The sequence below is a fragment of the Mizuhopecten yessoensis genome, unplaced genomic scaffold (genome assembly GCF_002113885.1).
Source record: "Mizuhopecten yessoensis strain PY_sf001 unplaced genomic scaffold, ASM211388v2 scaffold431, whole genome shotgun sequence".
Lineage (NCBI taxonomy): Eukaryota > Metazoa > Mollusca > Bivalvia > Pectinida > Pectinidae > Mizuhopecten > Mizuhopecten yessoensis.
The window spans coordinates 1,893,054-1,965,142 of record NW_018403543.1 but is presented as its reverse complement, the minus strand read 5'-3'; the positions used below and the strand labels follow the sequence as shown (position 1 = coordinate 1,965,142).

The window sequence follows — 72,089 nt, the reverse complement described above, 5'->3', positions numbered from 1 at the left end:
AAGAAGGAAGATAAGGCGGAATAATTTGTCGGTATATACTGGAACAATAATTCAATTATACACATAAGCAACCATGCTGAAGGGCGAATAACCAGGTGCTATAATCTGTATTGGCCATTAGTGAATAAGTCTTCAAATGATAAAATATAGTACATTTTTTTCATTCTTTGTCGCTTAATTGTGCAAGTTAACCAATATCAAGCAGCATTCAATATCATTTTGAATTTTCATTATCCGTCGATAATGCAGTCTCTCAAACTGGAATATTACAATAAGGCAGAACATTCGTCTAACGTACAAAGGTTAATGATAAAATGCCATACTAATGTAGGGTAATTAACAACACCTGTTAAAAAGCCACAGGGCCTTGTCTATTTCTATGACAGTAACTAACGCTTATATATACATCTATAGATAGGCGTATATACAAAACATGAGTTAATTTATTGAATACCAGCTTATTTTTTATATATCATACTCAGCTAATTGGCTATGAAGTAAACTATCTTTATGACTAACATATTGTCTTTCAGTAAAATAGTTCAAAAGCAATATAGCCTTAGTGTTATATACATTGTATTAGGTACTTGAGATAGTTAACTGGTATACTGAATTTATATTTTCATAATTAAGGAGTCCCTAGGGAAATTGATTATGCAGTATATTAATAGCTTCTATACGTTGTACATGTTATGAGTAAAAAGGATTTTGTAATACACTAAATGTATTTCTAAACATTGTATTTCAGTAAAATTGGTAATGTAATAAACTTTCTTTCTTTACCTTGTAATAAGTAAATTGGTTACGTAGTTTACTGATTTATTTTTGTACACTCTTCCACATAAATTGGTCAGTGGTATTCTGGATTTAATTCTTTGTTTCAAGTAAACTTGTTATGCAGTATACTAAAAAAAAAATATATATAAAATTGGTGATGTTGTAAAACGAAATTTTTCTTTATACGTGTACATCAGTAAATTGGTTACGTCAGAATTTATTTTTAAGCTTCGTATCACAGTAATTTGTTAATGTGGTATACTGTCTTTGTTTCTGAAAGGGAAGTGAGTGTTGATATCGATGCAGGTATACAGAGTATGATCTGACATGGTAATCTACAGATTTCGCAAGGACGCACCTGCTACACTCCGTTAGATTTATGGATCGAAGAGATATACAGTGCACGCGGACGTTGGTGTTGAGTAGACGAATCATCGTGCTATTTGCTAGACGTACCAATTAAACCTCAATTAGTATAAAGTTGGCTTCGAAACAGACGCCATTGATTATACTTGAAATATTACTACGCCTTATCTCTGACAGCCGTGTGTATATCAGGGCGCTCCACAACTCTGATAACTGCTAAAGAGTTGTTTGGTTTGGCACAGTTTCTGTTAATCCTTAGCGTGAAAACGACATTTTGCGTTCAAGATATCGTAATTTAACCACGATTTAATGATCGATCAGAATATATATTATAATCATTAATGTGTTATAGGGACCATTAACGAACTAATAACGTCATTAATAACATACCTCATCCAGTTATATCAGTGGTGTATCAATAACGTTTCTCAATTGCTTCATTATTGATTTCATAACTGTGCAGACACGGAATGTAAGAATGATATTTCTGATGGTATAAACACTTAAACATGTTTGTATCCTACTTTGGATAAAGAACACAACTATAAGAAAAGTAATGAAGCTATAGTTACCAATTGGGCTTGCTGATCAGTGCATCAGATATATAACTATGCTTTAACAGGAAAAGATGTTTACACAAAGGGATATCACTCTGTGTTTTCAGTTGACACTTAATATCGATTCAATTTAAAAAGTCAAATTACGTTTTACCTGAAATGTGAAGGATAATACAGGACAACATCATGTCCTTTCAAACACAAGAGTCAAAGCTCATATATGGAAATACAAAACAATAGTCTAATACCTGCTCTCCATCTATGAAATCCAAATGTCTACCCTAAGTGCCTGAGGACATGTTCACTTTGTCATACATGTTGAGGTGGGCCGCATATTTCTGAATCTGACGGCAAACGTCATTATGAAGGCAAATAGATGTATGATATATAAAATGTTTCCTTATTTATTCATTTTCATTTTTCATTTCATATTATTTTATTTATTTTATTGATTAGTTTTCCTAACTATATTTCCTTTTGTTTGTATTTATCCTCAGTTTCTTCAGTTTTTGGCTTTGTTTCATATTTTATTTTGGTTTGTGTTTTGAAATTTAAAGCTGTTGTGTGTGTGTTTTGCTATGGCATTTGTCTATTTATAAACCATTTACGGTCGTGTAAATGTGTGTTGTGTGATAAATTCTTTTCACAATACGGTCAAAAAGAAAAAGTAAAAAACAATCAGACTCGAATCTCCTTCATCATGACTTATTTGATTTTAGGTAAAATGGATGGTAACTTATACGACTGTATAAACATTATCATGTACCTGTCGTTAAAATCACACCAATATGCCAAAGTTTTCGGTAAATATTGAAAAGTATCAAGTGTAAAATTTCGTGATGATTTTCTTGAATCTTTGTTTTAAAACAGCGATATCATTGATGTTCTTTGGTTCGCCTCCCTACGAACCTTTAAAGATATTTCGGTAATCAGAACCTACCTTTATCAACAAACACGAGTAAAAGGTAAGTGTATGTTGTACGAACCAAACTATCGTGTATACGAGCTTGCCCCGGTCAACAGCTGGTTGTCTGGTTGTGTTACACTATACTTTCCTGACGGCTGTTTACAAAATCAGAATAAGGCTGCAGAAATTGGCAGTGCACTGCCTTGGAGGCCCACCTGTAGTGATATGTGCCTCGTGCAGGTTTCATATCTATATTTATAATTATCTTATCTGTTTTCCACTGCATGTTTCCACATATCTAGGTGTCCGTGACCCTCATACTCGATAGGTCTAAATATACTACGTGCGTATTAATGATTCTTACACGGTGAATACGAGATTTGTTTCACCTATCTTACCATAACACTTTTGAAATATATCAGTAAATATTTTTTTCTTTGGTTATGCGTTACAAGTGCACGCGGTTATCTTACAAATTCCTACCGGTAAAGTTGTAACACTGTGAACGCTGTAAAAGCCAGTAGTTTTTGTTACAATCAGTATGTATTTGTACGAAGGCTGATAGGAACCGTATACAAAACAACTGCTGTAAAACAAAGTAGAACATACAAATAGATGCTAAATTTCAAAATATCAATTTAAGAATTTTTGTTTTGTTTTAATGCTCATTATGAACATTTTGTATACGACCAAATATGTAGAGTTTAACCAGATTGAAAGATCAGTGGCGGATCCAGGGGGGGGGGGTCCTGAAGCCCATAAAACCCCTCTGGATCCGCTTCTGAAAGATGATTATGTACATAATCTAATGGATACGAATGAAACTTACTATACATTTTGTTTCAATTATTCATAAAACAATCTCGATGAATTATTAGAAGCTATTGTCGGTTCACTTGAGACAATCCATTCTGGTGATTAAATGCTTGACTATCTGCAATTGCATGGTTGATCGCCTCAGTGTAATACTAGTGCGAGACCATTTCAAACACTTATAATTGGTAATGATAAGACCTCAATTCGTATAACAGAATCTTGTCGTATCATTAATCGTGAATTTCACATGTTTGGTGTACATTTTTATTCTTGGGTTTAATTTGTAAATTACAGAAATAGCAGTTAACAGTTCTATAGGAAAAATTCATTTTTGCTGACATTTTGAATATTTCACTTGAGTGTGAGGGGGAGGGCAGTTCAGCACTGCCAACACTCGAGATGTGATTTCTGTCTACGCGACGTCGGCTTTATTGTACAATCTATCATATCGTGTGAAATAGAAGTTCTCTCATGCGACCTACCATACTACTTCTATTTCCTTTTTAATGGCGTTGTCTTTAATGTATTGATACATCGTGTGATATAGACTTCTTCTGCAGCGACCTTATATATTACTCTTGTCTGTGAATAAATCTGTGACTTTCACGTATAAATGTACGGACATATAGCGCCTTTAGTGTACTGGGGTCGTATGCATTATTTTTTTTGAAATATATACTTAGTTCAGTGAACTAGTATAGTTCTTAGAACTTAGAATAGTTAACTTTCCGTTGCATAAAAAAGTCTAAGCATCATACTTAGTTATTCCTTTTAACGCAGATAGCAACCTTCTCAAACTTCTACTTGCTAATCACGCGTCATAATTATCAATCTCCGTACAGTTTGAGATTTTGCGAACAGAATCACGCGGAGAAAGGATGTGCGCGTTCGTCTGATTCCTTCCATCAATCAATCGCTGTCAACATGGCCTCCGAAAGTTTAGTTTCAACATTTTTTACTGCCATATAAAAGTACAAATGTATTGGATTCAAGTTATAACAATATTATCGACGCCCCCTCCAAACATCACTGCAGAGACTTCTAGTAATCCGAGAGTGGTCGCAGTGGCCAAGTATTTAAGGCGTCTGACATTCTGCTACCACTAGCCTTCCACCACTGGGTCGCGGGTTCGAGACCTATGTGGGACAGTCGCCAGATACTGGCCGTAGGTCGGTGGGTTTTTTTCCGTAACTCCGACTTTCCTCCACCACCAACATCTGACACGTCCTTAAATGACAAGGACCCCACTTGTATAAAACATCTCAACTTTTGAAATTTCCTCAAGTCCAAGATTTCCCATAGACAATACATTGCTTGAGATTTTCCATAATTTCTAGATGTTTTATACAAGTAGGGCCAGAGCTGTTAATCAGACGTAAAACACAATCTAACTTAAGACGTCTTCATTTAAATCCAGCGGAACAATTTGCCATATGTATGTTCCATTTGTATACAAACGTCCCACAATAAATACCAGCATGGAGTTTTGGAAAGATCTTATCAACAAGGAAGGCAAAGCGACAACAGTTATATATACAGGTATGTCTAGAATGAAATGGTAAAGGAACCGTAGTATACAGACTCATGGGCGTGGAAAGCTAAGGCAACTTTAGTAATATAGACAACTGGGCGGGGAAAGGTAAAACAACACTCATGATATAAATATATAGACAATTGTGCGGAGAAAGGAACAACAGACATGGTACATACACGCACTAGACATATAAAGGTAAAACAACATCTGTGATAAATAAAGACTAGTTGGCGGAGAAGTGGAAAAAACACCTGTAATGTATAAAGACAAGAGGGCGGGGAAGGTAAAACAACTCCTATGACATATACAGACTAGTTGGCAGATAAAGGTAAAACAACACACATGATATATACAAGCAGGTTGGCGAAGACGAATAAAACAATACCAACGAGATATACAGACAATTTTGTTGAGGAGGGTAAAACAACATGCATGATACATGTTTTTACAGACAATTTTGTTGAGGAGGGTAAAACAACATGCATGATACATGTTTTTACAGACAATTTTGTTGAGGAGGGTAAAACAACATACATGATACATGTTTTTACAGACAATTTTGTTGAGGAGGGTAAAACAACATACATGATACATGTTTTTACAGACAATTTTGTTGAGGAGGGTAAAACAACATACATGATACATGTTTTTACAGACAATTTTGTTGAGGAGGGTAAAACAACATACATGATACATGTTTTTACAGACAATTTTGTTGAGGAGGGTAAAACAACATACATGATACATGTTTTTACAGACAATTTTGTTGAGGAGGGTAAAACAACATACATGATACATGTTTTTACAGACAATTTTGTTGAGGAGGGTAAAACAACATACATGATACATGTTTTTACAGACAATTTTGTTGAGGAGGGTAAAACAACATACATGATACATGTTTTTACAGACAATTTTGTTGAGGAGGGTAAAACAACATACATGATACATGTTTTTACAGACAATTTTGTTGAGGAGGGTAAAACAACATACATGATACATGTTTTTACAGACAATTTTGTTGAGGAGGGTAAAACAACATACATGATACATGTTTTTACAGACAATTTTGTTGAGGAGGGTAAAACAACATACATGTATATACAGACAACTGGGCGGAGAACTGTAAAGCAACAGTAGTAAATACAGTCATGTGGGGACAGACAGTAAAGCAATTGACATTGCATATACAGACAAATTGGTGTCAGAGTACAATACATATTTTTGCAAATGATAAGGTAACAGCAACGAAATAATATTTGGCCTATTGGAGAAAACAAAATGAAACTTGATTGATACAAAGGATATAATATCTCCATAAGGATTGCTACAAACTTAACTAAATATCTATAGGCTGTATTTCACTCTTGGAGTACACGGTATCCAAGACTGCACGGAACGAATCAGCTACATAACGTATCAGTGTTTTGCAGATGGCATGTCTCCCCGACGTACCAACGTACCACAAAATATTATCTCTGAAATCTCAAGCAGATGTTACAGACTCAACATCTAGCGTGGTCGGTAATTCCAGTTTGCCAATGTTATGACTTGAAGAAATTGTATAGGTAGTTATTAGAAATACGATGACAGTTGACATGTATGTTTGGGAGATGGCTCTCTGTTATTGCTGTCATACTTTTCCAACTTTCTGTCTGAGTGTGGACAAATGCGTAAAGGGAATATTATTGCGTCATATCTTTCAAACGTTTCACAATAACAGGCCATATAATCCTTTCGTTGTAATAAAACACGAGCTATAAATGGCTGAACGCTGCAAATTAAAAAAAATTAAAACTGTTTAATATTGTTTCAAATGTCATAGTTGGTTTATGATAGTCGTTAGACTGGATACGTTGACTATGTGAACCCCATCCTGGTTTCTCAATGACTCCGAAGAAACCAAGACGTCTTGAAAGATGTAAAAAGGCAAAACAAAGTGTTCCAGAAAGATAAGCTGATTACTCATATTTTTTAAAAACATTTTTTTTCATAAAAAAAAAATAGTATTTAAATGATTCGAACGAATCTTCATACTTTAACAGTTTACATATCAATGTTCCCTACTAAACAATTAGCATACAAAATGTTCTCATGAAACAAATATTCAAATAATGAAGCTACCGTTGAAACAATCAATATACCATTTAACTTGCTGAAACAACCAATGTACCGAATTGTAACCGAGTATACAAGGGGATACTCCAAAGTATATTCCTAAATTGACATTTTAAAGGTAAACATAGATAAGTGTGACTTGATTATGACAACAACAAAAAGAATACTGTATAAAACTATAGTAAAAGTTGACATAAGACTTATAAATCTGACGTTGTTGCCGCTAGCTATCGCCGTTGTTGACAGCATTTGAGGGAAAGCCTGTGATTCGATGATGATTTTCTATGATAAAATGCCTTTTATAACTCTCACAGGAGGATTAATGTTAAGTTGCAAATAGCTTTAAACCAGTTTTAATCCCAAACTAATCAAATTGATTTGATGATACAGTGCAGTGTTATATTCTACAAATATGTATTTAGAAATATCAAACACTAAATATGAAAAATCATTTGTACGATAGCTTTTAATATATCGATTTTTCACAGATTACTTTTGAATTTATAGAATGTATTGACCTAGCAGTGAACTTGAAAGCTTTAGTCGTAAAGTTTAATGCGTGCAACGCCAGAACAACCCAATACTACTAGATTATCTACATATAGCGGAATACACCATTAATGATGACGGGGATTGATTGACTCGTGTCCTACCGTTTGATATCATTCTGATATAACTGTACATCAATTGGTATACGGTGATAATCGACAAGATGAATGCTGCCATTCTATAAAGTCTCTTCATTACACGTGAAGGGAGATTACTCATTAGCGAGTGTTAGCTTATCACAACAGCTGAGAAGTACGAGGTATTACACCTCGGACGTGCTGCACTTATATGAGTGTGGGTGATTATTGATTTATTAGCAGTTATGGTCGCGGACTTGTTCGTATTAAATATAACGACATATACCACTCAGCTACCAATATCAGACACTTCTGAAATGCTTGATTTATTTTCATTTGTATCTATGGGCAGACAAAGAGAATAGAGACACGTAAGCAAAACCGTAGTGTTTACGAACTCAAAATCGGTGAAATTAGGGCGTATTATGAAAACATGAAATATGTACACAGATACTCTTAAACCAGTGCAAGGAGGTCATATGATTAAGATTATTCTCATACTTGTGGTAATAGCAAAGCAGTATCGTTTGATAGCAATGACATGCCACAAAGCAGTATCGTTTGATACCAATGACATGTCACAAAGCAGTATCGTTTGATAACAATGACATGTCACAAAGCAGTATCGTATGATAGCAATGACATGTCACAAAGCAGTATCGTTTGATACCAATGACATATCACAAAGCAGTATCGTTTGATAGCAATGACATGTCTTGAAAGTGTCAAATACAATGTCAATGACATATTGTCCACTTCCAATGCTTGTCATTGTTAACCTCACGTGCGCTCTACGGCACACTTAATTGGTGGTCAACGTTCAGCCTAAATGCCTTATCATAGACTGTGTTAAAATCGCTATATACCATTTCCATAACTAAAGTACAGGTTCATCCTGTCCAAAATTTCATATATGAATTCCGATGTTTAATTTGAAATCAGGGGGATTACATTTTGGGTGACGGGGGGTTTGTTAAATCATATGTTTGGGTTATTATTTTCATTACGTGTGGGATAGTACTAACTTCAGGAGTAGAGTGCTTACATTCATTATTTAGGAGTACTTCCATCGTTAATTTCAGGTGCAGGTCATTGTTTACTGCACATGTTGGTCATTGTTCACTTCATGTTTGAGACATGTTTACTTTACGTGTGGGTCATTGTTTACTTCATGTTTGAGACATGTTTACTTTACGTGTGGGTCATTGTTCACTTCATGTTTGAGACATGTTTACTTTACGTGTGGGTCATTGTTCACTTCATGTTTGAGACATGTTTACTTTACGTGTGGGTCATTCCTTACTTCAAATCTTCATAATTATTCACTTCGCTTTGTGGTAATTGTAAACGTATGTCTATTGAATCTGTTTATATTGTGGATGTATTTTTGTTTCCATCTATAATTTTGTTGCAGATAACTGCATTATTTCATCAGATACTGTTAATGAACAGCTAGGAACGTGGGCATAAATGATAAATGACTGTATGTGTAATAATTGACAGCTACATACAAATGTTTATGATTTTGGTCAACTACAGTATGTTAAACATTTATATTCCTTTTGTCATCATATTTTATATGATAAATGATGATTAAAACAAATACTGGCAGGGCAGCTTTTCTTTGCTTTACTTTAATAAACTGCATTCAGTTTCAATTCTATGGTATGTTTGCAACATAATTCAAATTTAATTAAAATAAATTCTGTTATCTTTTTTAATTTTATTTCATTCCTATTTTCAATCATATATATATATGAAATGCCCATCAGATGTGTTTGTTTGATTGATACCTGTGTTACAAGTCTATAGTAATTCTTGATATTTGAATTTCTGAGTTCGCAGTTCATCTAGTTTCAGTTGAACGTTTACTAATTGTTCAGGTGTGAGACACAATATTATCTAAAATCATTTTAATGATATCTGATATTATGATATTGTGAGTTCATTCTGATGTACGATCCCACCTGGAGTCAATCCTGTTTCTGATGGGTGTATATCATGATATCAGAGCTGTCTTCACGTACTGTGATGTCGTTACAGTACGTGGCTAATTGAACTGAAACATTATGAAAGGTGATGAAACAACTATTGTGTCGTGATCGCGTGCAGGAGAACTCATTTAGCTCTAGATGAAGGTTTATGACGCCTGTCGATTTGCAGTTAAGCGGGCAAACTCTCGGCATTAAGGTTTGTAATCAGCATTATCCGCCTGAATAATTTACGTCACCCATATTGCCAGAATTATTGCCGATCCACACAATGTGATATTCAGGTTAGTAGGTGGTAGGTTCAGGGTAAGTGTACGACAAACAGAACGGTTTTGTAAGTATCAGTTATTCCGTCTTTGCGTATTGCAGAGTTATCTTCTCTTGGGAGCAGGTATTGATTGTTACGTCACATGTTTGTGAGAGTAACGTCATCAATTTTTTAAAAAAGACGTAATTTTCTCACAAAAACCAATGACGTAACAATCAATACCTTCTCCCAAGAGAAGATAACTCTGCAATACGCAAAGACGGAATAACATTGCCTGTGTTATTCCTGTTAGTCAGACAATTTACTCACCACTGTACAGTCACAGTGTAGCAGTAATCACGTGTCAGCATGTCCAGAGCGTTCAAAATCAGGGTGGAATCAGACATTGAGGAACTGGTATGTACAGTAACGAGAATAAATTACCAGTTTTATCGAATAATACATCATTTTAAATTGTCTTTTACTGAATCAATCTGGCCCGCATCGCATTTTAATTTCCATATCTGCTATATATTTACTATATATATATATACATATTTGCTATATACTTACTATGAGTAGTATGAGGTACAGTAGTTTTTGGCGCTGCTGCAAATATAAATTACTCAAACTGTTTGATGGTAAAGAACTGAAGAGTTTCCATTGGGAAAAATAATAACTATAATGGATTTTTTTTCTGTTATTGAATTATTATAACAAAATTTGTGGTTGGTAGGTTTATTTAAGGACTATAATATTGAGGTATGTTATCATAAAATCCAACGTACATTACAAGTAAATTATCTTTAAGTGACAAATGTCACTAAATTCATTGATTTATTGTCTGTGGTCAGTTTTAACAAGGCAATTTATTATTCTAATCATATAACGCAATGCTTATGAGCATAATTGTACATTGCAACAGAATGTTACTAATAAGGTTTCAGATGAATTAATTATGTGCCATCTTCATTTGTTAATTATCAATTACGGACTTTCGTTGAGGAGAATATGTGGTTATATGAACCTGTGAACGTGATCCAAAGGACACACTGGAGTTAAACAATGCAAATAACCCAGAGGATAAAAATCTACGATTTAGGTGCATGCAATGCTCAAATCACACTTGAATGATTTATACGATTTGTTTGACTACGTTTGAACAATTCGTATTTTTTATTCAAGTATAAGCTTCCAAATATATTGTTCAGCATATTTTTTTCCACAATTAGTTTAAGCACTATTTGTAACACCAGTTGTCCTTGTGAAAGATGTACTGTAATAACTCGGTTGATATCAACGCAACCATTCCAATGATTTAGCGTCAAAAACAACTTTTAATAGTACATTTAAACCAATCAGGGGTTTCATTTACTCCTACATATAAAAGGGTTATATCCCTGCTATTGGCTTTCACATACCCTCACAAGGGTTTCGTGTACTCCTACGATACATTTTATCGTATAACATATTTCTGATCACGTACACGTTTTATAGGTATAGATGTTGTTGCTTTAACTGTGATATATAATGCAACGATTGATGTTCCTCTAAATCGACGAAATTATAATCGCTCAAATCAAACCTTTTTATCAAACATAATTATGTTGAATAGATGTCTGAAACTATTTGAAAAAGTAGGACAAGAATATTGAAACCAATATTTGTTTGTTAATTACCGTTATAAGTTTGGAAATTTCTTATTTTTTTTAATTGCATCATTGAAATTAAGATGTCGAGTTTACCCATTAACAGTGTATACGTAATTGTTAGATTAGTATTTTATTTTATTTATGAGAGTCAGAAAACATCCATCTGTTTCGATATCAAACAAGCTTGAATATCAATCAAAATGCTTCACATGTTTCCGTGTATACTACCTACATCAAAGATACACCTGCCAACTTAAGGTTCACGAAAAGGGAAACTTGTTAGCTGGCCTTTATATATTCTGTAAAAACTGAAATTCTCACGTGAGAACATGCTCGTGATGTGACTTTTTAAACTAATCAGTTTGTGTTCATTTTCGTGGATACATCCGCCGAAGAGTAAGAGCTTTATTCTATGATTATGATACATTATTTTCTATTTAGTTTTCTATTTAGCATTTCATTTAGCCGGATGGCTTGGTGTTTTTAGCCTCCAAAAAAAATCAACAGTCATATCATAGGGCTATGTTGATATCATTAAAACTGTTTCACTTTAACGTTACTCAACAGGGTAAGGAGCAAAATTATGAAGACGTATGTTTTCTTATCTATTTCTCTAAAAAGAACGTATATGGAGGCACGGTAGTCTAGTGGTAGGACGCCGGGCTCGTGACCGAAGCGTTGCGTGTTCGAGTCACTGCACCGCACTGTTTTGTATCTTTGAGCAAGATACTTTACTCCGCTAGTACGTGGTTGGGCAGTACTAGAATTGTTTAATGCTAGCTGTTAGCGCCGAAATGGCAGCACCGGATGTATGCTCCTCGGGGAGTTGAGAAAGGTATTCGTTGGTTGCAAAAGCCCTATAACCTATAGGATAATAATTTGTGAACCGCTTTGAGACGACCTACGAACTAGGTTGTGATAAAGCTGTTTATAAGAACCTCGAATTATTATTATTTTTAATATTTGTATGAAATATGATCTGATGCAAGTGTATAGAACGAGTGATCGTGTAAACATTTAGTATGATGTGGATTGTTAAATGTCAGTAAGACAGACACGAGATATGCGTCAGATGTTTTATGTATATTGTCGTTCTAGCATTGATAATGATTCGTTGTCATAAAACACGGTGTCACATTTTAACATAGACAAGATTGATAACATTCGCATGGCTTTGAAGGATATTAAAATGATATTAATAAGAAGAGTTTATTAGAGAAAATGAATATAACCAGCGTATATCCCAGACATTATTGTGATATCTGATTGGATTGATTTGTGAAACATTATATTGTGGTTGTCAATGGCATGGCATGGCATTTCAAAATAAAATGACTAATGAAAACCATACAATAAACAAATGTTCCATGACTTTATGATGGCATTTTCCTGTCTTAGTAAAAATGCATGTACATTTAGAGTCCAGGTAGAAGAATTATCTTATATGAAAATATTATCAAAATACCGTATATTTCAGGATAGATCAGCTTTCGTGTCTGCACGCCGTGAGAATAATGCGTGATCATCAACTATTTTAAAACAGGTAGGCAGTTTGAAATCTTCTAATGTACATAAAACAAGAGATTCAATCTGCAGTAAGTGGGAACTATATCAAACTGAGTGTGACTGTAAGCTTCTAGCCATAAACGAATCACCCTTGTAATCAACTTTAGTAAAAACTGATTCAACGTATATGTTAATTGACAGACAATACAATTAACCTGATCAGCAATAAAAATGAAAGAGTTTGAGGGTAGGAAATCTAATCGACAGCAAATGGAGCTGATAGACAGTATTACAGTTGTTAGAAATGGAAGAAGGTCGATGACGTCATAGACAGAAGGACTCAGACTGTGCCTGGTTGATGAGGACAGGACACCTGTATTAACGATCCCTGTCCCAATGCACTTGGGATTTTTCTGTATACAGAGACCTCCCTTTAACTTCCATTTGAATATAAGTATAGAAAAAGTTAAGCCAATACAAATCCGTTGACCAGGTAGCTCAATCAGTTAGACCGATAGTATAACAATTTGATGTTCTGGGTTCGAATCCCGATCCAGCCGATAAAGAATTGAATTTAAACTGATTTTTATTTTTATTTTGACGGGATATTTTGTTTCTGGCTGATGCTTCGTTTTATCACATAGTGGTCGATTTGGTCGTTGAATTTGATCTTTCACTCACTTGTTAAAAGTTACAGGTGTTTCTCAGTTGATAACAGATGCTAATTGGACATCAATCAATTGGAATTTGTAATTAAAATACGCGGTAATAAATGGAACCAGTTCGAGAGTGAATAGATAAATGTATTCGCAACAGTATAATGGAAACAAAACTACAGAAACTGGAGTACATGGACTTGCTCTGTTGACAAGTGACAGAATATGCAATAAAAAAGACACACAGAAGCTAGTATTAAATTAAAAACTTCAAAGTAATAATTGGAAACTGAATTGTATTGCTGCAAATTTTAAAGTGTATTTTTACACGAAAAACTGCAGTCATCCTACACAATACATGTATGTAATTACTTGTTGTATTGAAGATGTCCCATGATAACAAACCATAATGGATACTGCAAGGAAAAACCACCAGTTTAAACAATTGTTTTAATATTGCAGAATCAAAAACTGCTGACATAGAAAAGGTGTCCATTGCTAAAGCTATGTCATCAGCCTCCGTGCCGTGGTTATTGGGTCGAGCGATATTATTTTCCAACGATACCATCAGTCTATCAAAAACATTCCCTACACTTAGCTGGCGATCAATATTTTATGTTATTACTTACATATCAGATCGTAGCTTCTATCTCGTCGTTGATGACAACTCGTCGGGTTCATCCTTGGGATTAAATGTACGCAAACGCAAACATTAGATCTTACTGATACCCATAGATCCATTGGTTTCCAGTCAGTGCTATACTAGCAAAACAGTATTTACCTATTGAAGGGTAACAGTCGTTGATACAGAAGTGCCCGGATAGAAAACTTAATTAACTACCGATGCACAAGTGAGAAAGATCATTGTATTATATATTCAGGTGGCGGTTCAGTATTGATAGAAACGGCTATAATATATCATTTGTTACACATATGTTTATATACATTAAAACTATACATTAAAGCTTCATGCTTAGTCTTTCCACCCTAAAAATATTATAAAAAAGTAATAACAACGTAACTTTATTTTCGTTTCAATTGAAACATAAGCGTGAGATAAAACCGTTCCTTTATAATACTTTTGATCTTAAACATCCAGTCATTTCACCTATAAAATACTACGCATCTTAAATAAGCCAATAATACATGACATAAAACTGACCGAGTTTTATCAAATCGATCGTTTTCGTTTTAATACAAGGTTTATTTTAGGATTTGGCTGTTGTTTAATTATTTAATACGCCGTGCCGCACATTGACCTAGTTCTGTACCAGAATGACTCGCGACAACGACAGACTGTCCGGATATTAATGATCTGATTCATTTCCCGAACGTAAAGCTGACTTCGCTCTCTCGCTTTTAATCAGCTCCTATAACACTTGAATGTTCAATAGTTTTAACTCGACTGAACCCGTAAGATATTGACGACATTCAGGTTTAATTTTTGTCTACTTAAATTTCAGTTGAAATAGTGTTAACATTCTGAACAGAGAAGTACTCTTTGTGGGAACTCGTTCTACAACTCATCCTCCTGAAATCTTAATATGGGAAGCATATGAAAACTCCTTCCAAATTCATAATTTCAGAATACAATGATATTACTTTCCTCCTCCGACCCAAAATGTCCGTCAACATATATATTAGCACCACCGATTTTCTCAACTCTTTCAATACATTAGCTTCTGTCATCGATTGGATCCTATTTATATTTTGATATTGGCCTATTTAACTGGTTAACATGTCTTACTAGACAATTGTCTTCGTCTTGGTGAGATCGGGTCATTGTTATATCAATATTAACATATTGTAGTCTTAACAAGGGCGTTTGCTATTTGGTGACTTTTTTTGGAAAGAACACAGTTGCCATTTCTGCCATATCATGCGCTTCTTGAAGTTGCTTAACTGTCTTCTGTGCCATTGTAGTACGCTGACGTAGTTATTAGCTAACTGACTCAAATGCCAATCACAGTCGGTACCATCGTTCCGGATATCGTGTAATGGATATCTATAAGCTGCGCGGAATAAATTATTGAACTCATTATTTAATTGATTGTCCTCATTCAGTCTTCGCGCAGTTTACTATTAAACATACTCCTTGCCTGACAGAGGGGCGATGTCCGAACCGTTCTGCACTCCCCAGTTGCTGTACCTGTTACCTAATGGATTCAAGCAACGTCCTTGTTTGTGTGACTTCCGGTTTCATTGATATATAGAAAGAATAACTGCAACACTGTAAGCAATTATATTCCACGTGTAGCCCGATCGATACGAGAGCAAATGCATCAATAATGCATAGTGCTTTAAAATGGGAAATCGAAACAACAGATTCATACCGTTCGTATAAAACATATTATTTGTGTATACCATAAAGTTCCCTAAGTACGTTACAGTAATTTACAGTCGAACGTTGTTTTGTAGGACGGTTGTGTTTCGTCATAGATACAATGAATGTAATGTGTACTCTCTGCCGAACACTTAGTGGGACTTAATATTCATTGGGCAGTGTTTGAAAGCAGGTATCCGGAACATCACGAATGTGCTATACTACATGCATAGCATATGTAGATCTGTCAATCTCCATTTGGTTGTCACAGGTTTGTTTTACTCAGGGGTGTCATAACGAAACGGGATGTGAGGAATGTCTCTTAAACAGCACTGCAATTTGATTTCAAGCTAACGTACGTTTTATAATAAATGGTTTTATGTCCTTTTGTCTTCGAGCCATTGTGACGGTTTACTATAACAAAACGCATTTAAAATATTATAGCGGTATACAAAAGATGCATGCCATGTGACGACATATGACAAAACACGTGTCGTTGTAGGTACCGGATAATTTAACGGTGCACCACGTCCTATGCCCTTGTCGCAATATGAACAATATGAAAATTGTCACGTAATACCCGGCTGCCTGCGACACCCACTCTCAGGAAAAAAACCTTGCGTGGGACACCTGTGTGTGCTAAGTGTATGTTTCATCCCTATGTAAATATGTCTAGTAGTTCCCTAGTTGTTTCATATCGTTTAAACGCAAATAGAAGTAGAAGGAAATGTTTGTCTGGGGGTCAGGATGATGCAATACACTGACAACATTATACACCTACAGTAGTCACAACCATGTTGGGTCCTCCCCGTCTTTAAACATGTAATTACACCCGATGTCACCCATGGTATTTATATATACTGGTATAATATGCATACAAATCAAAGCTAAATGTCAGTTGTTTTGTCGAGTGTGTAGGGCGACATCACACCTTGGCATCAACACACAACAGTATGCTAACTTGTACCGGACTTCACCAGATAGTAGATCATGCAAATGTTAGCCTACCCAGTTTATTAAAATAAAACCCATGAACCGTATTATATGAATCGTGACTGTATTATGAATACCGATGTTGTGCTACATGTCAACTCTAGTAAATATATTGCAATCAGCCAACAGTAGCAATCGGAACCAGAAATTGAGCGTGTCCACTTTCATCCAATGATACTAACGATCATATCTATCTTCAAATGATCTAGGACTTGCTTGGCCAAAGGCTAAAGACATCCATTAATTTGAAAATGGGCATATGGTGTTGGATCATTAGTGAATTACTTTCCGGAATTGGACTAAAAACTTGAGGATGAGAGACATTTGATGGATGCCACATGCGGTTCAGGATACACGGCGACTATTTCCTCTATTTTTTTCTAGAAGTTCTTACTTTCAATTTCTACTTTAGACTGTATGTCCTTGCGTTTTGACGATGCGTTGTCTTTGTTCTTGCGTATTGACGATGCTATATCTTTGTCTTGCGTTTTGACGATGCTATATCTTTGTCTTGCGTTTTGACGATGCGTTGTCTTTGTTCTTGCGTGTTGACGATACATTGTCTTTGTTCTTGCGTGTTGACGATGCGTTGTCTTTATCCTTGCGTGTTGACGATGCGTTGTCTTTGTTCTTGCGTATTTACGATGCTATATCTTTGTCTTGCGTTTTGACGATGCGTTGTCTTTGTTCTTGCATGTTGATGATCCATTGTCTTTGTCCTTGCGTGTTGACGATACATTGTCTTTGTCTTTGCGTGTTGACGATGAGTTGTCTTTGTCCTTGCGTGTTGACGATGCTATATCTTTGTCTTGCGTGTTGACGATGCGTACTTTTTGTCCTTGCGTGTTGACGATGCGTTGTCTTTGTCCTTGCGTGTTGACGATACATTGTCTTTGTTCTTGCGTGTTGACGATGCGTTGTCTTTGTCCTTGCGTGTTGACGATGCGTTGTCTTTGTCCTTGCGTGTTGACGATGCGTTGTCTTTGTTATTGCGTGTTGACGATACATTGTCTTTGTCCTTGCGTGTTGACCATGCGTTGTCTTTGTCCTTGCGTGTTGACCATGCGTTGTCTTTGTCATTATGTAGTATGTTTCTCCCTTGCATGATGACGCTGCGGTATTTTTTGTACTCGCTGTTTTACGATGTGTTGTATTACGTCCTTGCGTGTTGCTATTGTGGTTTACTTCGTCTATGTGTGTTGATTATTGTTCTATATTCTATCAAATGTGCGGTATCAGCTCCTATTGCCCTTCTGACTGTTGTCTTCCCGCTACACTTTTACGTTTTGATTTGTAAGGTAACCACAAAATAATTAATTCGGATACCTGTATCAAGAAAATTCTTCCATACGATTACTATTATTCTAAACTCAAACTGTTTCCTTACAGAAAGTGTCGTGAACAATTAGATGAATCCTCCATTCTGATCATATTGTTCCGGATTCAGCTGATTAGAGAAAGTAGGGTTGTTTTAATGATTTGCGTTATTGTCCGACGAGGGTTATAATCCAACCAACCGAGTTCCTCAGCACATGCATTTTAATGTTAATTAGCTATTTATGTCTCACGGGATTTAGAATCGAGGCTATGGTTTGCCCTAAAGGCTCCGGATAAGGAATTTAAGTACATGTTCGTGATTATCGTGTGCGGTAAAAAGCAGATATCGTTCTAGATGAAGACATTACGAGTACCATTCGCGGTTTTGTCCTTCATCAGGTCTACCTTCAATATCATAGTTTACTGCCCATATAAGTGATATTGTTATAAGAGGTCGGTTCCTGTTAGATGATGAAATGTCTTTCAAAAAAAACCAGTCAGTTTCGTTTAGTTTGTAGTGATATGAAAGTAAATAATCAATAAAACCATGAATAAAAATAGTCTTTTGCACAAAACAAAGGTGTTATTTTTCCATACGCGCCTGAAGGTTAAAGGATAAGCTTGTGACAAGAAGAAGGAAAAGGTGCTGTATATACATACGCACGGTATTGTCACTACAGGAACTTATCAACAATCATTGTAAAACGTACTTGTGGAGCAATTTACATTATTGTCATACCATTCTTGACATCAATTTGTTCATTGTAAAATCACAATGTTAGCTCTGGTTACCACTGAAATTTATGTTTGCATATTTCCAAGCAATTATTCATGGTATAGCTGTAACATGTGGTTGTCATCTGAAAGGGGTCCAATTTATTTATTTATTAAATTGTTGCCGGAAACTGATGATTTTAATGACTTAATTCAACTCATGTTTATTGATTTTAAAACATTTTATATCAAAATTGAAGTTGGCGTAAAGCATACTCAGAAACATGCATTAAGCAAATATATGAGACACGACTTAAAGAGTAATAAACGACAGGATTGTATTTCAAGAAGAACAACCTAATTCTAGTAAAATAAACACGCAGATCAGGTTGAAATTTATATGCATGTATCAATAAACTAAATATGTTTGATAGATATAAGCTATAGATCTGTTAAATGAAAAAAAAATTGTATTTGACCTTGATGAAGATGTGTAAACCTGACAATACTTGTGTTGTGAACATTTTATTGTCATTCTATTATTAAAGTATACAACAGATAGTGAGGTTGTCATTGACATCTGTTGTCGAGATATGAACATCTACATTATTTGTATACCTTATTTGTTTTCCTGTGTATGACAGATGTAGGTAGAATAAGTAGCTACATCATGGATATAAATGAAAACAAGGACACATCATGTGAATTATTTATATGTATATATCGAGTTAACATAATCGTCAAGAATAATTGCTATCGAACGTGTTAAAAACCTCATGCTCCAAGTTGTTAAAATAATTATATGCCAGCTTCTGAAGAGTGTATTTTTATCATTAGATTGACCTATTTCCAAGTCATATAGCATGCAGATACGTTGAACAACGTAAGACTTGCATGTTTTGCATAACTCTGAGATTTTTTCTCTTTTTTTGTTTCTTTTCTTTGCCTCCTTTTTTTTCAAACTTCATGAAAAATTTGGGCAGTTTTACGCAGCCTTCAGTCCTTAACATTATTATATTCAACACTGTCTTTTATTGTATCAATAGCCTTCGTGGTGGATTGCACATACTGAACAGATATTGAAACTGTCCAATATTAACACAAAGAGGTTATGTGTTTTAAGTAAGATATACATAAGATACAAACTGTCTATTATGTAGAATATTGGACAGTCTGAGGCGCGTATCCTTTACTTACACAACAAATTTACAAAATATGAACAACCTATGTGTTTTACATGTGTTGTAATGTTGTTATCCATTCTGTGGACCCTTGGGTCTGTTGAATTGGAAATAATTAATTAATTAAACATTATAACATCAAAACTGCGCACATCCAATAAAACTGTCACAATTGCTTCTAAAAAACGCGTTCTGTTGCCGCAACCATTATTCAATACTTTCATATACTCACTAGGTAAGTATATACCCCGTTAAAACGTAACGTGTCTTAATCACTTAGAGTACCCAATAAAATATTGTGCCTTAAACATTGTTAAATGAACATTAACTATACATAATAAACATTATGTACGTCTAAACATTATTGAATTTATAATTAGTGTACACATTAAGAATATTGTTCGTCCTAAACATTATGAAATTAATGCTAAGTATATCGAATACAAATATAGTGTCTTAAATTTTATCACATTATCAATAAGTGTACCCATATAAAATATGGCCTGTTTCAAATATCATTGCACTGATTGCTGTAATACCTGAAAAATTGTAGCTTTTTTCACATTTACATAGGTATACACAATACATAACAGTCTACCTTAAATGTATGAACTACTTTGTGTCTTAAACGTTATTATTTAAGCAATACGTGTACCTATTAAAATAGTGCGAGTCCCAAATAGAAAGCATGGGTCGCAAACATCAAATAAACACAAAAACACACCCAATAGAATACGGTGTGTCTTTAATGTTATCAACTTAACACTGAGTATGCACAATGATATGTTGCGTGCCCCACTACAAGCACCGTTGACATGAAAGGTTCTACTTCTATCTCTAAGGCAATCGTTCACACCTAATACACATACAACTGAAACAATTACTGAGGTCGATCACCTCATCCTCGGACTATATTTATTGTACCAGCGATGTCAGATATCGGTTAATCTGCGAGAGGTATAAGCGAGTACATCACCTACTGTGATTCCTATTAAGCCTGACAGTGAGGGGTAGCCTGTTACTAATAGTATAGTACAAATCAGTCTGGGTAGTTATCACTCACACACTAAATACATTTAAAGAAAGTTACTTCAAGACCGAAACAATTATAAGGTTAATTCTTCAAAAAGATATACCTCGAATAAATTGATTCACAACTCAAAACAAATGATAAAGTGTTTACTGTTGACTTTCAATAACAGTACCACAAACAAATACTATAATTCGGAAAAAACCTGAAATTCAATATTTGTCATAAATTACAAAACAATGATTACTATAATTCGACTTTAAAAAGCGAAACAACTCATAATAATAAACAACTAAGGTTTAAGTGATGATTAATACAAACAAAATAGTATACAATGCAGTGTATGTTTGAAATAATTGCTAGAAATACGACGACAGTCTGTCGACGACGCTGTGTTGTGGCTGTGTTTCTTTTAGAGAGTTGAAAATCTACAATGCACGATTTTAGCAGAGAACGGACGATGTTGAGCGAATGCCGACATAACCTTATAGCTGCCTGGGTTTTCATGAAACAATATCACCGGCACCTCCCCTGGACAATTAGTGGCAGCATTATACACATACCTTGCAATATGTCCACGATAATCATTGTTCCTACCACCAGATGGCGCCTTTGAGTACCAGAATCTGCATAGATAATGATAATGTATCTAGGGAATTACTAACAAATTATATCTAACAATGGTTTAAATGGCTTACGAAAAACCAGATTGCGTAGACAGATTTTCAGCACATTTTAGATTTCTGATAATATGTTTTTGAAGTATGACACCCAATATTATTTTTCAGTAGCGCGGCCTGTCAACAGCGTATAAATTGATGTTATATATGTCAATATGAGATGTTAATCGCTGTTGAGTACTACAACAAATATATCCACTGTTTTTTGTGTCCTTGCAGAGGTGAAACAATCGACGCCTGTAGACGGACATCCGAAACCGCCAGTGTCGTATTTCCTGTCTAATTATCCGTCATGCTAGACATCCGTGTGCTGCAGATTTAGTGATGAGTGTCCGCTGATGTGTATTGGTGTATTGGTGATTAATGTATTAGAACAACACTGCTTTAAACATCCCTGTACGGTTCGTACAGCGTGGAAATGACAGGCGCAGGATTTAAGAATCACTGGCGCACTTTAATATCGACATCCCGCGTGACATTGGGCTATATAAACATCCTAGTAGCTTTCCATTAACCATTCATGACAACCGCATGGAGCACCATGGAGCATTGTAGCAACGACAGCTACGACAGCTACGACAGGATGTACTGTAAGTCTTGAGTTGCCAGCCACTTACTTGTTTTCAAGAATTTTTACTTCATGATATGGCGACTTCGACGACATACGATTGGATCACAACGGAACATTCTATAGTTGCCACAGACCTGCCGCAGTATATATTAAACTTGACCCTGAACTCAGCCAACCTGACCACAACTAACGCCACCAATGTGACACTACCCACCATTGGCCGAAAGGTTTCGCCAACATCGACCGCCATACAGTTTACGTTTGGTGTAATAGGGAATTTGTTAGCCATCTTTGTGCTGGTCAGATCCGCTAAAAGTCATAAATGGCGGGTTTTTTACCGTCTGGTCGGTGCTCTGGCTGTGACAGACCTGTTTGGCATTGTGGCCACTTCGCCTGTAGCCTTCATTGTGTACGCTAACAACCTGAGATGGGTTGGCGGCCAACCCCTTTGCGATTACCTTTCCTTCATGCTTATCTTTGCTGGTCTGGCAACCGTGTTTATTGTAGCAGCCATGTCGCTTGACCGTTTTGTGGCCGTGTGGTTTCCGTATTCGTACAGCGTCACCATGAAGAAAGCGTCGCTGGTCAACCTAGCAGTGGTCAGTTTATGGATAGTATCCATTTCCATCGCCTTTCTTCCTCTAATTGGCCTCGGCCAAAACGTGCTACAGTTCCCGGGAACATGGTGCTTCTTCAATTTCTTCGGGACCGATATCAAAGACAAATGTTTCGCCTACTTTTACGCCACGATAGGAATTATAATGATATTGTTGACAGCCATTCTGAACTCTTTAGTAATTCTCATGTTAGCTAAGGCAAATAGACAAAACGGGGTGAGGCGGAAGGCAAGCAGTGTGGGATCACGGAGTGGAAAGTCACGGCGGAATGATGTGTTCATCATGATATTCCTAGTGGTGTTGATGGTGGTATTCGCCACGTGCTGGACTCCTCTAATGGTATGTATATACTAAATAATGGCATATGGGATGGGCAAAGAAGTACTAATGACAGTTCAGACAAAGACATTTTTCACATTTTCAGGGCGATCTGACCCTTTATCAAGATAGGAACATGAAAATTTACATATCACAACATAACACATAGAAGAACAGTCACCATGAAACAATATTACAATACAAAATACATAATGGCATGTATATACCTAATAATGATATGTTTATAATGGGTTGTTTATACTTAATGGTATGTTTAGGCCAAAGAAAATAAAGAACTTCTTAACTTTTGCGTTCAGAAGCAAATACGAAATTGTCTTATAATACACGTTATTGGAGAAGGACCAGGTCGCTGTGTAATTCTAGTACACGATAATAATAATAAAATATGAAAAATCTTCGGGTTGACATACATGCATAGTGTATATTAGATATTTCCACTATTAATTTGATAAAAAGAAATGCAAATTACGAAGAAAGACAATTTTTGACCGGTGCCTTTACTTGAAGTCGAAATCTTTATCTGATGTATTAAATAGTAAATGATTCCCAACATAATCGACCAACCAATCCCCACCCCCAACCCCCATAAACAAAATACAAAAGATTAATAAATACATGCTTTTGTTGCATTTGTTCTTCGAGGCACTGGTAAGATGACATTAGAAATGAAATGTCTTCTTTCGTAATTAAATGTGATATAATTTAGTATTCTAAACGAATATGGAATACGAGCTTCCACACGTATTTCATATACTGGAAAATTTAACTCCACAGATATTGTATACATCATCATAAAATCTCATTATTTTTATATTAATCAGCAGTATAGTTACTGCGACAAACAAGTTGATGTTTACCCATACGAATTCGGTACGGGACTTTTCAATCACATCTAAACAAAATTTTGATTGTGCTCTTCTGAACGGCAAAGGGTAACTAGATTGAGTGTAAACATAAATGATATTTTTTTCCTTTCTCTCTGTACATGTAAATTGTAATTTCTAAGCCATAGATCGTAATCATACTGTTATTGCCGTCGGCTACAGATTTATTTAAGATACAGGGATAGTCCATACATACAACAGAAAGGACAGTCATATATTAATTGTTATACTCAGTCAATTATCATCTGCTGAGAAACGTTCACTTACATAGCACGATACAGAAACATATACACAGGCATTACCGGGACAGAACAACCGATAAATGAGTGGGTTATCGTGAGGAAATTCATTAATCAAATGGCAAAACAATCTGGGTTACATGAAAATTTTACATATGTAGCTGTGTTGAAATCATTTACTACGATGAATCATAAAAGCCGAAAATAGAATCTTAACATTTTTAAAGCAATACATCCTCTTAATCATGCTTTTATTTTAATGAAGAGGTTTATTATGTGCTTTTACCTGATACAACTGCGTTCTTTATTTCAGATTCGTATTTATATACTTCAAGGTACCCACACTTCTTCCTCCTCATTAGATCGCCCCGCCGATCTGTTAGCTCTGAGAATGGCCTCCATTAACCAACTTCTAGATCCCTGGGTCTATATTCTGTTGCGGAAGGAAAACATGTTAAGGGTGCTTAGGTTGATGGAAAGGTTTCGGAAACACAAAGGTTTTAGGTATAAACAGGAATGTGTTTAAACGGAATGGTGCACTTAGACGTGAATGTAAATGATGTATCTACGTATTGTTGTAGTTTTACTACAAATGCATAAATATACACATGTGTGCGTGTATGTGTGTGATAGGCATATGTGTATGATCCCTCAACCCTATATAGATATGTATGTATATGTCCCATTGAACAATTGAAGTTCTCTACAAATAAAAATATGATTTAGAAACATGAGTAAATAATGAAACGTTCCTTCTTTATAAACGTGTTACGCCATATGTGTCACGTGTCAGCAGCAGCAGCGTGGTGATTGGTTGTCACATTTTCTATGATTGGTTGATAGATATCAACATTTACTGCTTTCTAGTCAATCAGTCAGCAACGAAGTATTATTTATATATTAAAGGCGGGGCGATGTTTAATATAAAATGTATATAGAGGATCTATATATTATGTATGCAATATGCAAAATTATATGTAATATATATATATAGCTTTGTATAATACTAGTGTAAAACATTGGCTGGGCGTTTTGTTAAAAATGTTATAAACAGAGCGGTGTATGCTATATATCAATAAAATATAAAAATAAAACAACTGCAGGGCGATGTATATCATATAGCATATGCAGGCAGGGCGATGTATATTATAGTATATAGGTAGGGAAATTAATGTTATATAATATAGGCAAGGCGATGTATATGACATGGCATAGGCAGGCAGGGCGATGCATATTATGTTAAATAGGCAGGGAAATGGATATTATATAACATAGGCAGGGCGATGTTTGTTATATAGTTTAGGCAGGGCGTTGTATATTCTATAGCATAGACAGGGCGAAGTATATTATATAACATTACATATTATGTTTATAACAATGTATTACACGACCATAACTATTATATACAAATACAATGTTCTTCCAAAATACTACTCGTGTTTCAAATGTAAGCAAGTGAGTGGTACGTTATTTTTCTTAGACTTATTTCCGCGATCACGAGATTAAGCTGTCAAGGTCAGAAAATTGATTATTATATCCAATAGTTGTGACATCAGCCGTGCGCAGCCTGTTGGTGAAATGAAAACAGGGAGACGCGTAAACAATGATTACAGGCGCAGAACAGAAGCCAAACTCTAATAGTTGAATAATGTAGGTTACATTTATTTATAAATACTGAAATAAACTCGAAACAAAAGAAAAAAGCATTATTTTGAACAGAATAGTTGGTATTAACATATATTTATATATCATTAATTTATTCATTAATTAAGGACTTTAGTCGAAGGCAATACGTTGTTATGTGGACCTAATAGAGTGATATCAACCTATGACTGATATTACTCTATCACGTCCGTATAACAACTTTTTGACCGAGACAAAAGAGTTAACTCTGGCTGAAGCGGCTTTTATGATTAACTATTTTTCCGACATTTTCTCATCATGGCTTTAAGTTCAATATTATTCCTGAACGTATGTTTATTATTTCTTTCAAAGATAGAAAGTGACATTATACGATGTATGACATAGAGAGATTTGTTTATATTGTTTAACATATGCAGAACTGAAACATAATGTAGAGTAAGGCCTTTCTACTATATAGCTGTAACATATTGCAATACTAGTGTATATATATATATATATATATATATATATATTCATTGTTTGACTTTAAACAACCTTTCATCTCGTAAATGTTGCGTGTGACAGAGTTTGTAAATCTTCAAAATGAAAAAAAAAATGTAATTTAACTCTTTTTTTTTTGTAATATGTTTTCCCGTTACACAAACCGCCGAAGTGCTGCTTTCTTATTTCGGACCTGTAGCTGCAGTATGATTGACCCCCTGACCCTTGCACATGTGTATGATGATTGTCTTGACCCTTGACCCTAGCATTAGTGTTCATGAATGTCATATCCACTTGCTAGCATATTTTTGTATTGTATATTGACATGCCTACACCCCTGGTCATCATATTGTATCATGATTGCGTTATCCCTTGTAACATCCAAGAATATATGTTGGTTTTCAGTTCATTGTAGTAGTAAAGAGTCTGGTTTTGCTTTGGTTTACACTTCCTGCAACCGAAAACTTATGTCAGAGACTGTGTGTGTAATATAACAGCGATTGAAACCTACCTTGCACGTCATTTTGTAACATATCCTTAATGGAGTATCTCCAAATTCTAATAACTGCACAAGAACCTTTATAAACAACGTTTGGACGCTGGCTTTAGTTAGTAACTTAACCGAACCATTAACCAAACTTCTGAATATCGCCCTCCATACCATTAAGTAAGGCATGCAGACGTAGTGTATACTCAGAAGTGGAATGAATGGAGTGTGGATTTCGAACAACTCAAAAAGTGTTTTGTTCAATCTTAATTGTTCTCTCCTCAGAACATTTTATTTCTTTACACAACCATACCTTAACTAAACTCAAGGGACGTTCTCTTCTTACAAGAGCTTTCTTCTTTAAGATAGGCAAACGGCGATATGAATACGTGGCTAAAAACTATTTTGAAACATATTTTATAAAAAAAAAAAAAAGACAAAAAAGGACGAGAAAGGCCGGGATGAAATATTACAAAATCTGATTGACCTAGTTTCTGATTTACGTAATCTTTATTGAGTTTTGTAGCACGAGTTTCAGGCAGACTTTCGTCATTCCTTTGAAAGAAAACATATGTTGCTTACATGTAAGGCTGAATTTATTGCAGAAATTAACAGGATTTGAAGAAAAGCTTGCCAAGTCCTTAAATTTCACTATGAGATGTATCGACTATGTCATACCTTTTTATTACAAAAATGTGTATACGTCGATAGTTTATATCCTCCTGAGCTTACAATCAAGGACAATACAGATACTTCGGTATCAGCCGCGTTATTCGATGATTAATTACAATTTGACTTCTATCTATCTATATGTTATACTCCAAAGATACCAACATGGCTTAAATGCGGAGGGGACTTACATGGACAACAAGCTACTAATGAGTTCGATAAGCGTGACGATCTCGATATTCAAAAAATTGAACTTTCCCTTTTCGGTAGCAACATCCCCTCTTCCCACAATCTTTTGTGTTGGAATATCGCGGTTGGTTTTTTATCAACGACTTTACTCCGAATATGATTTGTATAATATATACCGATTACTGACGGAAAACATACAGGACTGGGTGCCAAAAGTTGCATTTTGATGAGAAAAATTTGGAAAATGTCAAATGTTTGGTAATATGTTTTCCATTACGGCAGTGATGGATGTTATGGATAATCACACAATCCATAACCGCTGCAGTGACCCGAAATAATCATTTGTGAATTTTTCGACAACTTTTTTTAACTGTCTACGTAGGATGACCGAGCAAAACACATTTGTGGCCAATCATCTGTGTTCGAGAAAATTCATCTACAAAAGCAATTTAATTCACGTTTTGAATAGTCAAATTAAGGGGTATTACAAGTATGCCTGTCAGTGCATGACTAATGGGATTTCTACCCTGCCAATGCGTTGTACATGTATATACCTAACCCGTGTAAATTCTGCCTTTGTATAAACATGTGAATAATTTCCCTAGCTGCAATATGTACATTTTGGGATACCTTATTATGATTTGAGTGCATAGACCTCGTTCTTTTTGCTTTTACTGCAGTTGTTTTAATCCTTGTGCGCGATAATTAACTGTAAATACTAACCACAAAGTTACCGTTTAAAATAACTATTTTATGTATTTGCCACTAAAAGTAGGAAGTGCTACGTAAAATCTGTTTTAAAACCCTCTTCCGGTAGTTGTTATTTGTAAAATTTTGTTAAAACCATTTTGTGTCTCATGATCCTAATAATTTAGAAGCAGATCATTTTGTCTTATAGCTGAATGGATATGTTAGTAGTCTGTCAATATATTTGATTGTTTAGGTTATGGTTACATAAATATCTGATACCCGATAGGAGCTCTCAAACAACCCTATTGGTATAACCAATACTCCAGAGACGAGTTTTAATTTAAATGATATTTGTAGTCGAGTGGTATCTCTGTCAATATTTCACTGCATTTCAGTGTACAATTAAATAACCTATACCTCGGTATTGACCGCTAATGCATTAGCTTCCTAGTAGCCTGTTTGTGAAAACAGATCAAGGGGAAATTCATTGCTGGCAAACCATGAACTGAGATAGCCTACCCGGAAATACAGTAACAAAATGCCCCCTTCATCCCTCTTTGTCTACAACGGTATCAAGTTTCGTTTTTGTTTTTGTGTAAAGTGGAACAAAGTACATAGTTCTATAACACAGCATGGAGGTTCACTTGGAGATGTCACTGCATGGCTATGTGTACGACTTGTTACGATATGTTAATGGTTCATATATCGATAAAGTTGACACTACATTCATTTCATCATTTCTTTCGTCTTTTCTCCAAATTGATTTATTTACTTATTTATTTGTCATTGATACTTTATAATCTTCGCTAATGATGAGGTTGCTTTGAATGTTTTCTTTAATGTTCACAGTCGTTGTCCTCCTGTGTAGTCCAATTAGAACAAATCATTAAATCAATATTTAAGTACCAGAACAATATGGATGACTATGTATCTCTATTATATATTGTAAATTACATGCTTCGTGTCATCTTGATTTTGTAGGTGAGGATAATTATCAACCAAAGTGGCGCCTATCCTGTCGACCACTTATCCGATCTGATGGCCGTCCGGCTTGCGTCGATAAATCAAATCCTTGACCCATGGGTGTACATTCTTTTTCGTAAAGAATTCCTTAACAGACTATTGCGGTTCGGGAAACGACACACTAACGCCGGAAGTCTGTTCCATAGATTGGCTAGCACTCGATCAAGGACCGGAAGTGAGAGGAGCATGACAGATGACGTATTTGAGCATCCAGTGACAGATTGTGGGGAAGTTTTATTAGAATCGTCAGAAAAGACGGACAAAATTAAAAGTAACGGAGTGAATGGTGACATTAAGGAGAGTGTTGCCTAACGCGTATTGCTTCATTGAATCCTAGGTATTTTATATATTTTACATATTCTAACAAATGTTATACTTTTTATGCCTGATGATAGTGAGTTGATACTTTTGTATGTCGTGTGATAGGGAGATGATATTGAGATAAAACTTATTGATAGTAGTGAGAGAACAATGCATGTGCTTGTGTGTGTACCCATCAATTTTCAAAGGTTTAATGACAAAGGCCTTGTAAATTATTCAGTATAAACTGTCACTTTTCTAGTTTTTATCTTGTCCAGATATGATATAAATTCCAGATATAAAACAACCTCTAAATATAAAAAATAAAAGGTATATTTTCACTTGCACGTGTTTTCGTTGTTTTGTATGGGCTTCAATTGTTACCAAACATTGAATTAAATATTTAATAGCACGGCAATCCAAGATGTTATTCAATAATGAATACTTCTACTGTTGGCATTCAATGTTTTCCGTCGAAAGTATAGATATCTCTTTTTTATTTATTTATAGACATTATATTAATATAAAAAGCTGGACTAAAAACACATTATGACAAAATGTAGGTGTGAGCCGGATGGATACATCAATGACATTACCGTTTTAACACCATAGCACCACTTGGAATTGAACATGAAGTGAGTAGACCCGGTTTTCTCTACGCATTCACAATGGCAGAGGCAAGAGTACAACAAAACGTTTTCACGTTTCCTTCATATACAGTAAAATGTTGTATTTGCTTGTTTATCATTTTTAAAACTTAAATACATATCGTCATGATTCTACATATCTGATTATCAACCTACATATGTTGAATGCTTTCTTTTAGGACAAATTCTAGCTGACCTTAACTCCGAAGGCAAATCAGAAAGGGGCAGTAATAATAAAATATCCATGTGGTCATATTTCCCAATGCTTTTTGCTGTGGAACGGAAATCCTTAAACCAGATAAGGACATGAATAATCATACCGTAATAAGTTTCAGAAATCAGAAAAAAAATCTATGGAGAGAAACAATACGTTTGGAAACAAATTTTGATATTTGTTTCTCTTTTTAATCCATACGATTATGACAACAAGAATCAAATCTATAATTGGTCAATCAATGAAAGTCTTGTGGGCAATATCGATATGATTTTAAGTTTTAGAACAATACTGTTATTAGAGTGTCTTTTATAAAGATAAAGTAAATAAGACAAAATAACTTGTACGATGTAAAGAAACCGGGGGGAAAGGACAGAAAAGCAAACAGGTACAGAAGACAATAGGAAAAATAATAAGTTAGATATGAGTGTCAATTAATACCTAAAAAGAAGATATAATGAAACAATAGCTATACCAGGGTTGTTGGATGTATTTCATGGATTTATGTCATTAAAATATGATCACATAATTTTAAAATGAATTCAACACTCTTGGCAAAAAATTATTCGATTACGCACATATTCATATTGGCCCAGAAAATAACAACTTTCAGATAATCTGATATCGCCCCAAGACAGCAGCGTACACAGATCTTGCTAAATGTTCATCCTTGTTAACTAACTGACAGTATGTTGATTTCTACTGGATTTTATTAAGACGCGGATACTTGGATACAAATAAGAATAGTATTTATTAATGTATTCTGAAAATATATAAATATTACAATATTACACATTAAATGATATAGATATATTAACATCAGAAAGGTTATCGTAATGCCGATGTTAATATATTAAGTAGCGGCAGTTCAGTAATTCTTTCTCATCGTAAAAAAAACCAGTAACCAGCTTGTCTTTTATGACAAGTCACCATCCATTGTGTTGTGTTGTAGACATTAAAAAAACCTCAATTGGTCATATGTTTAATCCGTATTTCACGAGCAATAATATGTATTTAATATCAATTAAGAAGATATAATATATCTTTATGTGTTAGAAATGTTTGTTCTTTAAGACATAGCCATGTTCTAATATATGAGTAGGACACAGTCATGTGAACAATTAATGGCGTCATTCATTTAGGAAGGACTTGCATTGCCTAACAGTAATAAAGATGTTCGAACATAGACACGAACATATCGGTCTAATATAAGACAAAATTCACATTTCAATTTGTTATGGAATTTCATATGCAGCGTACAAGCAGTTTTCTGAAACAGTCGGCGAGATTGTCACACAAATTGTTCAGGAAAAATATGAAAGTGACTCGTTTCAAAATACCTATCTCAGAAAACGATTAGAAAAAACCGTATCGTCATATTTGTGATATTGAGAATAATTATATCAATATTGGCTTTGACTTGTCAACCAAGGAGGAAGGAATTGTCAAACTGTTTACAATGTCTGAATATCAAAAACCAAAACAACAAAAAAGCAGGGATTTTGAAATTAGGTAATATAAAACAGTAGTTTGATTACTTTGCTCCTTTTTCAATGTTTAATCCATATTCAAATCTATATTTGAATATGAAATTGAATACTGTGAAAACTGCTTCTGGTTCTAATGCTTTTTCATATAGTCTTTATCACACCAAGATAAAAATCATGACATCTACTAATTTTGCACGTCTTTAAACACACGACGAAATTCTTATGAGCAAGCAAAAAAGACATTAAATACTAAGAAAAACTTAAAAAATACCAGAATCGACACAGGTTTTCAACTTAATTTTATGATAAAACATTTCACTGCATTCATTTTTCACGCAGTGTGATTCCCATTAGGAGAAAGGCAAATTCAATGAAAAGCATAAACGCTTCATGTTGAATTTTCTCATAAATTACTTAAATTGCCCATGGGCAGTAAAAACAAAACAATACTAAAAAATATTGCCTATTTTTTTTGAAAACGAAAATTAAGTTTTGTCCATGATTATCTGGGTTTTTTTTATCATCATTGTAATAAACAATATTCAAATTTCAAGAGTTAATCGTTGCTGATTGTGCAATGAACTTCCTGGAACAGATCGAATTCAGAAAGTAAATGATATTTATAGTGCTTCGATGGAAAATAATCATGTCAGTCATAGCTGATTTGAACTCCTCAGTTTAATATACAGTTAAATTTCCCGTAAACAAATGAATATTAATGTATAGTAACGGAAGTAGGTGTAAATGAACGAACTCTGATATGTTGTCAGAGAACTGCAAGTAAATTATATTTCAGGGTTTAAATATTCATGCAAAGGGGAAATTTAACCATGCAAACCTTAATTAATGTAGAATTATCACGCAACTGCAGTTTTTATAGTATGATGTCCAATTGTCAGTAAAATTGATGACAGTTTTGTTATGTGGATACCATGGATGAACTTGATAAATAAGCAAATAGATCAGTGTATCGTATGTAGACACCCAACTACCAGGAACACATAATACATCTGGTATTGTGTAGGAAATATTTACAGTCGTTTAAGGGGAGATAATCAAAACTATCGGGCAACTGCTCACATACACGAAAATGGTTAACAGTAAGACTGACTCCGAGTAATAAAGTAAGAGACAGATTGGACAGACACCGAGAAACTATTAAGGAAATGTATTGTGCACATTATGGGAAAAAACGATTTAAGAAATAAAATAAATTAATATACAATACTGATATAGAATCCTGTGTCTAGCAAGAATAATTCACCACTCCAGTGCGCTTAACAGAGCATACGTCCAAGCGTCGCAGTTGATGTTGTTATTCAAGAACTTGCTCACAATATCATGACGTCTGTGATCGATGTCCTCTGCTAATGCACAAATTCACCAACACAGGATTCCGAAAGGTGCAGGTTAATGAAAACTAACAGTTGATGGTTGCCATCCCATCTCTCATCTTATCCCATCTCATCTCAACTCATCTCATCTCATTCTGGAAAACATTATTTCTTTGGATGATATCAAGGTCGTTGCTTTTGATTATGTTCAGTAGTAACCCTTGTTTTATTGATGTTACTAACCGAAATGTTATCGATTTTGAGTTTGAACCCCGGTTTTGTTGACATTTTATTATTTTCTTTCTGTTAATCATTTAAATTGTTGAAAATAAAGCCGCACAACACTTTCTCGGGTGTGGAATTGCATCAAATAGTGCGATGTATTGAAACATGGACTAAGACTTTTACATGTTTGTTTACAGATTGATGTAGGCTGGTTGTTTTGTTTGTGTTATACAAATACTAACCTCATCGCTCTTTAAAAACATGCATGGTATTCATCTTTCTCACAAAAATTTTGGAATATGGAAAATACTTTTTTTTATCCCTACGAGTCTCGAAACATTGACAATGTTTGGTTTTATAATTATGAAAAATCAAAATTTAGATAATCTTATTTCGTTGAGGCTAATAAGCTCATCCGAGTATAACACCACTATCAAGATTCATAAACCATAGCACAAATGTCCTTTTTCAAATACTACTAAATCAGTTTTGTGCGATGAATGAAGTGAGAGAAACTTTCAGGGTCAGAAAAATCCTCAGCCGCAAGAAACATACTCTTCAAAGCCTGACCTAGAGTATTGAGGATAGCTTTCACGTCATTAAGTTGCTAGACATGAACAAAGCTAATAAATGGCGTATGCCGTATGATTATATTTGTGAACAGATTTCAAGATTTCTATCCATACACCCAAACACACTTTAGTGTATAAGAAGAGGTCAACAGGTATAACAAGTTTGTGACATGGTACTGACAACGCACCAAAATAACATACTCCAAACAAACAGGATGTGTGTATTATTTATCAAATAAATATGTTACACAGGCAAACAAATGCTTAAGACAAACAACAAATCAAAAACATAAGAACAACTTCATTTAACTCATTGTCCACAGATACAAATTGTTTACGTAGTATATCGCAAAAATAGCCGTGATTTGCAAGTCTTGTATTTAATACGAGAAACATTTGCAAATTTCACAGACGTGAAACTCACATAAGAATAATAAAAGACAACAACCCAACATGTATATTACGAGATAATCGACAGGAAATACATGCATAAGCACATTTTAAAAAGCAAAACATATGTTTATATGCTATTGTAGCAAAATGATAAAAAATGACTGAATATATATTAATACAGCAGTATATACGTTCCTACGCTGCTGGGCTTATAAATGAAAAGTACGATCAATGTGTAACATATGAACAGCTTAATGTTTAGAACGCCATTACACAGAAGCATGTTAAAAGTATTTTATAAAGAGCGACTGAATTCAAACTAGTAAAGCAATACCCTTAAATATGACATATAATACAAAAAGCTTCATGGGTATGAAAAACGGAAAACAAAAGTTGTCACCATTGTGTCGAAATACGCATAAGACAGTCCTGACTATCAAAAAACTAGATAGACGAAAATGGCTAGGACTCCTGTATATTTGTATAAAGTAAAGCAAACATTGGATATATGCAGGCTGATTTAAAACTTTGAAGTACGAAACAAACATACTCGTTCTTTAAATACGCACATGTCCTATATCTTTCTAAAAATAAAGAAGCTTTGAATGTGTTTTCAACGATAACATTTCTTTGCAAAATGTGTTGGAAGAATGTGTTAATGGATAGTAGGCGTTCCATTGGCGTAAAAGTCTGTTCCTTTTCTTGTTAAACTTTCATTCCTGTTTACCATATATATCTTGTTTAAATATTTCTATTTTGCTCTTTAACCGGGTTTTTTCTGTTCTCTGTTCAGAATGCTTCTTGTTTTGCCTTTCCTTCTGTTCCTGGTTTGCTCTTTAGTCTTTTTTTGTTGTGTGTGTTTTGTTTTATGCGTTATCATTTCACTATGTCGTTTATTATCAATTTACGTCTATGAGAATGAAGATATTGAAGCTCGTGGTCTCCATTGAAGCGTGTCAGTCAAATAGACGCATACATTATTGCTAAAATCAACATGTTGCATTCTTTAAATACAGAACGACTAGCATTGAGGGTAGAGGGGTGTATTTATTTCAAACATACAATAGTTAACTTAAAAATGTTCAAATGACACGATGTTTAAAATGGCAAAGCAAACTAAAATCAATTTGACAATCATTCATGACGTTCTTGATTTAATGCCACACGGTGAAATTATTGATAAAATAGATATTGCCGTATTCCCCTGAGACTTCCTACCATTAAGTGTTAAATTGTTACAAACGATACAAAAACTACATTAAGGCAGTTTAATGGAGTTGTTTGTATCAGTAATTGTTCAACCATCATACAATGTGTCAACATGCATTTCTATATAAACAAAGGTTAAAATTATATATAACAAAGAAGTAATGACGACAGTGCAGACAAGGAAAATTGTCCGGGCAATTTGTCCCCTTTTAAAACCAAAAATATGAACACTTATATAATTTATCACAACATTGAAACAATCGTAAACAGTCACTATGAAACAATACTATAACATAAAATACGTAAACTAAAAAACCCAGTTATCACTTGTTAAATATACTGCTGTTATCGCATTTTACCAGGGTTAGTCTGTAACCGAAGGCTAATTAATTGTAAAATAGATGCATTGAGAACAATCTTTAACTGTGATTGTTAGTGGGGGAAAAAACACGTATATAGGTCAAAGAAATAAACGCGGTAACATTGGATCCTTCAAGGGTGTTTATAGGATATGAATTACATAAAATTGGTATATAGGCCAAGGAAGTAATTCCAACAGTATACATGAGGTTGTCAAAATTTAAATATCACAAGAAGACCAATTATAGAGGCCTTTCGCTGCTAAACTGTCCTTCAAGTCATCCTCCAGAGCAGCTGTATGGCAGCTAAGCGCCTCAAAATTCGGTCTTCTTGTGATTTTTCAATTTTTGTATAAGACATTTCTTATTTTCAGGTAGACCTAGGACGGAGCGCGGAGATCGAGACCTTGAAAAGCAAATGCAGGAGTCATCTCACAAATAATTCTATTTTATATCGAGTGCAGCGTATAGGGTATGTTACAGTTACACTCGCTCAGAGGTAAACGAACAGTTAACATCTTATGTACACACATTTACACAAATATGTGACCACATTTGTTATAGTCTTTGTTGGCTCACTACAAGCATTGTTCAAGTGCCACTTCATCCCCTTAACACACATGTCCACCGGGGTAATAATAAGTAGAAACATCTAAACTACCTTTACAGTGCGTAACTTTCTTAGATAACGAATAGTCGCCATTTGTTTCATTTTCGTTCCTTTGCATTCTTGTTAAGAGAAAGGTCGGACGCACGGCAAAATAACATGAATGATGACACGAAGTTTGATTCAAATACCACTGCCAACACTTGAAGCTTGCACCGAATTTTCATTAAGTATAAACTGTTATAAATTACTTTGGAAAAGAGAGCCAGTAAGGTGAGTCAAGTTGAGAGCAGTTACTCACTTGTCATAAGGAAAACCAGTGATTGTAACTGCAAATAGGAAGCATTAAAGAAATCCAATAGCGTTTTGTCGCCAGCCGGGGGACAGGAATCCTTTATAAAGATGCAATGGATAAATAATGGTTTTGAGATTTTCCTTGAGTTCGCTAGTCTCATTGCCCGTCTCTGCGCTCCGTGCTAGGTCTGCTTCAAACTGAGAAATGTCCATAAAAATCTTATGGAATGAATCGAGATGGCGCTAGAAGGCAGGTTACTGGATCAAGAACCTACAAACCCGCTATCCTCGAGGTATGAATGAACGATAGGCGCTTGTTCTCTATTTGTTTCCCTTCCCGGTTGGTAAATGACAAGCTGGTTCACTGATTTTGCTCTGGTGACTTATACGCTTGTGGCTACTTGCCAGTGTGTAAGACTGACAGACGCTGTCAGATTGTCTTGTTTTCAACAATTGATGTTTTGACAAATCTTTCAGACCTTAAGATAAATACCTCTTTCCTGTTTTTGTTTTTGTTTGTCGATTTAAACCAATGATAATGCACAGTACAAAAACATTTCCATTAAAGGAATATAAGGATGTTTTGTTCCTTTAATAGCCTATCCGGTTAAAACGGCCTCACTACATGCAGTAACGACCCGAGTAAAAACAACCCTAGTTAAAACGGCCCCACCCGATATATAGTATATATTATATAGTACTGCAAGTACTACAAGTGCGTAATACTTGATATTATAAACTTATAAAGTTACATGCGCTTTTGATAAATAAATATATGTACATGCACAGATAAAAAATGTTTTAACTGTGTTTGTGTTTTCATTGATAGTTGGCCCTCCTCAGTCTCAAATACCTTTGCAATGGTAGTGTTTTCTACTTCAGTGTATATACGTCCCGTTATAATTACATTATAATTGTTATGTTTATATATGTGCATCCCGTAATACATAACTATTTATCGAAATATGCATCAATGTATCAATATATCGATAAAGGAAAGCTTTCGGAGTTGTTTGAATGTTTGTTAATAGTTCCTGCTAGTAAATATAGTCTTTGCTCAATGATTGTATATATATTTCTATCAGTGCTAATATTTTCTCCCTACCTTCACAGTTGTGTCTCCTGTTTTAGCCGGTGACACATTTTAATGACGTCACAACTGAACACGTGCTAATCTCTCTAGGGAGTGACAAGCTGATCTTGCCCGGCTCAAACGGGAGACACACCTGTGAAGGGTGGGTAAACTGTTAGCAAGGTCGTAAGCAGGTGTCGCGAAAGTTGTCAAAAACAAAGATAACAAAAACGAAGATGGTGATAAACATTCAACTTCGTAAAGATAATATCAGCCAATAAAATCTGACTGTTTGTTCAAAATAACGACTATAAATGACACGAACGATGTAGTGTACAGAAGAGGCACAGCTGTCAGCGCTGTTAGACGTTAGCTGTGCACGGCTCCCTTGTGTGGTACCTTATATAGGTTGATGGTATTAGTGCTGCTACATTCCCATTGCCGTGTATCAGCCGATACACAGGAGCGCGTGTGAGACTGACATGCTTTTCATAACGCGAGACCCGTCGACAATCATTGGAAGGTTGCTTACATACTGCAGCCGTAATTGTAAAATCCAATTAAGAAGTTAAATTTGTTCCGATGTTACCGACATTCAAAGAAATCTATTAATATGAACTATTTATCATTATTTGAAGTTGACCAACGGTGCGACCTGACCAATACATCTGTTCGGACATCAATAAGTCGGATTGAATAGTCCAGCATCAGTTACATGTACTTTTAGAAAATTTTCAGATTTTCACAAGTCAAACGCTGGTGTCTTGTGTTCCATATCCAATCTGGTCAATGTAATTGTGACTAGTTCCGGGATTGATTCTTCTGACTCCTTGATACACGTGGCGTACATGTGTCGGTGAAAAACTGACTTGTAAAGATTTATTGGAACTATCTCACGGTTTCATACAGTTTAGAAAATTGAATTTTTTTTTATAGTCTGTGTACCACGTTCTATCAGACTATGTGCCTTTGTGATAACGTAAAATAACTCATTATTTCTGTTTGTCAATTCCTACTTACAGCAATAGTGACATGCTCAATGTATTGAAATCGACTGGTTCCTCGTTATAGACAATACTGGGTAGTCAGATAGCAGAACGCTGTGTACACACTATCGCGCGCGTTCACCGTCGCGATACACACAGCACAACTATTGTCCATAGAAAGGATTTATAATGACTTCACCAGGCACGACAACTGTTATGAATTTGATTCCAGACAACACTACGGCTAATGTTTACGACGCCAGTTATTTGCAAACAGGAGAAACAAACATGAATGACTCTGTGCCAGCATTCAGGCGGTTTTCAGTGGAAGTTTCACCTGTGCCCTCCTGTATCACAGCAAGCATTGGTATACTTGGTAACGTCCTCGCCATTGTAGTTCTGTTTAGGTCCGCCAACGCTCACAAATGGAAGACATTTTACCGTCTCGTGTTAGCCCTAACTATAACGGATCTTTTCGGTATTGTGGCCACAACACCTGTCGTTTTATTGGTATATGCAAATAGCATTCAGTTCATTGGTGGACAACCTGTGTGTGACTACCTGTCCTTCATGATGGTGTTCGCAGGGTTCGCAACCATTTGCATCGTGACATCCATGTCTTTTGACCGATTTCTGGCCGTTTGGTTTCCATATTCCTATCATACGACCGTCACACGGCGACGTGTTGCGGTCACTCTTTTAAGTATCTGGTCAACGGCCATTGTCCTTGGATGCCTACCTATATTCGGTCTTGGACATAATATTACGCAATATCCAGGTACTTGGTGCTTCTTCAACTTCCATAGCACACTAATAATGGACAGTGTCTTTGCTATTCTGTATGCATCTCTTGGCATAGGAATCATTTCCTTCACAGCGATAATGAACCTTCTGGTGTCCGTTAAACTCAAACAGCAAAAGAGAAGGTACAGCTGTGTGATTAAAATCTCAGACGGTCCGTATGAAAAGAATCGCACACGGTGTCTAAGGAACAATATAACACAGATGGTATTTCTGATATCAGTGACTTTGGTGTTTGCTGTATGTTGGCTTCCCTTGATGGTAAGTAGTACTTATTACTTTAAATACTTTTGATATAAAATTACTGTTTTCTACTTTGTTATAGAATAATTTTTAATGAAATATAGCAAATAATGTTCTTGCTCTTTTCATTTTGGGAAAATAGAGCGTTTTTGCTAGGGGAACTATCCTGTGTGCTGCTGGGAAAATGGATAAAAAGAATCACTAACATGTTATTATTATTTTTCTGCTTTGTTAGAATTTTGCTTTACACCTGAGTGTCTATGCTTACGATTGCCGTTATCAGTCTGGCAAAAACCTGTTACTAAAACAAAAATTTGCCCAAATCGTCCTCGTTTCTGATAAGACCAACATACACGATTGGTACTGAATTTATTAATTTGACCAGACAAGAACACACTAACGGCAAGTTCCTGCGGTCAAGTTAAGCATAGTAACGTTTTTTTGCCATTGAAAGAAACATGGTTTGGGCAAATTTCTCTTATAGTAATTTGTTTTGTCGCTGACAGAAAACATAGTTTGGACAAATTTCTCTTTCAGTATTACTTTTTTGTTATTGACAGAAAACACGGTTTGGGTAAATATTTATTTTAGTTAAAATGTTAGTGACAAATTTCTACATTGGAAACACTTGTTTGCACTACATCTTGCTAATATTGTAATATCAGTTAGAAGGATGTTTTACCAGGTTTGGTTATAGTCATCGTATACTACTGAGTGTTTTTTATGTAAAAAAATCCAGCGATAAAGACGGTATATACAGATAAGTTGTCAATTTTCAGAATATATAAATAATACATATCTTTGTGAAAATATTTATGTAACACATAAGTACGACATGGTGATAGTAAACATATTCTGGTAATTTGAAAACATGACCCTTAAGGATATCGTAACCTATTTGTTTTGATTATCATCGGGATATACAATTAAGTACATGTATTTGCTTTAAACCACACTCGGCGGATTGTCACAAAAGTGGTGGCGATTTTCAAGTACACTAGTGTATTTTGTATCGCTTTTCATAGCTATAATTAAATATATAATTAAAAAAAAAAAACAGAAAGTAATCCTCCCAATAATAAAGTCATAGGACTTTGGTAATCTCAGTATTGGATTTGAATTTGTTAATATGCTTCTGAAACATGTTCAAACGTTGTATCGATTCGTTAATGTTGCAGAATATAAAATATAAAACCCCTGGTAAACAAATCTTACCTATTATACTTGATCGAAACCAGTCTGCATGCTTTTAAACGTGCAACAGATAAATAAATAAAACGCCAGAATGAGGAAGAGTGTACGCCAAACGCAGACCAAGGAGACAGGCTGCATAACATGACGGATACCACAGCACGTTCATTCACGTCTTTATATCAATATAAACCTAGTATTCATTGTGTGTGACTAGCAGACTAATTCCAATTCATAATTGCTTGATCATTAGCATCAAATTAGGAAGAATCTGCGTCACAGGATATCTGGAATTGACACACATCGTTGGTTTATGACGCAAATATGTCTGAATATGTATAAAGGGCTTGTATGATGGTAAATGTCACATGGCCAAGCTTCATCAGCATTCAAGAACTATTTAGACTTCTAGTTGTTTGGTGTCAGCTTTTACTTATAATTGATGATATCATAAATCGGCAAAACATTGGTCAATGTTAGGAAACAGAAATGTTGAGGACATTGTTGACACAGAAATTTTGAGGACATTGTTGACACAGAAATGTTGAGGATATTGTTGACACAGAAATGTTGAGGACATTGTTGACACAGAAATATTGAGGACATTGTTGACACAGAAATATTGAGGACATAGTTGACACAGAAATGTTGAGGACATTGTTGACACAGAAATGTTGAGGATATTGTTGACTCAGAAATGTTGAGGACATTGTTGACACAGAAATTTTGAGGACATTGTTGACACAGAAATGTTGAGGATATTGTTGACAAAGAAATGTTGAGGACATTGTTGACACAGAAATGTTGAGGATATTGTTGACTCAGAAATGTTGAGGACATTGTTGACACAGAAATGTTGAGGATATTGTTGACAAAGAAATGTTGAGGACATTGTTGACACAGAAATGTTGAGGATATTGTTGACAAAGAAATGTTGAGGACATTGTTGACACAGAAATGTTGAGGACATAGTTGCCACAGAAATGTTGAGGACATTGTTGACACAGAAATGTTGAGGATATTGTTGACAAAGAAATGTTGAGGACATTGTTGACACAGAAATGTTGAGGATATTGTTGACACAGAAATGTTGAGGGCATTGTTGACACAGAAATATTGAGGACATTGTTGACACAGAAATGTTGAGGATATTGTTGACAAAGAAATGTTGAGGACATTGTTGACACAGAAATGTTGAGGATATTGTTGACACAGAAATGTTGAGGGCATTGTTGACACAGAAATATTGAGGACATTGTTGACACAGAAATGTTGAGGACATAGTTGCCACAGAAATGTTGAGGACATTGTTGACACAGAAATTTTGAGGACATTGTTGACACAGAAATGTTGAGGATATTGTTGACACAGAAATCTTGAGGACATTGTTGACACAGAAATATTGAGGACATTGTTGACACAGAAATGTTGAGGATATTGTTGACTCAGAAATGTTGAGGACATTGTTGACACAGAAATTTTGAGGACATTGTTGACACAGAAATGTTGAGGATATTGTTGACACAGAAATGTTGAGGGCATTGTTGACACAGAAATATTGAGGACATTGTTGACACAGAAATGTTGAGGATATTGTTGACACAGAAATGTTGTGGACATTGTTGACACAGAAATATTGAGGACATTGTTGACGCAGAAATATTGAGGACATAGTTGACACAGAAATTTTGAGGACATTGTTGACACAGAAATGTTGAGGATATTGTTGACTCAGAAATGTTGAGGACATTGTTGACACAGAAATATTGAGGACATTGTTGACACAGAAATGTTGAGGATATTGTTGACTCAGAAATGTTGAGGACATTGTTGACACAGAAATGTTGAGGATATTGTTGACACAGAAATGTTGAGGACATTGTTGACACAGTTAATGTTTTAATGTTGACACAGTTGATGTTTTAATGTGGACACAGTTGATGTTTTAATGTTGACACAGTTGATGTTTTAATGTTGACACAGAAATGTTGAGGATACGACGAAGGAAATGGTGACTATACACAAGATTGGTGACAAATTATGACATAATGAATGTGAAGGTGACGTCAAAAACGATTGATGATATAATGAATATCAAGTTTACAACACCGAAACATTAATGACAAATCGAACATGATGACGCTTCAGAAAAGCTGAAGACACAATGAAAGGCCGCTGTAACGATACCAAAGCATTTTCACTTAGCAAAGACCAGTGTGATGTTATTGTGTATCATTGCTCTTACACTATTCGACAACTTTATACTGCGGATAATAGAGTGCTACACCTGTGACGTCAATTATATAATGTAAACAGACTCGTTTTTTTTATATAGATAACGAGCGTTAGTTGTGTGTAATTATGAGATCATCGATATACATACAATACGTAAAACGCATGGATGACTGGCTGTGATAATTTAAAAATCATCTCCTCGTTTGTCTAAATAGCCTCAAAATGTTATTGATGCCATTTATGGCTTAATTAAAAGAGTAGGGGCAATCAGCCCTGATGACCAGTTATTTTTCTGTGCTTTTGTTTTGAATATCAAACACTGCTGAAGGTTGTTATTTTGACAAAGAGTTGAATATGATAAATCAGTAGAATGGCGGACAAAAAACTCCCAGTTACAATTGTGCTGGATGAGAGCTATTGTATTCAATAGCATACTGTTTATCTCCAAAATAGAACAAGGTCATTCATTGGACTATTGACGTTGGGACAAAGAATTTGAAACATAACAATTTTGTCTAAAAGGATGAATTCATTAACATCGATCCTTGCTATCTATCAATGGCATACCGGAAGTTGTAACTATAACGTTATTACTGCAAATTGTATATTTATTACGTAGAAGACGTTTACCTGCAGAAACAACCGTTTGAATGTAGCACATTCATAAATCTTTTGTTGCCAAAGAAAAGATCAGAATCGGTGAAAGAACGTAGAAAAGCACTAAAAATATGGCCTCGTAACTGACCCGAAACACCAGTTTCACCACTATAAGATAGCCTAAGTTTGACTTTCTTTGTGTACAAAAACTTCACAACTCTTTAATGGCATAAACAGGGAATATTTCATAACAAGATATATCTATTCTTTGTAGCAAGGGAATCCAATTGCATATCTAGAAATGCACATCTTGTTACTTAACGTAATCTATATGCATATATGAAATTGTTTACCGGGCTACTTCATACCCAATTAGTGTGTATCGACGCACGTAAAATACGTGTTTTAAGGAACGTGCTAAAAATGCTGCCAACATTCCTAAAATATCATCATGAACGACAATTTTGTCTGGTAACCATGACAATGTATCCAGGTGCCTTTTATTTAAGGAAGGGAGAAGTCAGTAAACACAGTTGTACCTGCCCTTAAATCAGTACCACCGCGAAGATACACAAAAGATCAATCAATGTATTGGCTTACTTAATGTGTGTTATTGCAATTTTGTTTTGAATCCCGGAAAATCGGCTTCCGTTTCCCTTTACATATTTAGGTTTTAGTATTTACTATTACAAACATTTAATGTTATAATTATTTATATGGGATAACGGTCATGGTATGTCTATCATGGTTACATGGCGGTGATAATACATGCTGAATAACTTTATAATACTCAAATATTGTGTTATTTTGGAGAACCTAGAGACTAGAACAATTTATGTCCAACCAAACAATTTGATGTAAATTATTCCTTTCATACATGTAAATAAACGTGTTCAACGATCCGTACTAGCAAACAGCATATCAATCATACGACAATGTTACCTTGGAGTGCATCAGAACGGTCTCATAATGCCGATAGAACGTTTATAGGTGTTTGTGGTCAATACAGAAACCGATTGTGTCTGCATCTGATCACCCATTACCCATTACGTCGATAGGCAGACAGTCCCCGGACGTTGGCACGCTACATTACCGCAGAGTTTGAGTAAAAACCTACATCGTTCAGGCCGAATACCCATACAAATGTCAATAACATATGGTCAATGAATATTACAGGTGTTCAGTTTGAGTTGAATGGTTGGTAAATACGCGCCCACTGCGGTGCATCAAGTCCAATGATAAATACAGATTTTCATTACTATAAATGTGCTAGATTTTAACCAACGAATCTGCTCTGAAATTATCGTCTAATGCACTTAACAGCCATGCTATGTCGTTTTTCATGCGTTATATTTCGCGATGAAAACTAAAAGCTGTACGTCCTTAGTGTTTCCCAAACACGACACTATTCATCAGGTTAATATTTAATGCCTAAAAATATGCGTATTATTTTTTGCATATTTTTTTTTTATTTCTATAATATTGATCGAATCGTTGTTGTAATGTCTGTTAAAGAAATCCCTTTATCCGATGATAGTGTAATGCATTTACATGATTTCTAATAATGTTCACCCTCATGTATATTCTTGAGATATTCGGTCAACATAATGATTTTTATTTAACGTGTCTCAATTTGCATGTTATTGTTTAATCGATTCTTAATATTTTAATTCTATTATTTTCTGTTGAGTACGAGTTAAATGAATATCATGTCAGATGGAAACAAACTCGTTTATTGTTATCTCGTTAATAAGACTGTACCATAGTAAAGTTCTCAATGTCGCCCTCTTGACTTAACATATATTGCCATCATGCTGACGTCACTATGTGTCACGTAACACGAGGTGGAACTCTCTATGGAGATATAATGAAGTGTATAAGCTTTCCAAAGATGATCATGAACTACTATTAAAACACAAATGAACTTCTATAAATGAAAGTATAAAAAAAAAACCATTTTTTAAACAGCATATTATAAAAGGTATATTAATGTTTTACTTATTTATTTAAATACTGAATGGCAATCAACATAAGCACGTCTCTAGCTTAGCTTTTGTCATGCATTTACTATTTTAATATTATTGAAAGTCTGTTTCTGATTTCTTCTGTTGCAAATCAGTAAAGCAAATCTACACAATGACTTCTAAGCAAATGTAAATAGATTTAGCTAACATGCATGCCATTATATATCTGCTTTATACACAAATATACGTAAAGGCCAACTTTCTAGATTATAATACAACGTTTAAATAGGCATATCAAACTAGTGGTATCCTAGCGTTGGATGTAAACATATACAATAATGTTTTGTTTGTTAGTGTTGTGATAAAGGTCAAATGTGGTCTGGCATCCTAAAATTTACTTCGTGTCAGTCATTCATTTGTATGTGATTTCTAAACAATAGTTAACTACAAAAATGTATGTTAGATGTAAGCTGTCTAAGATAAAGATTAAAAATATAACAAACGCTTATTTGACCTGAGTATTATCGTTATTTTATTTTCAGATTCAAGTGTTAATAAAACAGATTCAGAAGAGCACCGGTCCTGACTGGGTTGATCTGATGGCAGTGCGTCTTGCAGCAATCAACCAAATCCTTAATCCCTGGATCTACATCATACTGCGGAAGGAGTTTCTCTCAGATATCTGGACAGTGGGCCTCAAGTCTTGTAGGATACCTTGCGCACGGGTACCTGATAATAATAATGTGGGTGATATAGCTGTCTCTGTCTCGAGCAGAAAACAAACTACATGCATGTTCACAGATCACACAGAATTGGCGGTATTAAAAACGTGATAACAGGAGGAAGTGTTAATGTATAGCTTATAAACACAATCATACGCTGGATGTGTACTTCCAGTCAGTCGTGACGCCTTGTAGACCACCGATGGAGTATATATATAGTCCTTTTCAGAGCATACACTTTCCTGCCATTAGTATCGCCCAGAAAATGACTGATTGGGTGTATACCAGGGGTAGCAACATAAACATTCTTATCAGAAGACAAATTATTGAGTTTTAACATTCCTGTCGGCAGTACAACTCGGAAGAGCAGTGATTGAGTGTTAACTTTCCTGCTAGTGGTGTCTCTCTAAAGACAAGTGTATGAGTCTTCAGAGTAAACATTCCTGACAGTTGTATTGCCCGGAAGACAACCGATGGAGTATATGGCCTTGTCAGATCTCAAACATTCCTGACAGTGGTATCGCCAATATGACTTCTTAACAAAGGCAAAACAAAATCTCTCCTTTATTCAGCTTAGGATCAAAACAAGTTTATTTACATTTGCCCCCGCGCCGTCCCATTACAACAGTGTTAGAGGGCAAGTGTAATTATATAGGCTATAATTACAACTGCTCGACTATAATTACAACTGCCTGTTTCAGGTGTAGGAATATGTAAACAAACAAAATGGCCGCCTGTAATGTATTTTGAGGCAGGGCAAAATAAACTTACATTGATTCGTATAAATGTGTCAAACTCAGTCTTGTAACACATAATGCAAGGACTGAAGTTCCTATACTATGTTGCAATCATTTTTACGTAAAAGACATAGTCCGTCACGCTATAACGTGCGGGTACCAGAAATGGAACAGTACTTAAAATAAAACACTTATCGTTCGTATGATACAGCGTCTTTATTTTGCAACTGCATGTATTCAAATTTGGATACATTGTATATTATCAAGCAGTTTCAGCCCCCCTCTGATATGTTCCTCATTACGATTCAACAAGTACCAAGTAAATGTATTTGGTCACGAGGGACCGCGGTGGCCAAGTGGTTAAGCCGATTGACATTCTGCTACCCATAGCCCTCCACCACTGGGTTGCGGGTTCGAGACCTACGTGGAGCAGTCGCTAGGTACTGTCCGTTGGTCGGTGGTTTTTCTTCAGGAACTCCGGCTTTCCTCCACCACCAAAACCTGGCACGTCCTTAAATGACCATAGCTGTTAATAGGACGTAAAACACAAACAAACCAAACCAAATTGTTTGGTCTTCGTAAAAACCCAACGCTATGATAAATCATATTTAGACCCAATTAGATATCAGTTTTGAGATATGAATATATTAAGCTTAAACTTTTGTCATTTAATTGAATTTAGATTGGTCTGTAATAAGACGTTTTGATTGGTATTTTCATAAAAATAGTTTACCGATATTATAACATGCAAGTATTAAAACTGATGTACATAATGTCGTATATTTATTGTCTGGGTCATGCAAAAAGGGCGGGCCGCGGTGGCCAAGTGGTTAAGACTTCTGACATTCTGCTACCACTAGCCCTCCACCACTGGGTCGCTTGCTCGAGGCCTACGTGGGGCAGTCGCCAGGTACTGACATTCGGTCGGTGTTTTTTCTCCAGGAACTCCGGCTTTCCTCCACCACCAAAACCTGGCACGTCCTTAAATGACTATAGCTGTTAATAGGACGTAAAACACAAACAAACCAAAAAATCACGCAAAGCTAAACTCCTCTGCTATAAGCTGTTAAGAAGCATACCGCCTTCAAATCATGACGGAGGTGTCAAGTCGAAACCCCAAATATCATAAAATAACTTAGTCATTGTATCGACTTGAACACTATCTCTGTTCTGTAATGGTTGAATATAATGACTTGGATTCAAAGGGGTAACGAATGAGTGCTTTGTTGAATTATTTAGAAGCAGGCCATTAACGATGGTCTCCATTTACTGACTTTTTTTCTGCATGAATGGAATGCATCTCATACAATAACGTTAGATTTGTAAAAAGGTCCACAATCTTATTTTAAGGTTTGTGAAAATGTTACGTACCATAGCATAGTGTTTCTGTTTTATATGCTCAGTATCACTTCGTGTTTACAAAGATCTTGTTTGTATGTTCATTGTTTTACGATTTTGTGGCTAAAGTGAAAATAAAGTATTTTTCTAAAATATATGCATTTATTATTTTCAATGACTAGTATTGTGACACTGTCGACTTTAATCGGAGAAATATATTTAAAGGAATTGAACAGGATTGAGTTTGTTATTAAGTTGTTATTAGGCAATACCTTTTTGGTGATAATCAACATATAGTGTCAAGCTACATGTATGATAATAAATGTTGATAGTAGTTATACAAAATACTTATGATTACGAAAAGATTATTATGCACTTCCCTCATTCACCCCTAAAATGTGATAATGAATAATTCCAAACTTTGAATTTGCAAATGTGTCTTCAGGGGTGAATGAGTAAAGGTTAAATCTGTCTTTTTGTGCTTGGTTGTTCGAAAGATGAAATACTTAAGACAACACTTTAATGCCTATATGTACAATCTTTACTTGACATTTAATTTTTTATTTGAGAAGTTAGGTCTGACGATTATGTGTTGTTAAACACTATGGCATGATTTCGGCCTACTGATGGAACAGCCATTCTGTAACTTCAGTCAAACTAAACGACGTGTCAACAAGTTAACATAAGTGTTCTGTAACAATGAGACGTTATTTTAGCAAAAAAGCACAAGCCTGTCACATACTTTGCAGCAAATTCTATCTTACACTATTTACACATGGAAATGTAAAGAACGTAAGAAATTTAGAAGAGACAGTTAACGGTGATACCGTTCATGATTACATTGCTATTTGCTGTGTTTGGCAACGTAAGTGATTTAGTGTTGTTTGGTAACATGTATATTTGGTTTTCTGTCAGGTAACAGCTATATGATCTATTAACGATGAGCCCCAATGTGTGTAATATATCCGTGTGTGCCGGAAACAGTACTTTGGTGTGTTTGTCTCCTTTCAATAGCGCAGATCATACACCGACTTTAGAGTGCTACTGCATTGATTTTCTACGCCGAAGGCACCCAGTGTTCCACGCAATAACATGATACTGACAACCAGGTTAACCAGTTGGAACGATTACCTTTAATTTTGGAACGTAAAGCAGGGGCAACAGTTAACATTTGTATTACGGACGTTTATATATCCCGCACTTTGGAGACAGAATTGATTGCCTTCCCAACTATTGCGAGCGGTTAATGTTTAGACCAAAAGTATGGTATTTCCAAGCAAGACGCTAGGAAAAAAACAAGTTATTAGGAGGAAGAGGTAAAATATCACTATCCCAATTATTGCAGCAGATTGTTTTTTTTGCTATTTCCATGTCCCAAAGTTAAGGACACAAACGCTAATCCGATATTGTGCAGGCCCAAGTTAGTTGCACCCGACAACATGAAGTGTTTAACAACATGTGTATTGTTTTCTCCGTTCCCGAACTGTGGGGTGAAATTAATTGAAGTTGATCAAAGGTAAATTGCAATAGGAAGTTATGCAGCCAGGTTAAGTTCGTTTGGTAGCACCTACGCATTGATGGCTCAATGGTTAGTTAGCTTTAATCAGTGGTTAGTGAAAAAATCAAATTATAGCCACTGCTTTCAAAGTGAAAATTAAAAAAATGATCAAAGCAGATCAATATGATGATATATTCTTGATTTTGTGGTATTAAAATGTTTCCTAGACACTGGTTAACTCTTAACAACAGCTTTTGAACAACCAGGGCCTTGTTTCAATGGCTATGTTGATGTCACCATGACCAGCAAGTTAAGTTCAAGAAAACTATTGACCTCTACAGTGTTTGGTCTTTGGCTGACAATGTGACTTGTGTTCGCCTTACATTGACATTACAATGCACCTAGGGAAGCACATGAGCAGCGTAGATTCGGAATCTTTAACCATCCGCATTATAGTATAATTGCATGTACAAGCGAGTTTGCAATAAGCACAAATGAAACTTTTCAACACTTATAAGTAACTACGGGAATTGTCAAATATCATTAAAAAATGTGAAAAGGGAAAATCAGTGGACGAATATAAGTAAAGGTTTCAATCCTAGACAGGGTTATTCAGCGTTCTATCTCCACGGCATCCAAGAGAAAACCCTCATGTCAAGGGAGAAATTGCTTAGGTCAATACACCAGTAAGCCTTATCTCTGCATTGTTAGCACTATCCATTGGGAGCATTGCCTTAGAGTTAGTTAGCGATATTTTCCATTATAAAACATTTCCCAGTGTATTGATTTTTCCAGATAGATGAGTAATTAAAGCATCTGACGGGTAGCGTTTGACTATAATGTACACGTCTTATTTATAAATTCCTGATAGTATTCACTAGTATTAAAACATCTAATGATATACAATTCATTAGCTTACAAGTCATCTCCAATATGATAAAAGTATTCACTGTAATCGTTGATTGAAAAAGAGCATTGCAGCTTTAAGGTGCTGTGTACATGTCAAATGACCGTTTTTCTACTAATGTTTGTCATGTTACAAGTACAAACTTTTGTTTTGATCGTCTTTCCAACCTCGTTAGGAGCCATCGCAAAGGTACTAAACACAATAGTAGCAGAGAAAAAAATGCTACAACAAAGTGATCTAAAAACAGTTTGTTGTGTCTAATACTGTTTATAGAAATGTCACAGCCGATGAGACCATCTTACCATTAAGTATCCAAAGGGACATTTGGGTATACCAGCATGGGTTAAACCTAAGGTCAGGTTTACAACAACGGCCCTAAATATCCATCTAGCTGATGTTTCTATTCTTCATTCCCGTTAATAGCCCGGATTTAATGACATTGTACCTTGCTGTAGAGTGCTGTTGCCATAGTGATATTAGTGTGAAGTTTAACTCTCAACAACGCATTGATGTAAAGTGAAATACTTTGGATCTATCACAATACTGTGTACTAGGGTACTTTCGCCCATTCAAACTTTCGCCCTTCGCCGGTAAAATCCAATTTTAATTTCGCTCTTCACATTTAATAGTTATGAATATCGTGTTGTACTATAATGTTAGCTGTAGAGGTAATTTCGCCCTCATTACGAAGGGCGAAAAAGGCGAAAATTAAACTGCAGTTAAAATGTTCCGGTATACTTAATATAGTACGTAGTGTATCCCGTATGAAACCAGTCTTCGAGTGTTTCATTTTTTTAAGACTTTGGTGAGCTAAAATGATAAGTTTTCATTAAAGTTCTTTTGAAACTCCAGAAAACTCTAATATAATGGATACGATTTTATACTATATATATTTTATACATATACCTGTAGCTTTTAATATTTGCATTTAAGTTTGCATAACAGCGTTAGGTTTTAAGTACTTTCAACATGTTGGGATTACGTCCGTTGAAGTATTTGTGTTACTAACATTTTCGACAATTTCGCTGGTGTTAAGACTTCGCGGATATTAGTCAAAGCGGGAATATAGCGAAATTAAAACCCCCGCGAAATATAGCCATTATACAGTACATGTGGCGGCCACTAGTGGTAATAACAGACACTTTACCATGTGTGGAATGGAGCGCTCATGCGATATAAAGCTGGCTTAGTTAACAATTGGTCACGAGAGAACTATGTGGATGTGCAACAGCATTCATTAGTTTATTTGATAGACGCCTTTAACTGTTTGTAGATATCTACAGTTGAAATTGGTAATGGAGTATTTCCTCTTGTAGAAAGCCTGGAATATGTCATCAAATGTTTGGCATTTTCCCAGTCAAGAAACGCACTACTCTACGGTTTTCTAGCACCAGTCGATACCTCGCCGTGACATTGACTGACAATATAAGTGTAATTGTAACGCTGACCTAGTCTAAACGTTTTATATCTGTAGCAAAACGTAATGGCAGGACCCACATGTATACCAATATTGTTAGGACAACATAAACTGCCGTGCTAATGGGTCCGTGGAGTCGCCACGCATAGCCTTCAAAGTACATCGAGCTGTGTCGGTAAAGGACTGATATAATGTCGGCCGGTAATCGTTTCCTCCGGGTATCCTTCCTCTTCCGATCACACCAGATACGGACATTACTCCCCATCAATGAGAGTTACAACAAGTTTTGTGACAGTTGATGTTCGCTCCGTATAACGTGCACTAGAATAGTTTGTGAAATCGGCACAGAGGACACATCATACAAATAATTGATAAAGCTGAGTGCTGACAAACGGCGGCCATGTTAATCCAGTGTGATACAGCATATGGCTATCTAGCTGTGCTTATCATTAGTAAGAGTAATCTAAGGCACACATGGGACTGCTTCTTTAAAATACAATTAGGGATATGTAGTCACGAACCATGTTTCTACATGTACTAACTAGTATCACTGACATTGATAAGAAGGTATAAATGCATTACTTTCAAGTTTAAAAAAAATTATACCAATTTGACAAAAATCGTCGAGGGTCACGATTACATCCAAAAACACAATATAGCATCGCCTTATAGGCGGTAGATAGCGTGTTCTGACCGAGTAAGTGACTTATCTGAACATCTTAACCGAGTAAAGATTCTGTTTCCTAACATATGTCTCCTTGTTGTTTGGTCATTGCGCCGATACGTCGTAACAACCACATGATCAACCATGCGATATGACGAGTTAACTGTATCTACTTTTAAGGTGGAGATTTACAGTCAAGGGACATAATCCAATTCGTATATTAGTAAGTTCTCACGCCACAATCATTACATTTCCCTTTCTTAAAGAAAAGTTTATTATTTACTATTAATTTTAAAGCGAAAATGTTACAAATAATTTCAAGAAACATGAATGAATGAAAACTTATTTCAATTATCAATGTAGCAAGTTGTTCCCAATCAGAATATCAATTTTGTATATTGTTTATGCCGTTTCTTAATTTAAGTTACAAATGTGTCACATACGAGTTTGTTACTGTCCAAAAGCCCCGCAGATAATGCGTTCACTGATCAACGAGTAAGAGCCCAAAACTCGTAAAGCTTCGTCTTTCATCTTAGTTAATTGGCATGATGATTCATAGTTCTGTCGCCTCTCTGTTAATTCGATATTTTTCTCTGAAAACAATACTAAGTCTTTTTCAAACTGTTTCTATGCTGTTAATTGGTACTGCCGCTGGGATATTTTGGGATACATATCAAGGAGACCTTCCCTATCGAAAATGTAAACATTTTTAACATCGTTCCCAGCTGCACTGGACGATTCGAGGTACATCTCAAACTGCTGGAAGATCTGTTTCCAGTTTTCATCAACATTGCCTGTCATCATAGACAGGCATTTGCTGTTGTTGCTGCTGGTGGTGGTCGGGCGCGTATGCGTAGCTGCCTGTGCGCTGTCACGCAGGTTAATCAACCAAATATATTTTTTTTTGTTTTTAAATACTGCTTATGGCATAATGAATGTGTCTTTAGAACATGTATGATGGTACATGACTTTATCGTAGAATGTCTCCATCTGGCAATTACTTCATGCGATTTACCTTCTGGAAAATGTTCGTGAGACAAACATATTTTAAAATATTGTATAAGTGTATTACTTTCTCCGCCGGGGGGCTTCCAACTCCCCTGATCCCATTACCAGGGCCCTGCCGTGGACCCGCTCCTTATCCACTCTGAGCAACGGCTAGCTACGGCCCTGTGGCGGTGGTGATGATGTTGATGGTGGTGGGTGTCGGAAGAGGGGGTCTCAGTTATCCGTTGATGTCGGTGTTTTGTTTCTATGACTTGATATATAGCCCATTTCTCAGAAGGAGAATTACAGCCATCGGGCGTCATCAACTACGTTTAAATTAATAAGGCTTCACTCATTTTCCATCACACATATATCTGTCAGAACTTTGCATATACTATTACATAGACCATTAAATCAAGTAACAAGCATGGAAGCTGTAGATAATACGACATACAACAAAGGATTTCAAAGAGAAAAACACAAAAGGGGAAAACGCCAATAAATCCTAAACAAACAACGGTATCAGCAAAAAATCGTCAAAATGTTCATTTTTCATAGTTTTTCCTGCCAAAACTACAGTAAAACTACTATCAGTTGGGGGTTTTTTTTATTTACAAATGGTTTAAAGTCACTTTCTGACCGGAGAACGCTGCCATGATGGGTGAGTAATTTCTCATACAATATTGGCTAAATTTCCTTACATTTGCTAGCCAGTCATCGATCACGCAAAGGCCTAGCAGAGCCTCGATTTCCGAGTTCATCGAGTACATTCCCGATCACCACAAATACATACTTCTGTGCAAATTGCTCTTTAATGAAAACCCGCCGTTTGGTTGCTGATAAATCCAATATTTTTGTATTAACTAGCCGACATTCTACGTGTGATCAGTGGTCGAAGTTACGGCAAATATCGTTATGTTTGTTAATGATTTGTTACTTTATCCGAGTCCAATATCGGCACCAGTAGCGCCTGGCAATGATGGCAGGGAGTAAAGCTTACAGCTCCAGATAGAAATCAAACGGCTGAAGGTCGATAAGAACGTTCTAAAGATTATAAAGGAAAGAATTTTTGAATAAGAAGGAATGCGTTTAATATTTGTGTACTATAACCGTATTTTTTATCATACACCGTTCCGTTAGTCACTCAGAACTTTAAAGTCAAACATGTACTTAAGGCCCGTGCTAACTTACCTGCTATACCTGTGGTTGTGTTAGAACTATATATACCAAATACACTTTAACGCAGTGTTACCTCACCTGGTATACCGGTGGTTGTGTTAGCGGTATCAAATACAATATTTACTTAAGCCGTATTTCAACGTAGTTATAAACGTAGTTTGAACTTCAAGAAACCCATGATTTGACCGTGGTTAGCCCAAAAATTTTCAAGATGTTCAAAATATCATTTTAGTGAGTTTGGATGCCAAGACCCTACTGTGACCGTAGTTTGAAGGTATTTGACCGTAATTGACCCTACTTGACCGTAGTTTTTACCGTAGTTGGCCGTAGTAACATGGCACTACGATTATCACTATGGTCAAATGCATGTAGGGTTAAGTAGGGTCAAATAGGGACAATTAGGGTTAAGTAGTTTATAACTACGTTGAACAACCTGTAATACGTTTAACTAAGGTCACCTACGGTCTACTACAGTCAACAACGGTCATCTCCGACTACTGTCAACTATACATGTGTGACCGTAAGATGTGACCGCGGCTTAAAGATGAGTCGGTAGGCTTTACACCAACAATTAAAACATACAGACACCCCTTGTTACATACAGATGAGCTTCACAACCGTCTTGTTGTCTTTTTCAACGTCGGTGCGTTTGATACTTTGATCTAGTCTTACGGCGAACATACGAATCCTTTGTTACACTTAAGTTCGTTGTGACGTATGGATTTAACATGTTCTCTCATTTTTCATAGAAGGTCAGCAAGTCTTTGTATGTAAACAAACGAGCTAGCTTACACGTGTGTGGCAACAGCTTTGGGTCATCGATAAAATACAATGATGAGATGACCACCTTTAACAGCGCGTATCTCCCACTATCTACTATCATAATTTATATGTCCTAAATAAAACTATATATAGGATCTACATTATTGGCAGAATGAAATGCTTAATTTTTTTTTTTAATCACAACTGTCACACACCTTAAAAAACAATATTTTAGATACAGATCTGTCAATCAGTACGGCGTATAGATTACCATCCATGTATTCACACAAGGCGCTACTTGGTTTGTCCTGGATATCAATCGGTTGTCAAGGTGGTCTCTCAAAGGGTAATACGATTTAAAACGGAAATACCAATGGTATAAGCTAACAATAAAACATGATTTTTTCTTATACCAGACGAAATCTTTCTCTTAAATCACGTAAAAGATGTAACGACACGTAAATAAAATGTATTATATGGTCTCTTTTACTGATATCTACGACATTATCAGAGTAGAAGTGTTGAAGAAGTAAGACGTGTCGGAACTGTCTGCACACGGTTACTGAGTCCAGTAGGAGAGCAGATCTACCTACCAGCTTGATCTGTAGATGTATGTACTGTATAACGGGACATTTTCGCCCAGTCAAACTTTTGCCCATCGCCTACGAAATCCATTTTCGCCCAGTGTTAATTTCGCCCTTCACATTTTATTACTATGGATACGTTAGAAAGTATTACTTTGTTGGAATTAAATTGAAATAATGATGGAAAAGGAATTTTCAGGTGGAGACATCACTGGTGAGAAATCGACTTTTTGCGTGATCTCAACTGGAGTCAATTTTAATTGCTGACTTGTTGTTGATTAAAATTGAATTGGACTATTTTGCCAGACTATGAATACAGACGTGCCGTTATATTTTCAATTTATGTGTCTTTTATCTTTTGTGGTTTTTTTGTGTTATTTGTCTAGATCGATCTTTGACTTACTTTATTATTTAAGGAATGATTTTTATTTTTTCAACATTTATGAGGTCATAACAACAATGGGTTTATGGACATATTGAATGAATCGCGTTAGCGATTCATGTAAAATATGTCCAAAAACCCATTGTTGTTATGACCTCATAAATGTTGAAAAAATAAATATCATTCCTTATATTTACATTGACGAATCCTTTCAGTGGATCGATATAACAACGAATAAAACAAATAAACAGGGTTTGTTCCTGCTTATACACGGGTGCAACGCAGTGGCGAGAACAGTGTTTTTTCGCGGGGAAATGTGACACTATCGTGAGAGATCTTAGCAACCGTCAACAACAATAACACAACAAAATGTAGTTCCATATTCAATGTTTATTTGTAGCACAGGACACGTGAATACGTGGATATTTCACAAAGCACAGTTCAATAATATTTTAAGATGTAAGAATTAAGCATCTAGGTCGGTCGTTCCGAGTGAGTAGTTTTTGTAGTGTATTACTACGCAGTGTGATCAGGTTACTATCAGTTCCCACGTGCTGAAATTCTATGAACACCTGTGTTATGCATTTATGAATGTAATTTTTGTCAATGGGTCTAAGCATACAGAATGTAAATATTATCATATTAAAATTGATACTGCATCTGGATAAATAGATAAAGATCTGGTCTAGATGGAAGCTTATAAGTCGTTACAGGCTACAACATGTTTTATTTGAAATAGATTTAAGGCTATGGCAAAATTTGTATTTAAGGTCAAAACCCACGCACAATTGTTACCGATATCAATAAACAAACAGTTTAGAAACCGGATTCGAACATAATTTAGTGCAATTCCTATTCTTGAGGTTTTATTCAAGACCGGTGAAAAGAAAAACCTTCTGATATTTAAGACTTCTTCCGGTGTTTTTTTTAAAAAGCCGCAATGTAACAAGAGCTTTGATTAATTAATAACCATGTATTATTGGACGATAGACCACGCGCGCGCATGTAGTATTTTCCAACAAACCAACGCTCTTCCCAAAATCTTCCCACGCTAGTGTAAGCAAACGAGCCGCGAGACTTATTTGCTTTTTCGAATAAGTGTTTATGTATTTGAAGATTTGCTAGCGGACACACACAAAAGCTTCTATGTAAACTCTAGATCTACTGAAAACCTGTCAAGCTCACGGTCGGGATATTCCACCAAGGTGACATTAAATTGCTGCGTAAATCTATCAAATGCTGATTTCATGTGTTGAGCGATGTCGACAGATTAATGGATTTGATTGATCGAAATATACCTCTTGTATTAAGCAGGACGTCATTGTTCATTTGTTATCGTCTGTCGACCGAATGGCTAATGAAAATTTAAAATCCTTCCCAACTATATCTAGGTTAATTAAAGAAAATATGACAACTGCCAACAGGGTCAGAAATGATTAAAAAGTGCTGCTTGTTGTGAAATAGAGACATATATACATGTAGGCACAGCGTAATTAACTGTTAGCGCGCGAAGTAACAGACTAATGTATTAATAACTGTAAGCGCGCGAAGTAACAGACTAATGAATTAATAATTATCAACAAAAAAAGCACCAATTCAGTCTGTTTATGAATGGATTCCCTAATGAGCTCTGGGAACAGAAGCCCATGATATTGGTAATTTAATCAACCACAAAATTGACAACTCGAACTGTAGCAACCCATAATATGGGTAACTTACGTACTGTAGGTTTGTCAGTCACTCGATCCCTAGCTTAGGAGGGGTAGCATTTCAGGTGTTAATAAAAAGCATGCCAACCCATAGAGGCGCCGATGTTGGGGAAGCCATGATGGAAAGTAGACTAAAAACTGCAACCCTGAAAGGAAAAGGAAAACAACAGCAGTATCTATTTCAAATAAAACAACTGAATTGAGCCAATCAAAGACGCTGAATGTATTGAAAGGAAGGTGGGTAAATATGATTTGTACTCGCTGAGACAAGCAAAAATGCAGCAACTTTTAAAGCACACTGCCAACAGTGCCGGAACTATGCAGGTATATATACGATCATGATGGACAAATTTGTACACATACAAAATTCAATCTGACGACATCGAGGAAATTATGGCAAATTTTAAAACTAAAATTAAACATGAATATTGTACGATGTCTAAATGCGAAAAAGACAAGCTTATTTCCAAACGATGATATTTAACTAGGACGATTTGATATGATTTGTATTCTCCGAGACACGATTTGGTTTCCGATAAACTCAAACTTGTATAAAAAGGAGAGCTCTTATCTAGGGATACCTCCAAGATTTGATAATCCAATTTAATCACGATTTAATTAAATTCATATACAATGTAGACTAACTATGTCACCTTGTTTATTATAGGTGGGTTGACACTGAGGTAGACACGAAAAAGACTGTCATTATATTATGTTTTCATTTGAATGGCATTGTCATTAGATAACTTACTTGAAAGCAGTGTCGTCGATGGGACTTTAAATGACATGCACCACAAGACACAATTCTTAACGTATTAATACAACACAGACCGGAACTACCAATGTCCCATGTGAACACACATGACGGCTGCTGAAATGTCGCAGGGTTTTGTGAGACATGACAATGTAATTGTAAATGTGTAAAAACAAAATGTAGAAAATGTTTTTAAAAAATACTTTTATCACAACAACCACAAAAAAAGAAAACGATCTGCAATGTCGCACAACATGCAAATCGGTTGAAATAACGAATGAAAACATTTTAAACACTCATACAACTTATCAGAAATATCGTCTGTTACACTGAACTGATCTAACCATGACAGAATCAAACGATCTTCCCAATCTTTCCTTGGATTTGCTCGACTTTTGTGGAGCTGATTTCACATCAAGCGGGGATGAGTAAAAACCAAAATAATGTTACATTAAACTTTCAGTTCAGATTTGTATTGATAGATTAAATTACCCCATACATTTTTTTAAAGTACTTCTTCGTTTGCCAATCAGCGCGCGAGAACACGCTGTTCAAGCTATTGAACAAATGTGTGTTGACTGTCGATAAGGCGGGAATTTTAAATTCTAAATATAACTTGTCAGTTAAAAGAAAACATTAAGGGCAAAGAAAACGTAAATTTTAGAATTGAACTGTTTTATAAAGCATCTGTATCTATATGAATGACACAGCGCATTATAATTTGTTTGCTTCCAAAGCCAAGTCATTCAAATAAATCACAAATGCCATATAAATACAGTTCAATGCTTAATTACACGGTAGATTAAATATAACCAACATATCTTTGCATACTATGGTAGAAAACATATAACTTTGGATTCGAAAATGTATAAATATCAAACACCTCGGGCCGCAAAAATCATAAACAGTGTGAATCAGTTGATCCTTTGACGTTAGAGGAAGGTCATCTTCGTTATGAATTAAAATCATTATTTTCCAAATGTCAGCGTTAGGCCACTTCAGAGGGTACCCGGTACATTTGTATCCTCTGCAGTTCACGCTGTACCACAGTTCACAATGTACCACAACTACAGTTCACGCTGTGCCACAGTTCAAGCCGTACCACAGTTCAAGCCGTACCACAGTTCACGCTGTGTCACAGTTCAAGCCGTATCACAGTTCAAGCCGTACCACAGTTCACGCCGTACCACAGTTCACGCTATACCACAGTTCAAGCCGTACCGCAGTTCAAGCCGTACCGCAGTTCACGTTGTACCACAGTTCACGCCGTACCACAGTTCACGCTATACCACAGTTCAAGCCGTACCGCAGTTCAAGCCGTACCGCAGTTCACGTCGTACCACAGTTCACGTTGTACCACAGTTCAAGCCGTACCGCAGTTCAAGCCGTACCGCAGTTCACGTTGTACCACAGTTCAAGCCGTACCGCAGTTCAAGCCGTACCGCAGTTCACGCTGTACCACAGTTCACGCTGTACCACAGTTCACGCTGTACCACAGTTCAAGTTGTACCACAGTTCAAGCCGTACCACATTTCACGCTGTTCCACAGTTCACGCTGTTCCACAGTTCAAGCCGTACCGCAGTTCACGCTGTTCCACAGTTCACGCTGTTCCACAGTTCACGCTATTCCACAGTTCACGTTGTACCACGGTTCACGCTGTACCACAGTTCAAGCGGTACCATAGTTCACGTTGTACCAAAGTTCACCATTTTTATAACAAAGTGTTGTGTTTCTGCTCGCTCCACTTAAAGCTTTCAGATGATATATTTCTAAGAACGGGTCCTGTATATATATACTGACGACTGCGATCGCGAGTCTTTAAAAAACAAATACAAAACATCTTGAGAGCTGCACCCAGAGCTACAAAAAAAGACAAACAACCATTATATACATTTATAACTATCCCTATAGGGAGTTGCAGTGCCGAACGATCAAATATAGTATTGTTGAAGTAAAATAACAGGAAAAGTGCACAAATGTAGACAGGATAGATAAAAGATTCAATGTGGATGAACACACACAGCCAAGGCAGTACATTACAGTGTACTGTCCGCATACACAATTACTGACGTCTTTATAGGTCTTTATACTCCAAACACTACGACCTGTATAGCTCTTCTCGCAGTTGCGATCAGCTTTACATTTTTATCGAATTTGATAGACATGACGTAATACAAAACCTTGTAAAATTCTCTTGAATCCAAATATAAAGTCTATTTCATGAAAACTACGTCAGATCCACCGGCTTACATGGACGAAATAGCCACATGGAGTATTAAAATATTTACTTTGTCAGGAGTTATGCATTTACAAACAACATTTATAAATAGGCGCGTCCTTTCTTTGCATTTCTAGGTATATATGGAAATTAGTTTACGCAATAAGGTGGTAAAACCTAATGAAGAACTTATTAAAGTATAAATTATTGTAAACTTACATATTTTGGCGCATTATAAATTTGGTTTGGCTTGTTTTTTGTTTTACGTCCTAATAACAGCTATGGTCATGCAAGGACGTGCCAGGTTTGTGTGGTGGAGGAAAGCCGGAGTACCTGAAGAAAAATCACCGACCAACGGCCAGTACCTGGCGACTGTCTCACCGTAGGCGTCGAACCCGCGACCGCATTATCAATTTTTTTTTATATATAAACGTATTGTTGAAGTAACGCAATCTGAAAATATATTATAGAGAACATTATACAGAAACTTCACTGGAGCATTCAAAATTCAGCGCAATAATTGATGCTTGAAAAAACGCTAAAAAAAGACTACCGCTAAAATATGGACGTTTACAGTATATGTTTGTAGCCAAAAGATGCTAACTTGTTAGGGATGAAAAACCCATCCCCCATCCCCCTCATTTTGTAAACTGCAATCCTGATATCTAAAGACGGTGATACGGTGATTCTAAACAAATTACGGATAAAGAGATTACACTGCATGGTATCTGAATGGTAATTGATGCAATAAAGTGTCAGTATTGGTCTCTGGTATATATTTCGAGGAAAATAATTCAATGTCAATGTGGTGTTTCATTGCTTGTAGAATGAATCTATCTACTGGTTATTCAACACGTTGTAACCGACTGACCTTGGTTTGTACTTTTGATTCTGATGTTATACTGTAAACAAGGTCATGGAAAAGTTGCAAGTTGCATTGGGCAATTTTCGTTGATAGCATAAAGATTTTTTATGATAGATAAGATCGTAACTATACGCGTGTATTGCTTGCAAGTGTATTATACCAATGCTATATTGTACTAAGATTTTTGTCACAGACAAACATACTTATTTATTTCTAAACATTTTATTCAGGTTGGTAAGTATGGATTATGAAAAGTTCTTTTTTTACACAACCAATAACACAACCAATACGAGTTGTCCACAAAATCGATGTCGATTTCGGCTACGCTGTAAGCGTATGCACAATAGTTGTTATAAATGTACCGAAATGACTCGATTCAGCTACGCTTTGTTTAATACTTGATCATAGATGTTCGAGAGTCTTTGAGCCCCCTCGTCTCGATTTAGAACTGTCCCACTGCGGCGTATCCAGATGGCTTCCTTTATCTGCCGCTTGAACAGATAAATCATTTGAAAGCTACACGAAAAAATAACCCGAACAACAAATTTCAACCTTTCACATATTTTGATATGATTTGCATAATATACAGTTTACATACAACCACTGAAAGAAACCTACAAGTTCTATCAAGGTTTTCCTTTAAATGCGTTCTTTTAACGGACTATATTCCGCGGAGGGATAACAGATATTCCATTCATGCCCGATATGTGATACGGCTACGCTTCGCGTCACACTTGATATTGAAGTTGAAGGAGCAGCTTGTGAACGATGAATTGTTAATATACCGGACTGAATTAAAGACAAAACCGACGCATTTGAGATGGAAGTTTGTATGGGAGCCCTGTCAATGTAGGAATTACTTTGTGTGGTACGCGTGATTGTGCTAGATTTAGAATAACGTCAAGGTTCCCACGAGGAACCATCGCCATGTTGCCGTCACTACGCGCACGAGGTATAACCGCACGAGAATGACTGTCATTATCGAGTGATAATGAAAATGACATCAACAAAGATTATTGAGTTAATTACACTCGAAACTGTAAACATACGCGATTATCGGGCAACGTTGAAGATCGCGCAGCTGTTTGCTGGCACAGTAATGGCGATGCGGCGGATATACTGTACGAGGCTGGTTCAAATATCGGTAAAAGTGATTAAACTATATTGATCCCCTGTTGGTAATATGATACAATACGACATGTTTTTGTCATTAGCAAAGAGACATAACATTATCAATAAGAGATCGCTGCCCTTGAAATCTTACAATGAAGCACGTCCACAGACGTGTATTATCCTACACGGATAGCCCTGGATGAATGCCCCCTACCATCTGAAAAGTTATTGCTTTAACGTATCATTGACTTTGATTTATTAACTTACAAATAAACACATTACATTTCCCACATTATCATGGCGCGTCCTGTCTCTTAAATGATGATAGATATATAATGCATGTGTTGGAGGACATTTGAGTACTTGGAGAAAACCCACGTGGTCGGGCAGGTGACCCAATACCTTTTCACGTCCAATCGAGGAATTGAATCCCGGCAGTCTTGGTGAAAGGCGAGTGCGATATTCACTGCGCCATCCGACTACCCTACGAATTGTTATACCACTAGACTAGAGATTCGAAATTATCACTTAAGGCAACACTGTAGCGGAACTGGACTAGGTTGGTCGTCGGCAACCAGGTAGTTCAATTGGTAGAACGTCCGTATTGAGTTCGGAGGGCCCCGGGTTGGAACCCCAGTCATGTCGTTTATACTGTTACAAAATTGGCGAGCTTGCTAGCCCTTGTTTCAAGCACATAGTGTATGCTCAGCAAGAGGATATCCGAACCCGAATTGTAAATGGTGTTGTTCTCGAGCAAAGACTTTTAAAAAGGAGGAAGGAGTGTAGCGGAAGTGAACTGGGTCGATTTTCAGCGACCAGGTAGCTCAATTGGTAGAGCGTCCGACTAGAGTTCGGAGGGTCCCGGTTTGGCCGTTGCAATTTCCTTTCTCCTGTTACATCACTATTCCACTAGACTAGACACAACGAAGTGTCTTTTCTGATCATTATACAACAAGATTAACATCCCGACGTAGTACCACGAAGCATCACTATGTCACTACACAAACATCGAAAAGTGTAACATCTATGGATCGTATATATGTCACAAAGGTTTGGTTTGGTTCCAGTCTGTGTAACGTCCAATTAACATTTAATCTCATTTAAGGACGTTTTCATTTAGGATTCAATGAAACAAGACTTTATATAGTTGAATGAAAATAATTCAAAATCAAAATGGTCAATCAAAATAATTTGCGACGTCATTACCACGATATACCGTCCGTACCTATCTCAAATTATGACGCCCGGATGGCGATTGTGGATTGCATGTAGGTCAATTTTCACGACTGTACCCAACACGACATGAAATTAATAATTAATGACGTCAGGAACAATAGCGGGAGACCGAAAGGTCAATCTACTTCCACTTCTCAGTACTACAGCTAGTTTATAAGCATTCAATCTTATAAACAATGACTATATCGAACAGCTTACTTCATTAACAATAGAAAAGTGTATCGTTCTATTTTCAGAATCAATATAAATACTATGGGCGTCATTAAGTATACTACAGTGTAGCAGATCGTAGGCGTCCATTGAAATGTGACAGCATATCGCTATCGGTCCCAACTCATATTAAAAAAAAAATCATAACAGTGTCATAATGGATACTTGCCATTTACCAATAGCGGTGTAATATTTCTGGAAGGAGGCTAAAGAATTATCTTTCATTTTAAAATACTGTTTTTCAATAAAGCTCCTATCGAAACATGTTGGGATACATGCAAAACTCCTGTAATCGGGATCGGTGGACACACAATGTTTGTCCCCCGCTGTTACATTTTGTTAATATTTATTCAATGAAAGGGTGCATGACAACTCTTAGCAACGGGTCACATTGCGAAAGGTAGTGCAAAGTATTGACTGTGTAAATACTATGAGACGTGTGTGTATTTTAGATAAGCCGTCTCGATGGATGAATGACTGATTCAGACGGGGTGCAGCAGCTAGGAAATTGTGCTCGAATTTATTGCTGAAGCTTGCATTGTTTACAGGAGGTACGGTAGTCTAGTGGTAGGACGCCGGGCTCGTGACCCAAGGGTTGCGGATTCGAGCATGTCACACGGCACTGTGTTGTATCTTTGAGCAAGATACTTTACCCCGCGCGCTCGTTCAATTCTACTCATCTGTAAATGAGTAAGTGATAGGGCAGTGTTAGAATTGGCTAGTTGCAAAGGCCCCCTATAACCACGGGTAATAATTTGTGAACCGCGTTGAGACGACCTACGAACTAGGTTGTGATAAAGCGGTCTACAAGAACCCCGAATTATTATTATTATTATTATCATTTTACTATAATTTTTGTGAAATCCCTACCGGTACTACCGGAAGGGACTATAGTGTGTATTACCCCCTCAGTCGGTGCCTCAATTTGTGTACTTATCATGTACTCTTATCACCTATTCTTGTATGTGAGTATATCTTGAGACGACGGAACGTTGAGTACTAAAATTTGATCTCTTTCAGTACTGTTAACAGATGTATGGCCATACGCGTGTATATGTTCCATAGTATCTGTCTCTAAACTCGCATCATTTTGTTTGGGGGGGGGGGGGGGGGGGGGTACCTAAATTATGAATAAAGATCAAGGAGTGTCGCGGTTTTTTATCCGTTCCAAATCTTTGTTTGTTATTGACCTTCAGCATGATAAAATATGTAATTCATTCATTACAGGGTGATAGTGATTAGATTTCCCTTATGCTGTCACTGCCACCCAATAGGATATTATCAAAGGGAACTGACCGGACACATAACACATGTTATAAGGTAATTAGGTATATAACGTGTGTGTGCTGACCCACTATTGAAACGGACTAATTATTCTCCAGTCTTTTAGCAAGTAATGCATTTTATATGATTAACCTATGGGTATTAATCAGAATGCTCCAACACTATAAATATGGAATAATTCGCATATAATTTAGCACGTAATACAGAATATAGTTCATTAGAATGTTCTTATTACATTTGTGGATATTGATATTCTACTAAATTACCTCTAGACATACATGAAATATTGTACAATGACAATACGTCGATAATATTTTATCCATTACTTTTTCCATTCCGTAATATTGCAACAACCACAATCCGAAAATATGTATACCAGACCCGAAAGATGTCATCCATATATGTGGCTATCCAATAAGCTAAATGCACATGGATTTACAATGTTTGATTATTGTCGAGATTCTTATATACCGCTTTATCACAACCAAGTTCGATTTCGTAGGGCGTCTCAAAGCGGTTCACAAATTATTATCCGTGGTTATATGGTCTTTGCAACCAGTCAATATATGTCTCAACTCCTGGGGGAGCATGCAGTCGGTGTTGCCATTTCGGTGCTCACAGCTAGCATTCAACAATTCTAGCACTGCACAACCACGTACTCATTTACAGCTAAGTAGACTGGAACAAGCGGAGTAAAGTATTTTTGCTCAAAGATACAACGCAGACAATTGAAAAAACATCTCCTTAATCGGAAGTGAGAAAACAAAATCGCTTTCTCCATTTACGAAATACTCAACATATGCGTGACGGAATATATAACGAGGAAGAGAAAGTTGTTGGTAAATATATTTAGCAAAAGGCTATATATTTGTTACGATTTTTTAAGCATGTTGTAAATAATTATATCAAACATACATTATGTTATTTTATCAACAATGTATGCCTCAGCCTTAAACGACAAAAAGCATGCTTGTATGAGCTGTTATATAGTCACATGACCTTGATTGTGTAATATGTAAGGAAGTCTTTTTTTTTGCGCGTGCAGGCTTTTCACGCAATCATATTGCCTAGTCTACATTTAAACGCATCCTTCCCTAGGCTACCTTATGGATCAATAGATTTTTCGGGCGCATCCTCTAAAATCCGATGGATGCATTCTATATCCGTCTATCTGTGGTACTGTAAATGGTTCTTAATATAAATTGCATTGTAAATTAATATTTGGCAACAACTCTTCATATCACCAAGAAAAATACACACTGTCTCCGATTTAGGTCTCCATACTCTTCCATTTGCCGAATTCGTCATCATTTAACAGATGATAAATGACATAACGCTATTTCAGATCAGATGTGTATTTCAATCCTCTTTTTGACAAATAAAAACAGTCGTTACATCACCGACGTGGTACAAGTACTTGTTCAATGCCATTAATTCCTGCAAATGGGAAGATTATTCCATAATATATATCCAATCCGTGACATCTACAAAAAGCCGATGCTTTCTATGTTCACATCAACTCTTTAACTTTGCTCATATAATGTAAATGCATATATCTGGGGGATTTCTTTTCGTAAAATATACTTGCGTTGTGCTGCTATCAGTCGGATCTGGGTACTGCCATTTCGGATAATCAAAGAATCCGGCTACTTCTATTCCATACAGTGACACTGGCCGGAGAGTCACCAACCTCTGTATCGCATATGTTATCAAAAAAGGAAATGAAAAAAGGGTGTGTTCTGAATTCTGAAAAGACTCGCCATGAGTTGAGAGCGCCTTCAATACTGTAAGTTGTTAGTGTGAAATGCGTAAAACAAGTTTTCATTTTGTCCTTCCGGTACATTCTTCTTATCTTCAGGAAAATAGGCTTGGTCATAGGTTACCTGCATCTCGCTTTATCTCCCATCTCTGTTCGTTTATATGTGTGTGTATATATAGCGAGTACCGTTGTTCGACAAATATCATCGATTGATTTTTTTCTTGGTATTTTATTCCGGTAAGTTGACATAAAATACTAGTTAAAGAATATATATCTGTAGTTTCATGAATAATCATATATACAGTTATTGTTCATTTCTATATATTTGCATTTCCACTGCAGGTTCCCTTATAAACATTATCAGGATAAATTGCGTTCAAAGAACTATGAACGCAATTCGATCAGCGTCATTTAGAAGCTTCATCTCCCGCCTCGATTATCATGAGACAATCATCAAAATCAAACATTTAGGCATTTTCAATAATTTTGTTTGCGCTGATCACGACACAGACACTTCAATACCTAAAATATAATGGAATATCTATATTTAGGTCAATGATAACTACCTGTTCAGAAATGTAAAAAAAAAAGAATAGGGCTAAACGGTATTTTTTGAAAAACAACTGAAAAAAATGTCGTTCAATCCTTTTGTACATATGGCGAAACAATAAAAGAAATTAAAGTGGGTGCCGAATGTTGACCACACCTTTGCCACAAGGCTTGATAATTCCCTGTTCATAGTTTGGATGCTAACTGTTTAAGTAAGTATCCCTTTTTAGTTCACTTTCCACAGTTTGCCATTGAAAGGTATATCCTTTTGGCAAAAGGTGAATGGCCTGCCTTCAACTGATGATTTTGAACTACATGTACTTTTGATCATCAACAGACATCTTTTGGAGCAGGAATCTTCAGGGCAACGTTTTAACGAATATGCATCACTTTATTAAATCTAAAGCATAAGCATTATTAAATCTTCAATAAGTTAAATTTACGATTAGTAAAGGCAATGGTAAGTTGTAATAATTTCAGCATATTTCTTGGGTAATATTTTGACAAAACATGTTTAAAGTGAGCTTTTTGTTAAAAAATTTGAAACTTCTTTTGATGCGTTTGTGTCTGGAGTTTGGAGGTACAATGACAGAAATATTTTTATCAGGAGACTGCGCTTACTTAAATTGCATTATCGGTCCATGTCATCACCAAAATACCAGAGCCAAATAAAAAGCGGTATACAGCACTATTCCTTTTGGCAACGCATTGGTATGATTATCTGTGACCAATTTGTACTAACTGCTACATAAACAAGGAATTCGCCAAGAGTCGGTAAGAACATGCTTTTAAGAACGTACTCCTCTGAGAGGTAAAATAAATCCATATATGAAACGTTTTTTTCTTATATGCATTGTTGGAAACAGGAGTTAATGGCATAGTAGAATATGCGAAAGAAATTATGTGTCTGTGGGTTCGTTTTAGTGCTCTGATCCGTCATAGATACCAATTTAACATAATGTGTGAAAAGGGTGATATTTTTGTTCTTGACCATTTGCAGAACAAATTCGTTCAATATCTTCCAAGTGTGTAAATCAGATATGTATACAGGTTTATGAACTTTTTAAAGTTTGATGTAAACAATTCTGCTACCAAGCTTTTCTTAATATTTGATGGGGAAAAAAACAACTTTTTTCCCCCTAAAACAGCCACAACAATGGGGAGTCGGTATACTTGTTTAATTACATTATTATTTGTGTCGTTTTTCACCTTTTTAGGGGGTTGAAAATTAAAAGTGTTTCAGTTCCAAATAATATGGCAAAAAAAAAGAAATACAAAAAAAATGCATAATTTTCCACTTTGTTGCATATTATTTTCATTTTATTGAACGTAATAAATTTGTACAGCGAAAAAGAACTTGCCACAATCTAAAGTGGCGACACAATGGCGATTTAAGTGATGAATCTAGTGTCAAAAAAGGTTTAGTGCTGGGCTGCTGGCGGCCTTGAGTGAAGCGCAAGAAATACGCATTTTCAAAAAGGCCGCCGAATTGGTCATTTTTTAAACATCTTGTGAAAAAATGGTTCTACAAGCAATAGACATCTAGTTTTTGAACCGATTTTTCAGATGCGTGTTTGCTTTTTTTTTTAATTTATCATAACTTATTTGTAATTACAAAAGCCCGTTACACGATATCAAAACGAGAGTTATTGAAACAAAGAACAGTACATCCTTAATTACTGCATGAAAACTGCAAATGTAGCAGTAGCAAACAGCTGGTTTTAGTTCAGGTTTACAATTTTGTTTCAATATATGCTGGGATACCACAATTCTCTATATCGAAGCCCGGTGTTAATTGATATTTCAGGAAAATCTGAAATCGCTGCCTTTTTTTCGGAGGTTAGACCCTCTTTCTTTTGTTGTTTTCGATGTTCATGTTGGCTTCTCGGATCGAATTTGAATACCTAGGTCGTTGTGGTGTGTTACATGGTCAGTTTTTCATATTTATTTTGTAGAGTGTTATAGTAGATTCTCTTTAAAGCTACTACAAACGAGGAAATGAATATGGATGAAACGCATCAATTGTCTTGTACATGTCCAAAGAGTAATCCATATACAAGGACCTGCACCATAGTGGGTTACAAAATAATCTCGACATTACCATAATGATGACCTGTCCGACGAGATGACATCCTAGCTTGTGTGAAACGTGAGAGACGTAAGATCCAGCAAATGGAACAACTACCAGCCGAGCATATCGCACACAGAATATATTTATCCCTGGTTCATTTTCAGTGCGGATTTTCTACCGTCATCGGGGGATAGACATTCCCAAAGGACCTATCGCAGGATCCTTGTCTGCTGACATAGATACACTATAACAATGTAAATTAAACATTTCACCCTCAGTAACCCGGACCTCTGCACATATGTAAATGGGCTGCATTTACCCTGTCAAAAGATCGTTATATTTGTACTTATTGTTGGTTTGTATTTAAACATACAGAAGGGATCCGTTAAGCTACACCTGATGAACTGAATAACTACATTCCCAAATATCAATTACCAGTCTGTCATCGACGTTGCTATTATGTAATTTTCGGGAACTAATTAAGTCAATACATGAGCTGGTTTTACTAATCATATCAGGCCCATTCCGGTTGATAAAAGGAACGGGTTTTCGGGACACATCTGCTTCTGAACTTAAGGTTCAACAAG

The 72,089-nt window shown here is 35.8% G+C and overlaps 2 protein-coding genes across 6 annotated transcripts in view; both read left to right on the top strand.

Annotated features, from left to right (window-relative positions):
- LOC110449221 (prostaglandin E2 receptor EP4 subtype-like) overlaps positions 1–30,468 on the top strand; it is a 67,140-nt gene extending 36,672 nt beyond the window's left edge. For 4 of the 5 annotated variants that reach the window (XM_021495952.1, XM_021495934.1, XM_021495961.1 and 1 more), the window contains 2 exons: positions 22,211–23,518; positions 29,782–30,468. In XM_021495952.1, coding sequence (XP_021351627.1) covers positions 22,637–23,518; positions 29,782–30,135 — 1,236 coding nt within the window. In that variant the 5' untranslated portion in view covers positions 22,211–22,636 and the 3' untranslated portion in view covers positions 30,136–30,468. Of the gene's footprint in view, positions 1–22,210; positions 23,519–24,954; positions 25,146–29,781 lie in introns of all 5 variants that reach the window. The other variant, XM_021495970.1, reaches the window with a different exon arrangement.
- An 8,531-nt stretch (positions 30,469–38,999) lies between these two features.
- On the top strand, positions 39,000–47,931 carry LOC110448675 (prostaglandin E2 receptor EP4 subtype-like). Its single transcript, XM_021495057.1, has 2 exons — positions 39,000–40,587; positions 47,099–47,931. Exons 1-2 carry the CDS (start codon positions 39,715–39,717, stop codon positions 47,387–47,389), a joined length of 1,164 nt encoding a protein of 387 aa, XP_021350732.1. The 5' UTR covers positions 39,000–39,714; the 3' UTR covers positions 47,390–47,931.
- Positions 47,932–72,089: the final 24,158 nt, after the last annotated feature.

Bases quoted from the DNA above. Each gene is read 5' to 3' on its own strand.
- LOC110448675 (XM_021495057.1), top strand. From the start codon at position 39,715: ATGACTTCACCAGGCACGACAACTGTTATGAATTTGATTCCAGACAAC. The intron at 40,588-47,098 runs GTAAGTAGTACT...TTTTATTTTCAG, and splicing joins TATGTTGGCTTCCCTTGATG to ATTCAAGTGTTAATAAAACA.